Raw genomic sequence first — 72,089 nt, 5'->3', positions numbered from 1 at the left:
GGTTTGAAGCAATGTTGTTCATCTTAGAATCCCTTGTTCCTGGTTTTCCCCACCCCACCAGGTGATGTCCAGGGTTAGAAAACATTATGGAGGAGCTGTCATTCAGTGACAGAGCATGGGAGGAGGGAGGGAGAGAGGGAGGGGGATGGACATGTGATCTTGCAAAATTCTCCACCATTATTATGGGCAAAGGAATCAGGTGGACGATGTTTCAGACTTTCTCCAGAAGTATCAGTCCCTCTAGGTAGACCAGAGCAGGACATCAACTCAACAGGAAGACTAGAACCACCTTTATTGAGAAAAGGCCACAATAACAAAATCTTGCAAGTCTGGTTCTTCTGCACATCCATCCCTTCTCTTCCAATACTGCAATGAATCAGGAAGGGATGTTCCCGAGCAGCTTCTGAATATTATCTTGTTTCCTAGAGCTAAAGAAAAGAAGAAAGAAAGAAGAAAGAAAGAAAGAAAGAAAGAAGAAAGAAGAAAGAAAGAGAAAGAAAGAAAGAAAGAAAGAAAGAAAGAAGGAAAGAAAAGAAAGAAAAAGAAAGAAGAAAGAGGGGGGTGATGGGATGGAGGATGGGAGGGGGTAAGGAAGAAGGAGAAGGTAAGAGGAGGGACGGAGGAAGCAGAAGGAAGGAATGAGAGGACGTATAAAGTAAGGAAAGGAAGGAAGGAAGGAAGCTCATATGTTTTAGCCTTCTTTGGCCAGCCATCTTCCTCTCGACCTATCTACATTTAATCCTGGGTTAGAGCGTTCCCTTAGTGAACTTTCGTAGTTACATGATCAGCGCCACCTAGTGTTAATGAACAAGTCCTGAAACTATGAACCTTGTAGCACCATGGCACTTATTCGCCCTTATAATCAACCACAGAGGCTCTGCAACATTCGTCCTGCACTTTGCTGGCCAAAATGGAGCTTCAGAGGGTGGGGATGGGCCTGCCCCACCTCCGATCCTCCATTTTTGCCTGCGCCGGCTTCGCCCGGCACTTTACTGGCCAATATGGACCTCCATTTTGGCCTGCAAAATGCTGGGTGAGACCTGAGCACACCAAAACGGAGCTGCAGAGGTTGTCCGCAGCTGAGAGGCTGGAGAGGAGACAACTTGCTAGATCTTCACAAGGTAAGTGAGGGGAAGCAATTGTAAGTAGCAATGGGTTGGGGATACCTTGGGTAGTCTTAGGCAGGTGGCCTCTTCAATCAATAGGCCTTCCCCACCCTGAAATACTCGTGTGCACTTTACGAGCCTCGCATTCTATTAGTGAATGTGTGGGTGAAAGGAGGGGTGATCCTGTTCAAGGTAGGAGATTCACTCCCACGAATCCACAGGCTGCAAATGGGCAGGCGCTATTATATTTGTAACTCGAGGATACCTGTATAACCTTTTCTTCACTATAGAAGCAGACATCCATTGCCTTCTTCCTGGGATTTTTTCCCAATAATTTGTCACAAGTAGTAATAGCAATACAAAATTGCTTTCAATTTTGTTTCAAATTTTTTAGAACCTCTTCTGTAGGTGGGCCTGCTTTGTGGGAGTGGCTGGCCATGTGACTTGGTGGGAGTGGCTTGCTGGCCACCCAGTCAGGTGGGAGTGGTTTGCCAGCCATGTGACTGAGTGGGAGTGGCTTGGCACTTAGCAACCAAAATGTTGGCTCAGAAGCTCTGGCATTTGAAGCACGGAAGTCTTAAAGCTGTCAACTTACAAGACCCTTGCACCCCTAACCCTTTAGGGAAAAAACCCCAGGGGTGTTCAAACTTGACAGCTTTAAGACTTGTGGACTTCAACTTCCAGAATTCCTCCCTCGCTCTTCATCTTGATGATCTGCGGATGGGTGGGGGGAGGGAGCTGGAACCGGTTCTAAAGGGCACTGTGATTTGTGGAACCTCTTCTATAGAAGAGGTTAGAACTGGCAGGAACCCACCCCTGTAGCAATAGCACTTAGACTTATATGCAGCTTCATAAGCAGCCCTCTCTAAGCAGTTTACAAACTCAGCATATTGCCCCCAGCAGTCTGGGTCCTCATTTTATTGACCTTGGAAGGATGGAAGGATGAATCAACCTAGAGCTGGTCAAGATCAAACTGCATGCTTAACCATTGTGCCACCACAGCTGCTATTTTAAATTGGACCCTCTATTAGAATATTTTCCCCATAAATGACCTATTAAACTTTTCCAGCATCATCTAACCTTTGTCAAAATGAAGCAAAACTGTCATTATGTCTGTGTTTTTTTGGAATAATATTTTAAACTATTAGTGAAAAAATCTATTTTGAGAAAGCCATCAAAAGCTTTTCTTCATGGGATCTTCCCTTAAAATTAAATAGGTCCATAAGAAGTCAGGAAGACCCAGTTGGATAAATATTTATACTCAATAGTGAAAGATACAATTTGCCTAGGAACTTTCCTTATTCCTTAACAACAGAGTCCTTTTTCATCTTTTTCTTTTCCATAATGTCTTTAATGTATCCCTCTGTAGATGTCCACTACAAAAAAATGCCAAAGGACAAGATGTGCATCAATTAGCATGGGTAATGAACACAAATTGATTTTAATGAACGCATGATAAAACAGATGGAATTTTAATGAATGAATCATGAAATGAATTGATATTCAAACACACAAAAAAATAGACCGAGTACCCGTTAAAAAAGAAAGAAAGAAAAAATAACATTGCTACGAACACACCCCTTCCATTTTCTTGACCTAACAAAACAACATTTATGGAAGTGGGAAATTTCCTTTTTTAAATTGAGCCCCAAAAGCCCAGTGATGAAACTGTGAGAAGGAGACAAAATAATGTTTCATAATTATTTATTGAAATTACCATTGCTGTCAAGCAAGTCTGAATTATTGCCTAACTCCATTAGCTGACTTTCTATATGTGTGTGAGACAGAGGGAATGAGAAAATGATGATGAGGGAGAGACAGAGAGAAAATTAGAAAGGGAGAAGACAGAATGAGGGAAAGGGGGGAGGGAGAGAAGATCTCCTCTCACCTAATTTATTTCTGCAACTGGAAGCTCTCCTGTCAGAATCCAGGTGATGGTATGCGCTGGGAAAAAATGCTGTCCTAAAGGTATATTGTCACATTTCTCAATAACCTACAAGATGCAACTGAGCAGTGTAAGTTTGCAAAACCTCTTTAGCTTTGCAGGCTCCTCTCTTACCTAAATAATTTACAAAGAGGTAACATCTTTGGAGCCGAGGTGGCGCAGTGGTTAGGGTGCAGTACTGCAGGCCACTTCAGCTGACTGCTATCTGCAGTTCGGTGGTTCAAATCTCACCGGCTCAAGGTTGACTCAGCCTTCCATCATCTTCCGAGGTGGGTGAAAGGGACCCACTGTGGGGGCAATATGCTGACTCTGTAAACCGCTTAGAGAGGGCTGAAGCCCTATAAAGCGGTATATAAGTCTAACTGCTATTGCTATTGCTATAACTCTACCTTGGATTCCCACTTCTTTCATCACCATTTAAAGAGTGTCATGCTCGCTGACTTTTCCTGGGGCTGTTATGAAATGGATTATGGTCTGTGAAGGGTTAATTTCCCTAGAAACAGCAGGTGCCATTTTTAGAATTCCGCTTGTTGTTTGTGTGTAGCATCAGAAGCATTAGTAGGTTCAGGAACTAAAGTGCAAGAATGCAGTTCTTATCCCAAAGGTGCTTTTTTTCCAAGAGGCAACTGGATTTTCTTTGTCTTTCCTTGAAGATGTTTCGCTTCTCATCCAAGAAGCTTCTTCAGTTCTGACTGAATGGTGGAGAATGGAAGATTTCTGCAAGGAATATAAATCAATCCATTCTACAGTAGAAGCTTCTTGAATGAAAAGCGAAACTTTTCAAGGAAAATAAAGAAAGTCCAGTTGCCCCTTGAAAAAGCACCTTTGGGACAGCCATGACCTGGATGACTGAGAATCTCCACAGGCACAATGCAGCTCTTAGGTCCAATTGAAATTCTTATCCCATTTACTCTAATTTAAGGAGAAACTTATAGTTTCACGTGTAATCATAAGAATCAGGAAGTAAGTGAAGGGAGTCCAGTTTGAGAGATCAGAAGAGTCACATTTATTTTTTCAAACTGAAGATTTGAATTGTGAAAAGACTGTCAAAAGGTACATACCAGTAAGTAGCTGGGGTTAGGACAAACTCCTAATTAATTAATCTAATTGAAACTGAATTTAATTTAATTTAATACAGCTGACATGATCGCTCTTCGTTTATACTTCTGACATATTGCCGTATATGTTTATTCGTGTATTCATTCATTCACTTTTTAAAAAATGGGAAATCCACCCCTCCTACTGTTTGTGAATCTGGCTGGAATAAAATAATAAAAAAATAAAATGGAATCAAGATCCGAAACCAAAATAAACCAAAACAAATAAGAACCACAGAAAGCTAAAATGAAAAAACTGAAAGCCAAATACAAGCAACACAAAAACATCAAAATTGCTCTCATATGCAAAAACATCAAAATTGCTCTCATATGCAATTCTGGATCAAAGCATGGGAGAAGAGTCAGCTATGTTGATGATCATTATGGTGGGGCTTGCTTCCCTTACCGGTCACTGCCCCACCCCTGCCAAACGGAGTGTTGGAGGCCAGGCCGGTCCCAGCCACTCACTCACCTTTTCCCAGCCAGCTGACCAGCTGACCAGGCAGGGCCCAGGCTGCAGCCAGCGGGGAGGAGGGTGCAACACACGGGAGACTCCCTACAGTTTCTCATCTCCTACGGGCTGCAGATGAGCCCATTGCCTTCTCCTGCTGACACCCTCTCCTCCCGAGGGCGGCAGGTTCAAGAGATACTGGCCATTGGGGGGCGGGGGCTAGGCTAGCGCAAATGAGGCAGGAGGAGGCAGTTGTGCGGATGCATGGCAAAGGTGAGGCAGGACAAGCGTCTGAGGAAGCCAGTTCAGGGGCATGGCCATCCAGCCATCACCACCAGTTTGGCGACCCATGCCCAATTACCACTACCGGTTCTCCTGAACCAGTCGAAACCAGGAGCAACCCACCTCTGATCTGATGGGACCTTGGAGGCTCACATTCTCTATGGCCTCCCCAGCTTTTTGAAATAGACTTTCATCTGAGAACCATGGCCTTCTAGAAGGCCAAGAAAACCTGACACTTCCCCCAAGCATTGGCTGGAATGAGGGTTGCTTAAGGAGTTGTTTTTTTTTTATCACCTGGGGGCAAGCGTGATTTGCTTTCATTCTTGTTTCTGTCAATTGTTGTGAGCACTAGGCAATCATAAGTTATTTGAATAAGTAAATAAACAAGTCAATACGGAGATCAGATTCTTGAATTAACTGTTGATATAAATAATCACTTGTTTAAGGAACCAAAGGGATACTGCAAAGTTTTTTTTCCTTCTAGTTTTCATGCCTTTAATTTTTTCATTGCCACACTCAACTTTGGTCAACTTTAGGTCATCGTCCTTAATCTCCATCTTCAACTTTAATCGGCATTGTTAAAAAGATGTTGCCTTTGGCATAGTGAATGATTAAAATTTTAAAAATTGGTTTGGAGGGTAAGATATGGAACCCAGACGATACGCCATTAAGTAGAAAAGTGGGGGAAGAGGGGAAATAGGGAAGAAATAATAATATATAAGTATATTTTCAGAAGTAAGTTACAAAGTGGGGGGGGATCAGGATTGATTTGAGAAGGAAAGGGAACAAGAACTGATATTTAACTATTTTGGGGTCTGCGAAAATACCACCCAAGAAAATAAAAATTAAGAGCTGAAAGAGACACCTATAACAATAGAAAAGAAAGGAAGAGAGGAGAAGGAGAGGAAGGGGAAGGAGATAAGATAGGGAGGAAGATGGAGGGAGAAGGAGAAAGGGTAGGAAGGGGAAGGGAAGAGAAGAGTAGGGGAGAGGTAAGGGAAGAAGGAAGAGAAAGGAGAGAGGAAGGAAGAAAGGAGAGAAGGGTGGGAAGGAGAAAAGAAAGGGAAAAGAAGGAGGTGTCAAAGCAACCCAAACGGTATGTTATAACCCTATAAATGGAATGACAAATGTATAAGAATGACGAATGTAAAAAAAAATAACTATGTGATGTATACCTATAATGTATATGGAGGAAAAAAAAACATTTTTAAAAAGAAACATTGGTTTGAAGGTGTTGTCAGATATCCCTTTAGTTTTCATCCCAACAGCTTTGGGAAAGCCACTTCCATGAAGGGGCATCATTGTTTGGCTAGGGCAGGAAGGTTCTTTAGCTTTTCTCAAAAGAAATTGAATGAAATAATCCCTTCTCCACAATTGCTCTGCCCTGAGTTGAAAGTGTGAAAAAAATGATATGCAATTTGCTCTTTAGAGCTGGCTTCATTCAATTTGTTGAGCCATAATGTTGATTTGGTTGATTTGGTTAGCATGTTGGGTGAAGTCCAGCACTGTGATTTATCAACCTGTGGACTGAAGCTCAGTGAGCTGTGGGGATTGTTTGCACATGAACATATGGGACCTTGATCTGAAATACTGTAAGAAATGTGTGGTTTAGTTAATAAACCATAGTCTAAGAAAACTATGGCTTAGTACAATAGTGATAGACAGCCATGAACTTCCCTGGCATTCTCACAATCTCCACTGTTAGATAAAGAATCCTGGAAAGCTCCTTCAGGGAATGAGATCCATTTGACTTCCTGTTCTCTTTTGATTTCCCTTCTGGATTCTTTGCCGTTTCTCCAGACAATGTGAGAGGGCTTAAAATTCAAAACACTGGTCCCCATGGCAGAGGCATTTCCCTGTCCCCAACTTGCCTGCTGATAATAATGAACCCAGACACTTTTATCATTATTAATTAGCACTTTCAAGCAATGGAATTAAATCAATATGGTGGACTGAAACTAATTTTAACAAGCCATTGAGATCAATCATCAGGACTTTTATCTACATAAATGCCACTAAACTCAGCTCGTTAGTGTAACATTAGTTGGAAAAAAAATGGGGGGAGAGAACGGAAGACGGAGTTTTAATTAGGAGACATAAACTGTGCCATGATTTTTCTTCTTTGATTTGCTTTTAATCTCATCTGCAAGTTCTGCCAGGAACCCTACTCGATTATTGCTCTCTTCAAAGGCAGCAGGGGGAGAAAGGAGAACATGCAAGAAAAAGAAGACCCTCAGATGCAGTTGAGGGCTTAACTGGTTCAGAAGACCTCTCTATTTATATTCCTAATGGCTACCAATTGTCAAATGACCTTCATCTCAAGGTAGAGTAGTCAGGAAAGGTAAACCCAAAGTAAGAAGAATGTGAGTGATCTAAAATTCTTTTCATGGTGGAAGGTTATAGCCTACAACCTGATGATATTATGTCTCAAGCCCCTCAAAATCAGGAAAGAACATGCAGCAATCCTTCCAAGTAGATCTCTTTAATGTTCCACGCCTGTAGAAAGAATCTTGCCAAACTAAAGCAATCTACTGCCTACAACAAGTTTATACTATGGGAACAATTAGAGAAGGGATGTCTTTATCCTATTTCTCTCTCATACAAACTATCTGAACTAAATTGCCTCTTAGTCCTCTGGAATGAACTTGGCCCAATAGATTCCATCACATCACCCTACAACAAAGTTTGGAACTTCAAATTATGCATTGCCTTATATTTTGGATCAATCACATTCTACATTTGTGTGGTGTGTGTGTGTGTGTGTGTGTGTGTGGTGTGTGTGTGTGTCTTCCTGGTTTCTGCTATAGTATTGTTTCATATGGTAACATCCAAATATGAGCCATATGGAGCAGTCCCATTTTTCAAGACTGCAGTTCTTAAGATGGCGAAAGATGTATTGCAGACTAGAAACTTGCTAAGAGTGCTCTCTACCCATTGTTCTGCATCCTGCAGTACTTGCCAAGATTCCAAAACTGGATTTCAGTGACAAATTATTAACATTATTTTTCTATGTATGATATTTCAAGGAGATTGGAGATATGTAATAGGTTTATAAACTGCAGGATCTAATCTGGTTTAGTCACCGATCATGACAAAACCTCTAGACCCATGACCGACCCAGATACATTTGCCTTCATTTGTGAGGTTTGTAAGATCCTGAACACCTAAAAATTTTTCCTGTGAAATAACCCATCCTATAATGTTTTTTAAAGTTTTTAAACATTTTATACCTGCTAATTCTGATAATCCCATCACATACTGTCATTGAACATTTGGAGTAAATGCAAAATAGTTTAAATAGGTAAGATTCTAACAATCCTTCAGTGTTGGGAATCAATATTGTGAATAATCACTTGACCTTTCGAAATATTTGCACATCTGTGGATGTGCATCTTCTCCAGGTTCCAAAAATTATATCCATTATTGCCTTTACCAGTTTATAGCCTTCCTTCTCCCGACACTCTGCAGCTACCTCTTTTCTCACATTCTAAAGATGAAAGTTGATCTTTCATAGTGGTGCTGAAATGCAATAGAAAGAAGTGAAATATCCCCACTCAAAAAGTAGGAGGAAAAAAAGTTTTTTTTTGACAGTGAGGTAGTAGTAGTGATCAATCATACAGCCATTGCTGATGCTTCATGACCCAATGGACATGATTTGTCAGGACTGTCTGTCAGTAACTGTGGTAGCCTTCTGACAGCTTCTTTTTCAACTGCCTTCAGTTTTGCCCAACATCAGATATTTCTCCAATGACTCTTGTCTTTATTTTGTATACAAAACATTGAAACATTACCTTCATCGTTAGTGCTTCTAGTCATATGAAGTACCAAATTTCCATAAGAAAAAAGCAGTCTATCCATCACTTTCTTTCTGGGAGAAGAAAACTTTCAACAAAAGTAAAAGCATATATTCTGACATTTAAAGGAGAATATTTGTAACCTCAGGGTTGAAATAAGGGGTCCTTGGTGCTCTCTGAACTTGGTTGTTTTCTTGCACAAATTTCATTACCCAAAGCAGGTATCATCAGTGCTCAGCATGATAATGTTACCTAATCTGAATAATGAAACCTCTACAAGAAAACAACCAACTCAGGTTCAACCAACTTGGTGCTCAGCGGGCACCAAGGACTCCTCATTCTGACATTTGAATACCCCTGGCACATTTGTTTCTGGGAGGATATGATTCTGACCCAGCCTTCGCAAACAATGAGAAAGCGTTTACTCACGGGTAACACAAATCCTTTTTTATTTGAGTCAGGGCAGGAATAGTCTTTATTTATGTTGGATCAACAAAACCAAAAGTAATTAGTCACAAATGAAAGTCTCTCCCCCTTCTAAAGAAGGGCAAGAACAGTCTCTGTCCACATGAGAACTCAAGATAAAAAGTCCTTTCATTGATCAGTCAAGCAGAAACAGTCTCTGTTCACAAGGGCTGAGGAAAATTCACTCCCAATTATTTCCCAGCAGGAAGATGCCATTGGCACCTCAAATACAGAGCAATTAGTCTCGATAAAACTGGATCTGGCAAAGGAATCTGATGTGATTGATGTACACTGGAAAACGAATGGTTGTCTGCCACAACCGGCCACTCCCAAATCCCTACTATTGATTTTCCAGCCAGGGAGGAGCAGGCTATCATCTATGTCTTCTTTTCTCTGAGAGTCAGCTAATTGCTTTCCATTGCTCTCCTCTCCTTCCCTCTCTACGCATAAGGGCATCTGGGATGGGCCCCATCTGTTCTTCCCCCTCACTCAAATGGCTCGGTTGGTTCAAATACAGGTAAGGAACACAGAGGAGCAAAGCAGTGTTCTGTTATGGTACCTGCTGCTCCCACCTGTACAGGCCTCAAAGACAGCTACCTTTCCACCTGGGGGAGGCCAGAAGGTCCCAACTCTCCATCTGCTTCTGATCCTGCTTCCTCATCAGAGCTTGGAAGCCGACCCAGTCTCCCCCTCGACCTCCTCCTCATCTGACTTGGACCACAACAGACGTACCTAAACATAACTATGTTCATGCGGTGTAAAGATAAAGGTATCTTAAAAAGAGCCGAGGTGGCGCAGTGGTTAGAGTGCAGTACTGCAGGCCACTTCAGCTGACTGCTATCTGCAGTTCGGTGGTTCAAATCTCACCGGCTCAAGGTTGACTCAGCCTTCCATCCTTCCGAGGTGGGTGAAATGAGGACCCAGACTGTGGGGGCGATATGCTGACTCTGTAAACCGCTTAGAGAGGGCTGAAAGCCCTATGAAGCGGTATATAAGTCTAACTACTATTGCTATTGCTATATAGGCACAGTTGGAAAATATACTAAACTTTGGGTTGAGGGGGTTGTGTTTAGCAGAAATACAAATCAGTTTAAGGTTCTATGTATTGTGCAAACCTAGGAAATGGTTAATGCTAACCAGATTACGCAAGCTGCATGAACCTACCTCTGTGTATGTACTGTCATTCAACATATTATTATAGCACAGCCCATTTGTTTACATTTATAGATTTATTGTGGCATAATCTTCATGAGTAAACTTTGTTTTTGAACCAATGCAGTGGTGGGTTCCGGATCCTGTCACAACCGGTATGCTGTGACGGGGCCAGGCATCGACCACATGCACATGTGCTGCACATGCATGTGCATCCTCCACCCTGCAATGCTCCAGCTGCAGGTCAGAGCATCATGCAGGCACCATACACGCATGCGCGGGAGGAAACAGCCCGGTTGGCTCAAATACAGGTAAGGAACGCGGACGGGCAAAGCACTGTTCTGGTATGGTGCCTGCTGCTCCCAGCAGGCACTGGTACGCCTGTACCGGGGTGTACCTGCTGGAACCCACCACTGAACCAATGTATAAATGGTCATAAAATACAATAAATAGGGAAGCCTACTTGCCACAAAGTAAGAGAAGTAAGAAAATGTCTACATAAAGCTCAATCGATTATTGCAGTAAACCAAACAGCATAAGTCAGCAATAATGTGCAATCCGTCTAAGCTTTTGCCACAGAGGAGAGACCTAATCCTGAATAAAGTAGCACAGATTGCATTACTTGTGTACTGGTGCAATAGTTGCGGTGCATTGTCAAAATCCCAAATCAAGCATAGCTGTATTTACTCATAAATGTAGCAATGTTGGGACTTGCAATGGCAAACTGAAGATAGCTCCACAGAAAGCTGAGGTGACAACTGTAACCAAAAGAAGAGCCAGCAAATAGAATGGCTCTTGATAATGTCAGAGATTATACAAATCAGAGTGGGTTTCAATTTTTTTTACTACCGTTTCTGTGGGCGTGGCTAGATGGGGGCATGTGAATGAGTGTACTCGTGTTTTGGTCTGTGACTGTAAATAATGTGTGTGTGTGTGTGTGTGGGTGTGTAGTATATATGTATGTATGTATATATATGTATGTATGTATGTATTGTATATGTATGTATGTATATGTATATGTATATGTATATGCATATGCATATGCATATGCATATGCATGCGCGTGTGTGGTGTGTGTGTGTGTATTGTGTCACAACCCCTGGTATGCCCAAATATGGGAGGGAGCATACTGCTTCCCTTTTCTGTCTATTGGCTCACTCTGGGAACCATCCAGGCAGAAAGCCACTTTTTTAATGTTGCCTTTGTTACATTTGTGTTGCAATTGTGCTGATAAATAAATAAAGGGAGACTAGTATAGATCTATTTCAAGCTCTTTAGCTCTCATCAGCATTGAAAAGTTTTCTTCAGTCCTTAACAAAAGATGTTGTACGTACAAGTTTAAAGAATTTTAAAACTTTTTTTAATAAACAGCAAAAGGGAGATTATAACTTTTATTCTGGAAAGTTACAAATGGACTAAGCATCAAGATAAATTTGGAGATTTTCGAATTAATTCTAAGAATCCTTCCTGTGGGAATTTTTTGTTGTTGTTTAGGATTCTTCTCTTTAAAAACCAAGAGAGGATGAGACTCTGAATGATGGACATTAGAGGGAACAAGAAAGAACTAATTAAGGAAAATAATACTTAAAATTGGCTTATTAATAAGGATAGAGCACAAAATGATATTTTTGCACAATGATATATTTTTGCACAATGGACCGGATTGTCAGGTGTGCATCCATTCAAAACACCAAGAAAGGAAAACCCCCAACTCCATGTTTGTAGAGAAGAGGTACTTTTACTGAGTTTGAAATGATAGCAATTAAAGAAAGACAAGTTCTGAAGCAAAAGGCATAAAAGTGTACATATTGAAACATGTCCCCAAATCCCTCCCCAAGGACCCAGGCTGACTGTTCCAACTTCCCCAACCCATACTGGTGTCATGTGTTTTCACCCAGCTGGTATTCCAGGGATGGATGACCTCGACTGGGCATAAATAAGTCCATTCAGCTGCGCGGTAGATCATGAAAGCAATCCTCTCTTTTTGTCACACAGTCCAACCACACTTCCCCACCCAAATGCCAATCTTCCCTCCTCCCCATTACTTGGCAGCCGATAGCAAGCAAGTTTCAAAGAGGCTGACACAGATGTTAATTTTAGGAATGTCTGCCATTTTGATAGATTTATTGGACAAAACATTACTGGACAAGACAGAAGAGAGGAACAAGTTTTACCAGACAAAAATTAGAGTGATCTGAAAATGGGTTTAAAACTGGACAGATTACAAGAATGATATGGAAAAAGATACTACACCTCATATACAATTGAAACCAGTTGATGTTTTAATAATTAAAATGATATACAAAACTAACCAACTAACCAAAACTAACCAAAATTCAAGGAACTTTCCCGTGTTGGATTTACAAAAGACACTTATTAAAACATTAGAGAATTTTGATAAGGAAAAATTGGGGAGGGGGAAAGTTCTAAGTCATTATTTAAAAGGCTAAACATCAAGATTGTTAAAAGTAAAAGGAAGAAATATCAAGTGGTTTATTCATCAAGATTAAATAGATATATTGTTTCTCTTAATGGGCTTTTGCTGATCAGAACTGAATGATGGATTTGTTTCTAGGTAAAACATGGGATTGGGGAAAATTGTTCATTTTTTGTATTTTAAGAGAAAGTGATAAAAGTGTTTATTCTGTAATGAAGGGGAAAGTTATTTCCGTTTATATTATTCTTTCCTTTACCAACTTTCTATTTTTTCTGAACTTTGTATTCTTTTATATTATATAACTATTTATTTGTTTGTATTTGTTAGCATTTTTAATTGTAATTTGTAATAAATTACTATTAAAACTTTAGCATGCCACCAAAAGTCGTATCTGGAAGATTTTGTGAAAGCTGTGACATCGCCTTGTCCTTTCACTGATACTGCTATTTTAAATTGTTCATTTATTATTTTGCAGAGAGCTGACTACTTGACTATGCAGATTCAGAAATGTTGATAAATGACTGCATATGTCCCATTGAAGAATGAGTAACTCTGAAAGAAGGCGAAGCAAATGTTTTAAGCAAAGGAAGACTAATTGCGGTGAGATCCACCAACACTGATATATGGCCAATAAGCATCTTTCTGCACTTTGTGCTCTGGAGGTGAACTGAGAAAGAAAGGACAAAATGCAATGAGAAGGATAACAAACTTCTAACCTGAAACTCCTGTTCTATCAGGAACTGCGAAAACCTGATAGGAAAAAATGAATCTCAACAAAGTTCTTTTAAGCTCGACTGTAATCAAAGGCTATAAAAGTGTCAGATGTTAAGATTAGCAGTTGATGAATGACCCTGCCATAGACCGAGCCTCCTTCTCCCCTTTCAGGGCCTCAGTTAGGTTTAATATATTGAGCAGCCTTGAAATACAATTCCTCCAGGATTCTCTTGATTCTGGTTGTCTAAGGTAGGAACATCCCCACCTCCCACTTGGGTGCGGTCAAAAGGTTAAATCTCTGGATCAAATGTTGCACATAAACCCAGACTCCTAACCTTTGCAGTTTCCTGAGGGTCAGAATCAAGAGTGAGGACCTGGTGAGATAAAATAGTTCCTAAAAACATCTTTACTATTCAGGAACTCCCAACTATGACACCATGGCTACATCAGGAGTCTTTGGCACAACACCACTCTAGGGCAAATGGAGCAGCCAAAAAGCTAATGCAATGCTTGGTTGCAAAACGAGAGATAGAGAGTCAATAGATGACATGAAGCATTAGTTTTGCTTTATAAATGTTTAAAAGATCACATCTGGAATACTGCATCTAGTTTTTGCCACCACATTACAAAAAGATGTAAGACTTTTTTGTGGGGGGGAAGTGCAGAGAATATCAACTAAGATGATTAAGGGCCTTGAGGACTAAAAGATATGAAGAACAATTGCAGGAATATGGCTAGTAGGCTAATCTAGAGAAAAGAAGAATTAGGGGTGACATGATAGAAGTGTTTCCAATATCTAAGAGGCTGCCACAAGGAAGAGGGGATCAACCTATTCTCCAAAGCATCAGAAGGCAAGACAAGAAACAATGGATGGAAATTATCAAGCAGGCGAACTTCCTAACAATGAGAAACAATAAACCAGGGGAATGGATTGCCTTCAGAATTTATGGATGCTCCATCACTGTAGGTTTTTAAGGAAGAGACTGGAGATTTTAAGAGATTTGTCTAGGTATAGGGTCTCCTGCTTGAGCAGGGCGTTGGACTAGAAGACATCCAAGGTCTCTTCCATCTCTGTAATGTGATTAATAAACATTAATTCTGTAATGTTCAGTGAGACTACAGATTTCCTTTATAGGAAAATAAAAACAAATGTTTAGTGCTACACTTGAACATTTCTGGTTCCTTCTACTGTGTTCTGTTGCTTGTGGTTCACCATGTTGATTTTGATTTGAAGACTATTTGATCAAATGTTTCATTCGAATCAACTTTCCAAATAGCATCAAATGCATCTCTATCCATTTGATGATGAAAAATATGCACATATGCCTTTTAAAAACAGATTTGGAAAATCCCATCAATTTTATAAATGGATTCTAATCATCAGATGGGATCACGCCAATTTGTACATTCCAGTTAAACAAATTTGGGAACTTGCCTCCCATACTGCCATATTTTCTTTGAATCTTAGCTTCATGTAGACAGTAGAATATAAATAAAACCTTGAAAAATTCCTTTTGCCCCCCCTTGGTAGTCACTTGTCAGAGATTAACACTTACCATCTGGAGAGGGCATCAAAAGAATTGATGTAAAATGAACTTGCCCAAAGGATTAGAAATCTGTCACTGCAGTGGCATGATTGGGTTGTAAGCTGTGACTCCTTTTGTCAAACATGCTCTAATTTTAGAATTATTCTAAAAATGAATGATGGGTGAAATTTGGAGTGACTTGGCACGTTATTTAGAAAGGCATTCAATATACAATTAAATCTAAATAGAAGAGTACCAGAAATAGGGGGGGAATGTTTGGAGTAGGGCTGAATTTGGTCTTTTGGCTGTTAGGATTGCTGTTAGAGATCATTGTGTAACTTTATCCTAAGAAAAATCACAATAGACCAGTTGATCCAAAGCCAAACCAAAATAGAACACTGTTTTGCCTCTGCAGTGAAAATATACATTTGTGAAAGATTTGATCATATGAGGATCACCATCAGAGGTGATCTTGATTTTATTTTATTTTATTTTATTTATATGCCGCCCTTTTCCCCCGGAGGGGACTCAGGGCGGCTCACAATTCAAATCAGGGAAGGGGGGTACAGACAGAAAATGAAAAATGAAACATAACAATACATAATTTAAAAACACACAACAGTCATACCATTCGAGATGGGGGCAACAGCTCTTTAGCCCCAGGCCTGTCGGAACAGCCAGGTTTTAAGGGCTTTGCGGAAGGCCTGGAGGGTGGTGAGGGTTCGAATCTCCACGGGGAGTTCGTTCCAGAGGGTCGGAGCAGCCACAGAGAAGGCTCTCCTCCGGGTAGTCGCCAGTCGGCACTGGCCGGCAGATGGAATTCGGAGGAGGCCTAATCTGTGGGATCTAATCGGTCTAGTGGAGGTGATTGGCAGCAGGCGGTCTCTCAAGTACCCAGGTCCAATACCATGAAGGGCTTTATAAGTGACGACTAGCGCCTTGAAGCGTATCCGGAGACCAATAGGTAGCCAGTGCAGCTCGCGGAGGATAGGTGTTACGTTGGTGAACCGAGGTGCACCCACGATCGCTCGCGCGGCTGCATTCTGGACAAGCTGAAGTCTCCGAATGCTCTTCAAGGGCTGCCCCATGTAGAGCACGTTGCAGTAGTCCAGTCTAGAGGTCACAAGGGCACGAGTGACTGTTGTGTTGCCCTGCCGGTTCAGGAGGGCAACTATTAAAGTCCATGTCAATCACCAGTTTTCTTTTCCACTTCCTTGTTGTTGTTGGTTATCAACTGCTTGTTTTTGAGCAAGCAAGCAAACAAACAAGCAATCAATCGAATAAAAAATAACTCTTATCCAACATAAAATTCAGATTGGGCCCAGGAGAAGGAGAATGCAGATAGGCAGCAGCCATGGTGAAATGTTGGTTGCACCTAGGAGCAGGGGCTCAGAGGATAGCATCTGATCAAAGGTTATCCCTGACACCTAAAACAGGCTTTGGCAACTGCTATGCATTTCATGAGATTGTGGGAGATGCAAGTCAAGAAATAGGCAACTTGCAGCCCTGTCGATGTTTTGGAGTTCAATTCCTATCCATCAGCAGAATCAGCAGCAAGGGACTTTGTTAGCTGTAATCCATGCTGCCCCCACCCAGCTAGGTCCTCCAATGTTATTATCCAGTGGTTTCCAAATATGAGCTAATGCTTCTATACCAAAGGCCTATAAGGAGTGGGATGGGAAGAATGAACAATACTGAAAACATCAAATGGCATTGGGATTTTAAATCACTGAGCTTGCCTGTCAGCCAATTTCTCTGCAGAAAGCTCTTAGCAGTTAATTTCTGGGTAATTTATTATCCTTCAGCTCAGCCCCACAGTGCCATTAACAGTACAGTGACATGACTGAGTGAAATATTGTCTAATTTATTATCTTATTACTCCTCTGGAACAGGATCAATTAATTACCCATTAAAGTATTTCAGTTGCAAAGATTTATTAGGGAGCTCGGCATTTTAACAGATGATTAGTTATATATGTTTGTTTGCCTGAGAAGCACAACCAGAGGGGAAAGAGAAGAGGGGGGGGGAGAGACACGGACTGTGTTAGGAGGGAGCTAATGGATCTCTTCTGGACTCTCTGAAAATGGAGCAGTCAGTGACAAGAATTATCGACTCATTCGCTTGTGGCTTGGAGATAACCATATGTACAGGAGAGGGGGTGGGAGTGGGGGTGGGAGAAGAGAGCGCGAGTGAAGGGGGGGGGGGGAAGCTCTCATGCAATACTTTTTTTCCTGCTCCTCCATTCAATAAATTTGCTTCAGAATATATTGGATTGAGGTTTGATGGCTATTTCGTGTTTTGCAGAGTGCTGACACCGGTATGATTCAGTAATTATTGTTTCTTTTAAGTTATTGCTGTAATTTTGCTTTCTAAGATCCCAATCAATTCCTGCCTCTCAAGGGCACGCTTGAAAAGCCATATTTGAAAACGGCCCTCTGATAGATTGCGCTGTTAGACAGTGGCGGAGACAAATAGCCTAATCTGGCAGAAATTAGCTTGGCTTCCACAGATAGTTTTATACAGCGATGTAAATTATATTGTCAGGGCCAGTCACTTTCCTGCTTAGAGTGCAGCTAACAAGAAGCCATGGAGATATTACGCTCATCCTTGGAGCAAGCTGCTGCAAAGACATTTATAAAAGGAGAAGGCAAAGATCTACCTACCGAAGAAGAGCCATAGGGAAGACAATAGCCAGCTGTTCCAGAGCCTAGTCCTAGAGGAGGAAGAGGACAAAACCAGACCATGGACAGGGTGGAGCTGTTGTATAAACCAGGCACAAAGATGAATACAATACAGATCACTCTACCTTCATGTTCAGGTGCAAAGCAAAGTGCCAAGGCTATCTCTTGGTCTGTAGAAGTTCATGGCACTATTGTTTCCCCTTTCAATGAAATGTGAGGTGGGTGCTCCTCCTTTTCCTATATAGGTACCAGTGAGTTTCTTAGAAACAGATGCAAAGGAAGGATGCCTATCATTTTCGCTCAGGGTTCAAAACAGCTGCTTCATGGCTGAATGGAAGGCCCCGAATTTTACACATGACAGCAAATATATGTGTTCCAGGATAATGTTGCAGGATCCAATCTGGGTGGGTCACCAGGACCAGAGATTTAGTCTTCTGAGCTTTCGTGCTGGAGCCTATCCTCAGGGAATTTCGTTCTAGCAGAATATGTGCTTTGGGTTATTCTATGCATTGTATTTATATGGTGCCTGGTTGTGTGTGGTTTTTTAGTTGTTGATTGGGGTGTTGATGGCTTGATTTGCAGCACAAGGAAACAACAGCCAATGGCTTAGTAGTCAGCCATTAACACATACAAGTTCCCCGAGGATGGCCTCCAGCATGAGTGCAAAAGCTCAGAAGACTAAACCTCTGGTCCTGGTGACTTACCCATATTGGATCCTACCCCAAATTTTGGCCATGTTTGATCCACTGAGCTCCTGATCCATTATCCACTTGGGAAATATTGGGTCTATGTGGAAATATTGAGACCATTCCTGGGAAGAATTGGCTAGTTTTAATCCTCGATTTACAGAAGGGCAATATAGTAAGATTGCTCCCTGCCATCCACTCTATCCATTATCTCCCATCAGTTGCTTTTTTTTTTTGCCATCTTAACTTACTTTAATCCTGTTGTGGACATCTGTATGTCGTGTGTGAGCAGTTAGGCACACTTTGAAGCAAGGAACTGATGCAGGAGGGGTTGCACAGGTAAACCCACCAGTGGCTGGCCAGGTTAGGTGGTCTTAATAGAATGGACCTTATAAATTCATATTAGTTTGGCTTTTCATTCTAGTGCCCTGGAGTCCCAAAGTTGACTTTTAGCTGGAGTGAACTTTTTCTCCAACTTCCTCATAAGTATTAAAATAGGGCTGAACAGTGTGGCAAGACCCTGTAAAGTGGGGGCACAGGAAGCCAGACGTGGGTGAGAGATAGAACAGAGGTAAAAACTGCTGACAGCTTAAGACGAAATAGGAACTTCTCTTTTTTGTATTTCTCCTATGTACTTTGCTGTAACATTCCAAATGAACTTCTGCTTTTCGAAATGTCATGCTTGTCTCGTGTATGGAAATGCCTTGAGAATGCACAGTATGGAACACAGTATAAAAATAGCAACCTGGGCAGAGCTCAGGCAGTTCAGATTTTGGTGTGTGAACACGCTGAACTCGATGCATCCAATAAACCTGTTTCTCTTCTTTCGTGGTATCAAGTCCTGGTCTTTCGTAAGTAGATTACAAACCTCAAATCTGCTGCTACAGAACAACATTGCAGCAATTAGCTCTTTTTATTTCTTTCTTTCAGGCTACCTCTTAGGCTTATATAGTACTGAGAGGAGTTTTGGGAAACAGAGCTGATGCTTGAAAAACGAGAGGACTCATACTGAAGATTGGACAAAATTGTGCACCGGATTTGACGCAATTACAATGCATTTGGATCCCAGTGCTTATAGTTTGTAAAAAAAAATCTGTTCACCATTGTCTATTTAATTCTTCCCACTCAGAACCCAAGACAGGCTGTCCATCATTAAAAGTGATGTACAAACACATACAGACAAGCACACACAAGCATGTTCTAATAAATATGTCACAGATTTTCTCTCGTTGCTAAATATGTGCTCATTTGAGAAAATTTGGTTCCACAATATAATTCAGCACAAGGGAAAGTGGTTGAACAAGAAAGAATGCAAAAGCTTTTTGAACAAATAAGTAAGTGTTTTGACAAAGGTGTGGTCCTCCAGAAAATAGGTACCTTTATATCTTTTGTCTCAATAATGGTTAAATATTTACTTATTACCATTCTTCCAAGTTAAGAAGATTAATAGGAACAGTGATAGTTTCTGGACTTTGATACCTGATAGTGTTTGAAAATTGCACAGAGCAGGGACCAAAAAGAGACTTCTGCTTAATCACTGATGTGATTAAGCCTAACTTGTTACAAGGGAGAATCAGCTCCAATAAACAATCTTTGAAGAGGTCGACTCCAAGTCATCACCAATTGTACCCCTCCTCAACTTAAAGCCTACAATGAGGACCAGAATTTCTGTTGCTAAGCAAGGTGTTGTTAAGTGAATCACACACAATTTTACACCTTTTTTGCCACCGTTATTAAGTGAATCACTGCAGTTGTCAAATGAATCATATGGTCATTAAGTGAATCCAGTTTCCCCCATTGACTTTGTTTGTCCCAAGCTGGCTGGGAAGATCGCAGTAGCAACCACATGATTATAACTCTCATAAACACATGCCAGTTGCCAAGTGAATTTTGATCATGTGAATGTTGGGATGCTTGCAAGCATCCTACGGGCAAGGACCCATCATAAGCACTTTTTTCAGTGCCATTCAGAGGTGGGTTTCCATTATTTTTACTACCGGTTCGCTCGTGCATGCGCAGAAGCCTCTGGGCAGGTGGGCGGAGCCTCCCACTGCCGCCACTATCGGTTCACCCAATCCAGGTTGAACCGGGAGCAACCCACTCTGGTGTCATTGTATCTTCAAAAGTTCAGTAAACAAATGGTTGTAAGTCGAGGACAACCTGTAGACCTTAAAGAGGAAGCAAAAGGAGTATAAAGGAAAACATACATGCCTTAAAACTTATCAATATAAATTGAACTCTCCACACATACATCCATTTCCTGAAAAAGTGAAAAAGATTTGAAAAGCTTTTTAAAATAGCAATAGCAGTTAGACTTATATACCTCTTCGTAGGGCTTTCAGCCCTCTCTAAGCAGTTTACAGAGTCAGCATATCGCCCCCACAGTCTGGGTCCTCATTTTACCCACCTCGGAAGGATGGAAGGCTGAGTCAGCCTTGAGCCGGTGAGATTTGAACCGCTGAACTGCTGGTAACAGTCAGCTGAAGTGGCTGCAGTACTACACCCTAACCACTGCGCCACCTCGGCTCTATAAATGCCATGTCTGGTGCAAAGGACCAGAACCATATGTTAAGTTGCAGTTCAGAATATTTATTGCTCAAGCCCATATGCAAGAATCTACTCAAATAAAGTTCAATATTAAATGGCGCCAGTTAAGGATCAACAGAAGTCAAGAGGGGTTGGGCTTGGACTATTTGCAGCAATAAAATGATTCTCAGCTGATGACATGCTTAACTCCGATCCCCAGCTCTGCCTTCTCTTCACCTACATTCCATGCCTCAGAGGGGTGACTTTTCTACAGAGAGAGTGGAATCTTCTGGATTACAAGGTCAAACGCTCTGATGGGAAACCTCTGATTGGTTCCTCCTGGTCTGTGTCTATGCATCAGACATCTTCTAGAAGGCAAAACAAATATGCGAAAATGCTATTGCTGTTTTTTTTACAACAAAGCTTGGGGCAATCACAAGAATTGAACCATTGTTCTGAAATCCATACTGATGTGTATTCATTAATGCATTAACAACCGAGGCTTGTCTTGGCATAGGGAATTCTACCGCCACTCCTCTGATGTTGCTGTAAAATCTTCTATAACACCCTAGGCGGTCTTGAGTATTGATTCTCTCCTTCTCCCACTTCCCATGCACACACTATAGTCTATATTCTTTGTGTTTGAATTAGTGGTTTGCTAATATTTTTGCTGGAATGTTTTTCCATTTAGGTTGGTACGGAAAAAATGCTTTCGCTTTTTTATTATTACTGCTATTATTAACCTAAAAAGTTTCAGCAGAAATTTTTCTGTTGTGTGATATTTACAAGCTGGCAATTGATCTCCTGTTTTTTTTTCTTTTTTCCATTTTACAATGTTCTCTCCAGTTATTTTTGGGCTTCCCGGCTTTCCATACTTCAGTCCCAGGAAAAGAAAATCTAATCAGGTTTAAGAAGGGAGGACAGAGAAACCACAGAATCATGCAGAGGTGGGTAACCAAAAACAAAAACACTAAAAAAAAACACCAGCACCTTATTTTGCATAATTGTAAAGAAATCTGATTAAAGCACCCTTTCAAGGAAATAGAAATGAGTCGCCCAGTGAAAGAAGCATTGGAAAAAAATGAAGAACAAATTTCATTAGAAAATTCTGGATTTTCTGAAAAATTGCACATCATCAAGGAGCTATGAAGGTCTAGTTCTGTGATGGCAAATCCATGGCATGCATGCCACAGGTGGCACAACCAGCCATATCTGCCGGCACGCCAGCCGTCAGCTACAACATGCATGCTCGTGCCAGCCAGCCTATTTTCGGCCTTCGGCTGGGTGGGGGGGAGACTGTTTTCCCCCCTCCCTGAACTTCAGCTAGGCCCGTTGGACCCATTTTTCACCCTCCCCAGGCTCTGAAAGCTTTCCTGGAGGCTGGGGAGGGCAAAAATGAACCCCCCAGCCCCCCAGATGAAATACCAAGCTGAGCTTGGAGGTGAGCAGTGTGTGCGTGGGGGAGGCAGACATGGGGGGCTTGCGTGTGTATGCGCATTTGGGTGCCAGCACACGCATGCACTATCGTGCATGCACGCTCACATTTTTGGCACCCAACAACCAAAAGTTTAGCTGCCACTGGTGTAGTAGGTCCCTTATCAAATCAATCAATCACTCACTAAATTTCTACATCCGAATGAACATGTATACTTCATGTTTTACAAATGGGTATGAGATTGTTCTTCTGCTAATATAGTTGAATAAATTATTATGGTTAGGTAGTCAGCTGGATATTTAGATCTGGTATTTTTATTATTTTTATCCATCTATCTCAGCCATTCCAAGGATTTGGGAGAGACATTGATTGTTTAGTAATACTAAAGGCATTATGAAAGCGTATTAATTGCTCCAAATGAAACTACCTTTTACAATTGACTAGGGCAGTGATGGCGAGCCTTTCCGGTACCAAGTGCCCAAACCAGAACATGCGTGTGAGCATGCATGCTCGCATGCTGGACTGCCGGAAACCCCAAAACCGAGTGGCCAGTGCGCCATATAGGCATGCGTGCTGGCTAGCTGGATTTTGTGTATGCTGTAAACCCAAAAGACCAAGTGGCTGTTGAGCGCATGGACACCGACCACCTGGTCGGTTTGGCATGTTTCTGGTACATGCAAAGAGCGGCTGGCTGGCACACATGTATGTGCCAGAAACCAGAAGAGCAGCTGACCATGACACGTGTGCCCACAGAGAGGGCTCTGCATGCCATCTCTGGCACACGTGCCATTGGTTCCCCATCACGGGAGTAGGGTGGCTTTGAAAATGCCAGTGGCATTCAAGCAGTGTTCCAGATGTTTTAGGTTTGCAAACATCTGGCAAAACAAAGCAAAGATGACACCAATAGCCATGGCAGTTACTCTTCTCCTATTTGCAGATCTTATATTTTGTGATTTTTTTCCCCCCAGTTCTTTCTCTTCTATTCTGCTTTTCTCTTGGAATTGCAGCATCTCCTATCCAGACTTTTTTTGTCATCCTTATCAACAATTGTGGTTGATATTCTGGGGTGTTGCACGAAAGTTGCTTGTCTGTTTGAATTCTAACGTCCCAGAGCACTTTAGCTTCTTCATTTTCTAGTTCTTTGTCGATTTTGGGGTTACCACCCTTTTGCTTATAGGCAAAATTTTTGAATATATTCTAACAAACTGTTTTGCTACTTCATATTGTATTGTTTATAATGTGTCTCTGTGATCTTCTTCTAGGAACATAATAATCATCCCGATGTGCTGCTGCTGCTGTTATTCCCACTCTCATTCCTGACTAGCCTGCCAATCAACCCTTTGTACCTTCTATCAGCTACCCATTTGGCAAGTGATGCAAAATGGAGTTGGCATTTCAAGGACTTTGAAGGGCAAATATTTGCGCAGCAATGGAATCTGCTAAAGTCTGAAATGGTGGTGTGATATTCTGATCTCCTCTGAGCAATAGGATAGAAATAAGTCAAAATATGGGTTTCTTCTAAAATGTTTGCTACATAGTTCAGAAATATGAAAAGATAACATCTATTGCTTCACACCAACTATCCTAATTGAAATTATATGCAGTGAATGTGACAGCTTTGTTGTGTTGGGCTTGGTGTAATGAACATGACAGCTTTGTTGCAGTGTGTGTGAAAGCACACACTTATTTATGTAAAATCACAACTTATTTATAAGCTGAAATAGGCACATTTCAGCTGCAGCTTCCCACAGCACAAAGAGCAACCTCAATAACTAAAATAAGTTTTTAGATATTCAATCCATTCAGGTGTACTTGAAACTGGTGCTAATACTGTACATGAATAAACCACTAGATTGAAGCCCAACTACATATAACAATATTTTTTGCAATTTATCAAAATGATCTTTCTCTGTAATCCTGGCAACCAGCAATGCTAATAATGCCCTAAATTGTCTGGTCTCTTTTAAAGAATTAGCAAATTTGGACTTTATAGCAATAGCAATAGCAGTTAGACTTATATACCACTTCATAGGGCTTTCAGCCCTCTCTAAGCGGTTTACAGAGTCAGCATATCGCCTCCACAGTCTGGGTCCTCATTTCACCCACCTCGGAAGGATGGAAGGCTGAGTCAACCTTGAGCCGGTGAGATTTGAACCGCTGAACTGCAGATAATAGTCAGCTGAAGTGGCCTGCAGTACTGCACCCTAACCACTGTGCCACCTCGGCTCTAATGTTGCAAGGAAAGGATGTTCTTTATATTATCATAAATATTCCTTTGCCTCTTCTACATCTTGTCATTCTTCCATCATTTTGGAGTGAATACATACAGGAGGAATAAATGCCCTCCAATGGGAAAAATTATTCTCGGAGAATGTCCCATTTTGTATTTTAAATCACAGTATTATCATAACTACAGGAATCAAATGAAATTTGCTCCTGCTGCCCTGATCCTAAATGCATTTACTTGGAAATAAGCATCTTCATGAAAATTATTATCAGTGGTATGAATAAATTGAGCCTCTATCACAATGTAGAAACCTATTTGCTTCTTATTATACAATAAGTTAAAAAAAAGGATGCTCCAAAATCTACAGGAAGGTTCAAGTAATGAATTCAGCATCTGCTCCCATCACTTACTCTTCGGGATTACTAAGATCCAATTGACCTTGGAAAAGCTTCAGCAAACCTCACTGCTCTCCAAACCAGGTTCTGCCTTTTCTTTTTGTATACATTTTATTAGCTGCCTATGTATTTTGGATGTACAGCAGCTAAAAGGGAGGGAACATGCAAGAAAAGAAAGGAGAGGAAGAAGGAGAGACATCTTTTATATCTCCAGGCTGTGTTCAGTCTCAGCCTTCCTAAATAGAAGAGGTTAAATATATTACCGCCATTATACTCTACAAGGAACACATTCCATAAAAACCAAGGTGCTGTAAATTATACAAATATGATGCTAACAAGGCAGGAAATGCACTGCTAATGAGGTCAGTGATGGAACTCCTGCAGTTCTGCAAATCATGTGCCAACCCTAACACAGGAGGTGTACAGCTAGCCTGGGTCAGCATTTTTTGAGTGCCTTTCATAGCCTGCTGTTCGGAGGATAGTTATACACAGGTAGCATGAAAATATATATATATATATATATATATATATATATATATATATATATATATATATATATATATATATATATATTCCCCCTTGTCTTGTCTCCTTATTTATGTGTCAAATAAGCAAGGCACCAGACAAGCCCGCTTTGTGTTAATGCACTTTGCTGTTATGTCTATTGTTTTGCAGTGTAGAGTGGGGAATTAGTCAGTCCAAAGTGCAAATATTGGTTACGCTTTGGAAGTGAACTCACCTTTCTATTCCTATCCAGCTTCCTTCTTGGATGAATTAAATATGTTGCCATTGACAAGGTTACACGTAAAAGGTATCCCTTGGGTTTAAACACAAAAATCTCACTTGCACACTTATCAGTGCACGCACACAGGAACACATTCAGACTCAATCTCTTAGCAGAGAGTAGCTCATACATTCTGTTTTCTTCTTGTAAGGCTGGTATGTATATAGAAAATAGTAAATATAATCAAATATTTCAGGAAACACAGTAAGAAGTTGCAAATTTGTATCCAATTTTCCAGCAGTGACCAAAGCAACAACAATGCTAGCCAAATGAAAACACACATGATGTGACACAAATGCCGCCATGATGGACTTGGATCTTGATATCTAACACAAGAGCATAATTTGCAGGATGATATTATTGTGCATATTTCATCATTTGCCTTTCCAGGCCTGTGAACATTCTGGCAACCTTTCTTTTGAGTTATGAAGATGATGTGTATGGTTTGATCCTTGTAACAAAAACATGCGATTTAGACTAAGCCAGACATAATCAAACATCTTCAAAAATGACTGAAGTTTTAAATATAAATCGTCTGAATTGCTGTCCATTTAAAAATTATCCTACTCTCAAACTAAACTGTATCTAAGTTAGAACCGAGGTAATAGAATACAAAGAGAAGCTGGTTTCCGGGGGGCGTGGCCTGTTGCCGAGGAGGGCTCCACCGAACTCCTCAGAGATCTGGTCTGTATATCTAAATAAGATCATAGATAGCACCCCTTTCTGGCTAAGAAAGGGGCAGGGAGAATAGCCCCGTAGGTTAGGATCTAATCGTAAACCACAGCCTTTTTTCTTTTTTTGGCTGTGGAAAGAGATTAGTTCCGGCCGAAGCGGAGCTCTTATCTCCAGCCATTTCTTCTCAGCTGCCTTTTTTTTTTTTGGCAGCCCCAGACAGGCTAGCCCCCCCCCAGGACAAGACAAAGTTTTTTTCAAGCTAGAATTGATACGGGCGGGTCCCACCCCTGTGAGATTTATGTTTTCAGTACTATCGTAAATACCAGCACCATTCGTCTTAGAGACTTCTTTGTCTAATTAGACCTCAAAATGGCGATTTCTCTCCGTGGATGATTGATATACTTAGCCGGTGTTATCTTCCTGCAGACTGCTCCTTAAGAAAATAAATTTTTCTTCTTTGGAAATAGAGGGGAGCGAAGCTCTGCTTACTTGCTTATTTATTATGCCATCCAAATCAAAGAAGCGTCTTGCTACAAAAGAATTTAAAGAATTTTCATTGGAAACACAGCCTTTGTCTCCTATGTCTTCTGCTGGGGAACTTTTAACACAGGAATATCTCCTTAAAATGCTTAACGCTTTTAAGAAAGAAATCAGGGAATTTGTATTGGAATTATTTGATGATTTACAATCTAAAGTTAATCAAATGAAGGCGAATACTTTTGCAGCTGTGTCTGCCCTGTCAGATTACTCTGCTGAAATAGAAAACAAATTGGAAAGTCTGGAGAAGGCTAATTTTAATTTGACTACCAATATTCAAATTTTACAAGAAAAAATTAGAAATAACGAAGAACAGCTTATGATACTAAATTTTAATAGGAAGGCATTTGCAATTAGAGTCAGAGGATTCCGTGAAAAGAAGCAAGAGAATCTAAAACAGACCTTTGCTGAAGCCTTCAGCCACGCGCTGGGAAGCCCGGGACTTAACTTTGATTGGCAGATTCGGAAAATCTATCGCCAGAACTCATTGATAGCGGAACAGCGACAGCTCCCGAGGGACATAATTATATATTTCTCTACAAAAGAATCTAGAAACGCGATTGTGCAAAATTTTCATAATAACAGGCTCCGAATTGATGACCAGGACCTGATTGTCTTCAAAGAGATTCCTTTCCAGATGTTGAGAGCAAGAAGGGACTACGCCTTTTTAACTAAAGAGCTTAGGAGTCAACAGATTCGATACAGATGGGAGGCCCCTGCCGGCATCACGGTTACATTTGAGAATCAAAGATTTCGTCTTAACTCTATTTCGGAGGCTCAAGATTTCTATTGTAGGATTCTGAAGGCGGGACTTCCTGACGCGCTTGGAAGAGAGGAGAGACAAGCGGAAGGAGAAAGCAAACGGCTGGCCATGCGGCTGCAAGATGGAGGGGGCAGCCCCTCCTCCCTCGGAGAAGCAGAAGAACGCAGATCGAGAATTTAGATACTTCAAAAGACTTCCTAAAGTTGAGGACTGAATGGGGGTTTGAGACCTCTCTCCGGTAGAAAAAGTGGACTAATTTTTATCAGAAGGGAAAGCTGGACGAAACTACTTTGAGCTAGATTCTAAAGTAACGTTAGCATAAATTTGATAGTGGTTAAAAGAATGCGGAATGATTTATGTTGTTTAAACTTTGTTAGATGGGACTATTTTAAAATAGAAGGTTAACTGACTCTTGCTGAAAGTATTATTTGAAAATGATCCATGCTATTTAACTTTTATTTGAAGGGAAAGTTGGTTGTTATAGTTCTGAGTTACTTTTTAAATAAACGCTAGTATAAATTTGATAGTGGTAAATATTAGACAAGCAAGAGATGAGGGTAAAATGTATGTGGAATGAATTACGTTATTTGTGGTAAATACCAGACAAGCAAGGGAAGAGGGCAAAATTTACGTTGTTTAAAGCTTATTAGAACAGGAAGCCGCTTGGGATTATCTTAAGATAACTGTAAAAAGAATGCGGAATGATTTATGTTGTTTAAACTTTGTTAGAAGGGACTACCTTAAAATAGAAGGTTAACTGACTCTTGTTGAAAGTATTACTGGAATATGTGGAATGATTCATGCTACAAATCGCTCTGAGCTATATTTTAAACAAATGTTAGTATAAATTTGATAGTGGTAAATATCAGACAAGTGGGGGATGAGAGTAAAATGCATGTGGAATGAACTAAGTTATTTAAATTCTACTAGAAGGGGAAGTCGGTTGGAATTATCTTAAGATAGAAATTGATTCCTGTGTAAAGTAATATCTGATCTATGTTGCTTAACTTTACTAAGAAGGGGAAATCTGGTTAGATTATTTTGAATTACGGTTTGAAAAAGGGGTAAAGAAAGATCATTCACGTTGTTTAAATTTTACTAGAAGGGAAAGTTTGATTACTTGTCTGTAAAGTTATATTTGAATATATGGCAGGAACTATGCTGCTTAAATCTTATTGGAAGGGATCATGAGGTTTAGGAAGGGAACGGGAGAGTCTACAGAAGATCGGGGTAAATAGCAAAGAAGTAAGAGACGAGAATAAAATATAGATAGAATGATTTATACTATTTAAGCATAGATAAAGATGGGGGGCTGAGATCAACACAAAGAGTGGTTTCTTTTTTTTCTTTTTTATATATTACTTTTATTTTTTAATCCATATGTATACAAGATATTTTAGATAGAAGGTAGTGCCAGGTGTGGGCCCTGGGAAGCCGGGAGGATTAGGGATGGGGATTGTGGGGGGTGGGGTGGGGGGGGGTTAACATAATCTTAATAAGAACAAGAATGTATTTATATACGGTGGTTCCTTTTTTTTATTATTATTATTATTATCTTTTTTTTTTTTCCTTGGTTCATTTTACATTTATTAGATCAAACAACACTCGAATAAAGGCATACACCAAGGAGGGAGGTAGAGGGAAGGAAGAGGGAGGAGTAAGGAAGGAGTAAGGGGAATGTAAGGAGTATGTAAGGAGGGTGTCTGGGGAGTAAGGGGAGAAGGAAGGTTTGAGGGGAAAGGGAAGTAGGAGGGGAGTGTTAGAGGGAGAAAGGAAAGTTGGAGGGGGTAGATGGGGTGTATGGAGGATGCAAGGGTTAGGTGGGGTTGTGAATGATGAGTTGTGTTTCCTTTTTATTTGTTCGTTTTATTCCTTTTTTCCTTTTTTTTTCTTCTTTTCTTATAGTAAATACCCTGTGTATAAATGATTGCAAATGGAATGTGAAAATTGAAAATTGAATAAAATATTTTACGAAAAAAAAAAAGAGAAGCTGTGACCATAGCATTTCAACCTTTATGGCTTGGCATAAACTTCCTTGAAGACCAACTCCTCCAACTAGAGTTAACCCATCCAGAAGAAAATGCTTGTGATATTCTACCTTCAGAAAGCGACTGGTTCTGAAGCTCGAAAACTTCAGGAATGGCTCAGGGATTTGGAAGAGCTTCTGTCTGGAAAAAAAAGACTGGTCCCATCTGAGCTTTTCAGAAGTTAGCCAAAAGAGATTAGCTCTGTGGTTTAAGACAGATTGTATTCCTTTATGAATTAGCATCCTAAACTTTTGCTTTGACAAGAGTGTATATACCCATGTGCCTTTTATAAACGTAGTCTCAGGAGAGCTAAGAATGATTTAGTAACACTAGATGCTTAGATGGAAGAATAGTTAAACTGCAACCCTTACTGAAATGAACATCTTTATCTCACATTTTCCCTATCAGGAGGAATCCTCAGGTATTGAACTAAAACTTCTATTTCAATAGCTACCTCTAAGACTTTGTAGATTTTATCAAGTAGATAGACAATTACTCAGATGTCTTATGAAGAAAGAGGAAATTGAGGGACTACTACAAATTAATTCACTTGAGTTCACTCAAGATACAAATAACCATGTTCAAATCATCATATTTTGGACACATCATCTCTAGGCTCTCTTAGTTTCGTTTTGTTTAGTTTAGTTTCGTTTAGTTTCATTTCGTTTCGTTTCATTTAGTTTATTGTCATTGCACTTTGAATAATGAAATTAAATGTCATCTTCAGTGTTGAGAAGTGTATAGTGTTGGAAAAGGTAGGAGAAAAAGAAAGCCAACTAATAGCCAACTGGATGACCAATTTTGAGGAGCAATCGGTGAACCATTGAATGATCAGGTTGACTACAGATCATCCTAGAGAATATCTAAGTAGACACAAAGAATCCTGTCCTGATGGGAGATAATTAACTAAACAAACAAACAATAGATTCAGTTTTGGTCTTCTTTTCCTTTTCTGCATGATGCAAAAATTTTAGAATTTATTCTAATCAAGTTACTGAGCTGAAGGGCCTGAAAATTATTCCCAGATCCAATTCTCTGCCTGGAACACCAAGTATCCTCTATCATCATATTATAACCAGGTAAGCTGGGAACAGAGACCTGTTCCATAAGGCTCCTAATTAGGCTATCAAATTATATATTTTTTCTTTCCGAAATCTCTGTATGAAGAGTGTTACTCATATTTCATAGATGATCACAACGGTGATGCTGGTATCTAAGAGGCAGGAATCCTGCTGCAAAATGAAATGGTATAAAGTCTCCTCTTGATCAGGGGGTTGGACTAGAAGACCTCCAAGGCCCTATTCTCAATTAAAACAAGGGATTGGAGACCACTAGTGGTCCACGGTTGCTTTAGCAGCCGAAAACAAATTGCTGCATAGATACTTGTGGGAATTCTATAGAGTCCTTCTTCATTTTAAATAAAAATATGGAACAAGAAAGAATAGGAATTGGTGGCTGCAGCAGAGTATTGACATCACAGGCTTACAGGGGGAAATCCATACTAAATAGGCATGATACTTATTTTAACTAAACAGCTGCTAATTATGAAAGTACATTTTCAAGGCTGAATAATTCAACAGTAATATTTTGTACAGTTTATTAAGCTTCCCCTATGCCTGTTCCTAATAGCCAAAATATTAATGGCAGGCACTCTTCATTTACACAGGTGTTTTGCTATTGCCAGGTAAGTAGTCTATTATAGGGAAATTAAATGCCATAGCTAGGCAAATGTACGATAATTAACCAATGTTGGTTCTTTGTTCTAAGGCCAATTTCCCCCCAACATGACCTATTCCAAACTTCAGCAGAAGATAAGTTTCTATTTCTTTCACCTCTTTCACCAGGACCTAAGCAGAGATCTATGCATCAGCCAGCAGAATTAGAAGTGAAACTATTCTAAGGCAGATTTCTTTCTTTCTTTCTTTTTTAAGGAAAGTCATTCATGCATGACCAAAGGCCATATGTATCCACATTATCTGTTTCACTCCTCAGGATGCCATTGCATGCCAAAACAACTAGACATGGAGGCTCTGGGAGGGCGAAAAACATGACTTCATAATATTACCAGGCAGCCTTTTGCAATGCACCCAAACATCAGAATGTCATATTATAGCTTCCAACCTCTTAAGTGTTGCCCACTCCTGATTTAGAGCCATACAGGATCCAATGCAGTAGAATAACTGAATGAGGCATGTTAGATACCAAAATACTGCCTCAAAGAGGCACCAAACTTCTATTGTCAGAATTTCTCACTCACTCTTCAGATAAGGTAACTGAAAACAAACAAAGAAAGAAAAAACAAGGTTTATTCATCATATTAATCCATAAAGCCATTTGTTTGGCCTTGCTTTTTTATAAGAATTTGAGCACTATAGTTCCTAACCTGTGATTCATATCTTTGCACAGTGTATGAACCGAGTCCGTTTTCACTTCACAAATCTTAGCAAACTGAGTATGAATTAGTGTGAAGTGTGAGATATGTCAAAAAGTTTCTGATTCTTGCCTTAGTAATTCCTGGCAGATGTCTGGAAATGGAATTGCCAACATTGTCATTTAACAGATTAGCAGTCATCATCAACATCGCAAAGATCATTTAATACAATTTGAGTTGCCTGAAGCTATTGTCTGCATCAAACTTCCCAATTGGGCAACTGCTTGCAAAGATACTTAGAGATTTAGCAGTGGTGGGTTTCAAAAAAATTTCGAACCTACTCTGTGGTTGTGGCCTCCTTTGTGGGAGTGGCTTGCCGGCCATGTGACCTGGTGGGAGTGGCTTGCCAGCCATGTGTTCTCTCTCTCTCTCTCTCTCTCTCTCTCTCTCTCTCTCTCTCTCTCTCCTTCCTTTTGTCTCTCTGTCCCTTTTTCCTTTTTTTCTTTCATCTCTCATCACTTTTTCTTTCTTTTTTTCTTTTTTCTTTTCTCTCTTCTCTCTCTTCTCTCTCTCTCTCTCTCCTCCCCCCTCTCTCTCGTCTGTATCAGTGGTGGGTTTCAAAAAAATTTGGAACCTCTTCTGTAGGTGTGGCCTGCTTTCTGGTGGAACCTCTTCTAACCAGTTGGGTAGATTTGACGAACTGGTTCTACCGAACTGGTGCGAACTGGTAGGAACCCACCTCTGAGGTTTAGCCTTGACAAAGGCTGTCCATCATACATACAACATATGTGCATTTTTTTTTTCAAGCCACTATTCGACCACTGAACTATCAAAATGCAGAGAGTGGGGGCAGGATTTAAACATTTATTTCTTTTCAATTACATTGAAAGCTAATGACAATTAAATATGATTTATGCATTTAATCATTTCCCCTTTTTTGTCACATTACAAAATGCAGCTGTCAACCCTTTGGAAAGCCTTTGAGGGCATGCTTTGGATAGCATCATGCACCCCCAGCTTCAGAGAGTCCATCAATGTTTTACACGATTACAGGAAAAATTGCAAAATCTGCAAGGGAAAACTGGAAAGGTGTCTCTGCCGCCGTGTCCTATCTCTTGCCTTTCCAAGAAGGTCTTCTCTGCTTGCCCCTGTGATGTGATTCCATGGATCTCTCTGCCATCTGGCTTCAGGTTGGGATGATTTATGAGGTGAAGAAAAAAGACTGATAAATTTTACTGCTGGTCCCAGCATAAACCAAGGTATCAACAGCCCAATCCAGACAGTCCTAATGGAAACTGCCGGCACCAGAGTGCAAGGCATTATTTATGACTGTCTGTAATGCCACTGTAGGAAATTTATCATCGCTTCTCTTGAGCAAGCTGGAATCACAGCAGCATGGCCAGGGGGGAGAAAAGGGAGGCGGCAGTGGGGGGTAGAGAGGAAAGAATGCTGCCAGGTTGCCTGGTTGACTCCTTCCTGCATCATCACAGGCCAAATAGGTCTTGAGGGAGAGATGGAGAGAAAAGAAAGCAAAGGTGGGAGGTGGAGGAGCACAGCAAACTGATGAAAGATTTCAAGACTTCATCCTTCATTGGGGTTTGAAATGAATTACGATTAGAGGAGAGAAAACCAACAAGATCAGAATCGAGGGCACAATGAATGCTGGATTTTATAAGTCAAGGTGTATTCACTACAGATAGGGTTGAAGACAAAGACAAAGCTGTGCTTAGCAACATATTCACAAGGTACTGTTAATCTCTTCTGCCTACCATGGAATTAAACTGAGCTCGGTTTCTTATTCCTGCTTTGCTTCAAGGGCAAATCCTCATGAATGCTTCAGCAAACTAGGAGGTCATCAGAAATAAACTATGAATGTTAACTGTTATGAATGCATAGATGTGCCATTGAATGCCTGTCTTCTAGCCATGCTATTAAGATACAACATAAGTTTAATAGATCCAGGACAACTTGCCATGGCCAACTCGCTGCAGCCAGCTTGCCACCACCAACTCACCACTGGACAATTTGGTATGGCCAAATCACTGTGGGGCAACTCACCCTAGGACAAGAGTTACATTAATGTAGGAAAAAGAGTTATATTAATATAGGGGAAAATGGTGTAATTGAATAATTAAAGAAAGGGTGCAAAAGGAGAGACAAAATTAAATGTGAATTGTTTTAAATACATTGAATTGTTGAATTGTCCTATAGCAAGTTGTCCCATGTTAAGTTGGCCAGGACAAGTTGGCCATGGGGAGTTGGCCATGGTGAATTGTCCCATTCGGTGTGTTAATTGACCCAATTTTCAATTTAGGATCTTGGTTAGCTTATAGTATTTGACTATTAGGTCTGGCCAGAGACACGTTATCTAAATATCTTTTGGGATATAAACCAAATTTAGCTATTAATAAAATTCATAAATGGAGGTCACCCACTGAAAATATAACATACTTTTTTGTGCTGAGCTATTGAAATGCATTATCCATGAGATCTCGTTGGTCTTATTTAGTCACAGATCTTTCAGTAGTATTTTGCCACTGGTTTCAGATGGAAACGGAAATGCCAAATCATGGGCTAATGGTGGGAATTTAAAGAAATGTCAATTACCCAGAGACCTTCTAGGATAACTGATGCCAAGTTCTCCCACTCCTTCATCTCTACTGAAATTTCTAAAGTATTAATACCATAGTTGTATTTGGGAGAAAACAGTTTAATTCTAGAGATGTTGAGTATCATGCTCTATAGACAGATGTTGTCAAGTAAAAAAATATTACAGCAGAATTCCTGTAATAGGTTAATAATTCCTGTAAAAGGAAAGCCCTTTTGGCAGAAATTAAGATTCTCAGCAGAAATTAAGATTCTCAGCACTATCCATGTTTGCTCAAGTTCCAAGTTGTCTCAATAGGCTGCAATGATGACCACCTGTTTCAGTAGAAAACTAGAGTAATAGAAAGAACTGACTGGTTAAACAAGATGTACACTTCTAGAAAAAGGAATGTGACATGGGTTTGGGAGGGTATAAAGTAAAGGCTTCTATCCATTCTCGCACTCCAAAAATTCACAGATCGCTTAAAGAATGTGGCATCTACAGAACCAATTGCTTAACCAAGGGGTTGGATTAGAAGACTTCCAAGGTCCCTTCCAACTCTGTTATTCTGTTATTCTGCTTTAGTCTTGTCTTTGGCCTGCATCTACCAAAATTTGGAACTTGCAAGAAAAGAAGTTGCATTTTACTTTTTAAATGTTCAGATATCAGTTGGATGCTGCTAGATTAATAGAGAAAACAAAGTGAAAAAAGATGAAAGAATTAGACGTAAAAATAAAGTAAAAGTACAGGTGATAGTTTCCTCAAGGTAACAGGAAAAGGAAAAACAAACGAAAACATGGGTACTAATCTTTTCCCTGTGTTGTGTTTTTATAGATAAAAATAATCAAATACTGCATGGATTTAGGCAAACTGTTATCTTACTGGTAGCTTCACGGTGGTCCCTGCGAACCGGTTGGTCGCCGAACCCGGAAGTAGGTAACTTCCAGGAACGGCGAAGGGCGCGCCCACCCGTCCGCGGTCCTTACCCGGTTTTGATGGGTTCTGCGCTTCCACGCATGCGCAGGACGCATACAGAGCCTGTGCGATTGTCCAGGAGCAGCTGGAGCATCGCGCAGATGCTAGTACGCATGCGTGCACCGCACGCGTGCACGAGGACGACGGTGGCCCCGTTCCAACCGAACCGGTTGGAACGGGGCGAGAAACCCACCCCTGGATACAATCAAGATCAAGTGAGGTAATCATACCACTCTATAAAGCCTTAATAAGACCACACCTAGAATACTGCATCCAGTTTTGGTCACCCCACTATAAAAAAGATGTTGAGACTCTAGAAAAAGTGCAGAGAAGAGCAATCAAGATGATTAGGGGACTGAAGGCTAAAACATACAATGAACGGTAGTAAGAACTCAGCATGGTTAGTCTAGTGAAAAGAAGGACCAGGGGAGACATGATAGCAATGTTCCAATCCTTGAGGGGCTGCCACAGAGAGGAGGGGGTCAAGCTATTTTCCAGAACAGCTGAAGGAGAGATTCAACCTAGAAATAAGGAGAAATTTTCTGACAGTGAGAACAATCAACCAGTGGAACAGAAGTTGCCTTCAGAAGTTGTGGGAACTTCCTCACTGGAAGCTTTCAAGAAAAGACTGGACTGCCATTTGTCAGAAATGGTGTAAGGTCTCATGCTTGGTGGGAGGTTGGACTAGATGACCTACAAGGTCCCTTCCAATTCTGTTAATCTGTTACCTTTTTTTTTTTTTACTGAAGCAGAAACTCGGGATTGGTCATTAGAGAAAATGTGCTTATCTTAGATGATAAATATTTGGAAATGGCATGAAGAGTTGAAAAAGGGAGCAACATCCTGCTTTGCTGTCTCTCTCTTCCTGTTTTTTCCAGTTCAGAAAACCTGTGTACAGGTGGTCTTTAACACAATTTGACCACAATTGGAACCAGAATTTCCATTGTTAAGCAAGGTGGTTGTTATATGAGTCAACCCAGATTTTACAACCATTTTTGCCATGGTTATTAGGCAGTGTTCCAATATTTCAGGGACTGCCACAAAGAAGAGGGAGTCAAACTATTCTCCAAAGCATCTGAAGGCAGGTCAAGAAGCAATGGATGGAAACAAATGAAGGAGAGAAGCAACATTGAACTAAGGAGGAATTTCCTGACAGTTAGAACAATTAATCAGTGGCACAATTTGGCTACCGAGGTTGTAAATGCTCCAACATTGGGAGTTTTTAAGCAGAGGTTGAACAACCATTTGACGGAAATGGTATAGGGTTTCCTGCCTGAGCAGAGGATTGGACTAGAAGACCTCCAAGGTCCCTTCCAACTTAGTTATTCTATTTTATTCAAATAACTGCAATTGTTAAATGATTCATGCAGTCATTAAGAAAATCTGGTTTCCCTGTTTGGATGTTGCTTGTCAGAAACTTAACTGGGAAGGTCACAAATGGTGATCTCATGATCCTGGGAAGCTGCAGCTATTGTAAATACATGTTGGTTGCCAAGCACCCAAATTTAGATCACATGACTGTTGGGATGCTTTGACAATAGTAAGTGTGAGGACTGGCCATAAGTCATTTTTTTTTTCAGAGCTGTGCAACTTTGAATGGTCACTAAAGAAATGATTGTAAGTCTAGAACTCGCTGTACATAGAATAAAACTGCAATTGTTTCCTTTATTTCTGGCAGCAAATAGCATGGGAGAATCTTGCTGAAAGCAGCTTCAGTCCCAGGGTCCAGGCCTCTTCACCTGCCTCTTTCCCTACCTTAAAATGCTCCACATAATATCCTCCAGCATTACATTATGTTCTTCTACATGCTGCCCTGAATGTCGAAATGATGTATGGAATACAACTTCATATAGGTTGATGAACTCATGTAAAAGGATGCATATTATAGAGAATGTCAAAGGATGCATATTATAGAGAATGTCAATACTGTTTTTGTTTCGCTCCTCCATTCTCTTAATATCGAGCAATTGTCATGGTATTGATGGATGAAGGAAAGAAAAAGGGTTTTGTCCATACCATTCTGAAGAAGAATTGTTCAACTTCCTGTCACTATATATGGCAATTAACTGTAATTTGTTTGTTTACTGCTGTTTAAGGACACACTTTGAACCAAGCTCAACTCTTGGTGACCATATGAAGATCATCATGCCATTTACTTAGCAACAGTATGAAAATAGTTTGCTGTTTTCTTTTTTTCTGAGATAATCCACAACTTCCCAATCAAACTTACAGCCCTAGAGCCCCGCTCTACATGGGGCTACCTTGAAAAGCGTTCGGAGACTACAGCTAATCCAGAATGCAGCCGCGCGAGTGATATTGGGTGTACCGAGATACACCCATATTACATCTGTCCTCCGCGAGCTGCACTGGCTGCCAATTGGTCTCCGGACGCAATTCAAGGTGTTGGTTATTACCTTTAAAGCCCTACATGGCTTAGGACCAGCCTATCTGCGAGACCGCCTACTGCCACACACCTCCCAACGGCTGATAAGATCCCACAGGGTGGGCCTCCTTCGGATACCATCAGCCAGACAGTGTCGGCTGGCGGGCCCCCGGAGGAGAGCCTTCTCTGTGGCTGCTCCGACCCTATGGAATAATAATAATAATTAATAAATAAATAAATAAATAAATAAATAAATAAAACATCTCTCATCATGCAAAAGCAGTCTGAAAAGACTGCTTTGTCTTTTAGTTTAAAAAAATCCTTCTCGGGGAAAGAAAATTATTGGGACCTTCATCGATATGAATCCAGCTCTACTAATAGAAATACCAGACAGTGTCTTAGATCAAAAGAACAAGAGAAAATGCAATAATGAGGCAAACAGGCAGAAATCTTGAAATATATCAAAATAAATCCCCTTGAATAAATTTTGAGATCCCATCATATTTGTCATCAATTCACTTGATCTGGGAGATTCTCCTGTGTTGCCCAGATTTTCTCTGCTTTTTGGTGTTTCTCTTTCTCAAAGCTCATTCTACAATCAGATGAATTTAGAAAAATAGCTCATATATCAGCATTGTTCATATCCTATCCATACTGACTTGAAGGGGATAGCCTTGAATCAAGAATCAAAAGAAGGATCAATGCTCCTGCTTTCCCTTAGTAAATGTTCTGCCATTTTTAAATAGCTGTGTCATAGACAGAAAATCAACTTGTAATGATTCTTTCCATTTTATAGATGAATCTTGGAAGAAACAAGGTGTCTAGAATTTTAATATTTCATGGTCCCAAAACTATTGGTACACCTTTTATGAGTATTTTAGAAAGCTTTCCATCTTTTCCAGAGAATGTATTTTAGGAGGGAAGTTGAAAGATTTAATTTTCTCCAAGCACTGTGGCCCCAAAATAAAGGAGATACACCTATCAGTTCAAAAGCATGCGACTGCAAGTAGATAAATAAGTACCACTTAGGTGGGAAGGCAACAGCGTTTTGTGGATCTCGGCATATGTAGTCATACTGGCCACATGATGACAGAAGCATCTTCAGACAATACTGGTTCCCTCGGCTAAAAATATAAATAAGCACCACCCCCTAGAGTCAGACATGACTGGACAGGGGAAACATCTACCTTTTTTTAATGGCCAGAATGTATTAGCTGACCCCATCTTGAGCCAAGATTCAGATGTATATCTACAAATTGTATCTTTCCGTTCACCTATTTCACTGGCACATAATAGAAAAGCATTGCCAGGTCCCACTTGAGCATGTCATCACAGCAAAAACAATAAATAAATCCTGCAAGTTCCGAGTGTACACTAAAATTAGGGCAAGGCATTTCCAAAAAGCAACAGCAACGATTTATCAAGAATAGAAGCCCAGCCCCATTGCTACAATTCTAAAAGTGGTTTTTTTTTTGTTTCTAGGCACCTATCTGTGGATATTTATCTTAAAACACGCATAGCAGCTGGCCCTGTTAGTACATCTTGCATCATAAGGAGTGATAAATTCAAGGGTGGGGGATGGATTCAAGAGATCCGTATTCTGAACCAGTTATCTAGATGATGTGGACCAAGTCCATTCATTCTTCAATTTGCAAAGAATAAATATTTCAAGGTCCCTGTGTCAGGGAGCAAGCAAATTCAAAGACACCTTCTTAAGGCCAGCACAAAAGGATTCCCTTGCTCTTTGTTGTTTGGGAAGGAGAATCAAATATACTCCCAGCTCTCTTTCCACAGTCTGTGCCGATTTATGTTTACACCTACACTGACAAGCAAAAAAAAACCTTGACAGCCCAATTACAATCCACTTGGGTGTTCCTTCTCTGAACACAAAAGGATCTCTAAATGTTCTCTGAGTGAGTCCTTAAACTCCAGGCTTGTTGAAGCATCATGACAGGCGCAGGCAGCCTGAGTGCCTTATTAAGGGTGCAAGAAAGATCATCTGGGTCTGACTACGCAGGCTGCCACCGGAGCCCAGCCTGAGAAAATTTGGCTGTTGCAGCTCCATTCTGAGACTCCCAATTAGCAAGCAACAGCCTGTCACCAAGCTGTTAACACATGGAGTTTCAGAGGAAGAACAGCACAGCGTAAAGTAGAATAAGCAGAGAGAGGGAAAGACAGAGACAGAGCAAGAGAAGGGAGATGCCTTTTGTAATCTGCACAACAAGCTCTATCTAGGGTGTTGCAAAAAAAGAGGATTAAGCATATTACATGCCAACTGACTCACATTTAGAAGGTACAGTACTGGCAAACTTATTGGCAGGTAAAGCTGATAAAAGAGATGCTTGCAATTTTATCTCTAGACTTCAAGGGTTCTAATTATGTTGTTTGTGCAGGGCACCGCCCATATGCTGGAAATCTGCTGCTCTTCCAGCAATGCTTACCAGGCCATATGCAAAATCTTGCTCCCTTCTGAAATTTTTCCAGGTGTGGATCCAATGCTGAAAGCAGTAGAAAGGAGAGTTCTGAAGACTTCCTAAAGACCTAGTGTCTATGTCTAGGGTGCCTTTATTTTCCATGCATTTGTGACTCTTCCTGTACGTGAAGAGAGAGAAAGTTAATAGACAAATGAGGAAGATTCCAAAGGAGCTGAACTTTGGAAATATGCTCTATTTTCTCAGCTCAACTTTTGCAAGACTGATGCAGTTAATGAATCACATTACTCGAGAAACAAAGAAATGCACGTAAGGCTTTCAATGAAGGAACTATACTAACATTAGTTTGAATTATTACGTGTGTATCAATGCAGCACAGGGCAATAAGGAAGAATGAGTTGTATCTGCAGTCTTTGTATCGTGGTGTTAACTAGTGAAAATAATTGAAAGGCATTTATCTGCCTTTGGTACCATCAAGTAAAGAAATCCAGATTAGTTCACCTAAGATTTTTACAATTACTCTTCTACAATTGTGTAATCTTCCCAGAATTTGATTGCCTTTATTTTAAGGATATCATTACATCATCTCACCTATCCCTAGAAATTAATCTTGTAAATATCCGAATGCTTGTCACACCCTTTGAAAGGCCCCGCTATAGCAAGAGTCTTATCTGTGAATGAAACTGCCCCGACAGATAGAATATTTATAAATTTGTTTTTAAATTTTAATAAGAAGCAAGAATAAAGTTCTAACCCTGATTCTGAACTTGTCAGTCCAAGAGCCAGTCTAATTTAAAGTCTACACTAGGATTAGAGAGACCAAGATTCAAATACAATCATAATCATAGAATCATGCTGTGTTGGTTTGAGCCAGTTCTCATTTCTATCTACGTCAGATTGTTGTCAGAAAAGAACATAAAAGGAAAAAAATTATTTGTCATGCTTTGATTTCTTGGAGGAAAGACAGATACAAAATTAAATACTGGGGTTAGAGACAGTGCTGCTGTTCCATATTTTGGAAAGGAATGGGAGAATTCCAGAAGCAGTGATATAGTCCCAGCGATACAGTGATTAAGGCTAGAAACCAGGAGAGTGGGAGTGTTAGTCCCGCTTTAGGCACAGGCCAGCTGGATGTCCTTGGACCATGGATGGGTCTCTCTCTCTCAGACCAGAAGGAGACAACAGCAAAACACTTCTGAAATTGAAATATTGCTATGCACTTTGGAGAAGAAACCCTGAGGTTGATGCTGGAGGAGTTGGAGGCCCATTCCAACAACTCTCCTCCTAACCAACGTGCTCCAATTGAGGAAGCTGTTTGGATGAGCAGCAAAATGTCTCAAACTAACAAGAAGTCCAGTTGCCATGATTCAATTTTCCAGACAACTCTACTGAGAATCTTCATTAACGTCTGAAATCATGCCAAGATAACTGCAGGGACCTGTCCAGGCAGATGCCAGGAGTCAAGATTGATTCAAAGGTACACAAAAAAGCAATCTTTGGAAACAATAAAGTAACTCAACATCTAGGAACATATTTGGCAGAGAGAAAAATTTCAGAGCATCTCTTGCTATCATAAATCCGCATCCAATGTTTAGCAGTATAACACCCACTGTGAGTACCCATAATAACAGGTTTCAGTGCAGCTAATGCAGCAGACTCCATAGGCTTGCAAAAGGAAAAGGAAAAAAGAAGAAGGTAGGTTTAGGTTAGGTTTAGGTTTCGTTTTATTTATATGCTGCCCTATTCCCAGCAGGACTCAGAGCGGCTCACAAACCCGAGGGGGGAAGGGAAACACAAAAACTGCAAATACAAGCATTTAAAAATAACCAACAGACACACAAATCGAGAGGGGAAGGGAACTCATCAACCCCAGGCCTGCCGACACAGCCAGGTTTTAACAGCTTTTCAGAAGGCCTGGAGAGAGGTGAGGGTCCGGATCTCTGCGGGGAGTTCATTCCAAGGGCCGGAGCTGCCACAGAGAAGGCCCTCCCCCGGGTAGTAGCCAGATGGCATTGGCTGGTAGACGGAACCCGGAGGAGGCCAACCCTGTGTGATCTAATGGGTCTTTGGGAGGTAATTGGCAGCAGGTAGAGGAGAACAAGCCAGGAGGAAAATAGATTTTAATCTCATGAAATGCATTTGACACTTTAAAACGCAGGTACAATCTTCCATTTGCTTTCTAACCCAGAAATGGTTAAGGCTACAGGCTAGAAACCAAGAGACTGCGATTTCTAGTCCCACCTTAGACATGAAAGTTGGCTGTGTGACTTTGGGTCGCTCACTCACTCTCAGTGCCAGTCATCTCACAGGGTTGTTGTTGTGGGGAAAATAGGAGGAAGGAGTATTGAAAAAGCTCTTGGAGTCCATCAAAAGTGACAAAGCCAGCAACTGCAAACTCCCAGCGGGGGTAAGGGAGCCTGGCTGATGGGTTTCAAGTCAGTCACACAGCCTCGGAGGGTCTTGCATGCATCATGGTCAAAGAATGTGCAATCTTTTTATTTCCACGTGTCATTTTCCTTCTGGCCATGAAAATAAGAGGCCTCCATTTATAATCATTGAGAAACCGAGACATTGGTCAGGGTAGCAATTTTATATACTCTTTTATCTTTTGTGTCTCCCAAGGCGAGGAGTTGAAATCTGCCTGGGATTTTAAAATGCCTGCATTGTCTATACCCAGTAAAGTGCTGGGTATAACCGATATTTTCACTAAAATGCATCAAAGACACAGTGGGAGACAAAGATCCCACTTATCAGTAGTCCTAATAAGTGAGAATTCCTTCTCCTCTAACATATTATTCGAAAACTGTATTTGGAGTATCTCCTAACAATATAATGCACAAAGAAGCACGTGGCCTTATGCAGAGACACCCAGAGAGAGAGAGAGAGAGAGAGGGAGGGAGAGAGGGAGAGAGGGAGAGGGAGAGGGAGGGAGGGAGAGAGGGAGAGAGAGAGACACAAAGCTTGATGTGGGCCATAACCCATCTATGTTAACATCCAGATACTCCAAAGATGCACAGAATACAAGGCAGCCATAGCACAGGCCCAAATATTTTAATATCTGCCTGGCGGAAGGCCATTTAGAAGACAATTGGTATCATTGTTTTGAAGATAGGGATGAATGAAATAAAATGTGGAAAAAGAAATAGGAAAGGAAAATAGATGCTCATCCCATCATCATGGGAATTAGTCATTAGCCATCAAAATATTTCATTCATGATGTGTGTCCTGGCACCAGAATTTTCCCAAGCTTTTTCCTAAGAAAAGTGATGTAACAAATCCATCAGACCTCATCTCTGTCTAGTCCAAAGGCTCTCCAGATAACATTTTATGTAACTTCCAGAAGTATGAAGGCCAGGATTAATGGGACTAGAAATGCATTGAACCTAAAGACTACCAATTGAAGTAGTGCAATATTCTATCCTTGTTGATGACCCACAAAGTATATAAAGGTAATAGCCCTCCCATAATAGTTATCCTCACCTTAGGAAGTGTGGCTCAGAGGCATGTTTCTTATAAAAATAGAATCTCCATTTAATTGTCTGTAATTAAGAGGACACCATTAGCAATTTGTATTATTATCATTTTAATCAAAAATCCTTAATATTTAAATCAGTGCAGAAATAGGTTAGTTACTGTTTAAGGGGTCCTTGGTGCTCTCTTGGTGTTATCTTGCTTATTTTCTTGCAGATGTTTCATTGCCCTAACTAGGTAACATTATCAGTGCTAGGACCAGGCCAAGGTCCAAAAATGCCAGGGAATGTCTAGAAGCCTGGCACTCTGACAAATCAGCCATCATTAGACACATGGTCATTAACAACATCCTTATACTATGCAAAAGAGACAATCAACCAGCCCAAAGAGAACAAAAGATTCCAGGACCTGTTCACCAGTAATCAGCACCCATATCAGCATAGATTAACTCCAAGGTTAAGTTCAGATCAACAATCAAGTAAACAATACCCCAAACTGCCAAAGAGCTATTAATAAAAAGCTCAACCAAAGAATCTCTAAGACCACCCACACCCACAGAGGCAAATCACCAGAATATAAACTGACAGCAAATAGCACTCCCTACTAGGACTGATGATGTTACCAAGTTAGGGTAATGAAATGTCTGCAAGAGAACAAGCAAGATCATAGACACCAAGGATCTCTCATTTCAACCCTGAGCTACAAATATTCTCCATTATTACTTAGTGTTTAGCAAGGATAGGGATTTTAAAAACCAAGGTCTAGTCTTTAAGGACAATTTAACTACACTATATTGCCAAAAGTATTCGCTCACAACTGAATCTGATTATTTGGATAGGTGAGTGAATACTTTTGGCAATATAATGTATAATACTAAATAGGAAAAACAACAAGATTTGAGATCAATTATCTTCCAGTCAATCCTACTGTTGGAAGGAATGTCCTTCTGGGTTCGGCTCCAAGTGGGGAAAAAGACACTGGAAACATGGAGGCTGCTTGGAAAGATGATTTAATGATGGACAGGACCACATGGTTTGAAGTTTGGGGGGAAAGGTGGATCACATGCCTCAAAGATGTTGAAGAAGAAGAAAAGGGAAAAGGAACTTGCTGAGAGTTCCTGAGTTTTTATACCCTCGGTTCGACCCGACCTCTCTGTTCCCTGTTCCTGTGTAAGAAATGTACTCTGATTGGTTGTCAAACTCCGAGGGGTGAGGGATCTTAGCTAACTTTGTAGGTTGTGTGTCTTTTGAGTACCAAGCTTCGTTGAGTTCCCAGATGCCATGGGGTGAGTTTCTGTTACAGATGGGTCTGCATGAAGGAGGTAGATCTTTCTTATGTAGAATAGACTTGTTCAGGCCTTTAATGGCCTATTGATAAAGGTGGGGGCTATTAAGAGTGAGTCTGTTTCCTGCCTAAAAACATGTTTCTCCATTTCTTATCCAGGAAAATATAATATTCTGCTTTTTCAATATTTCCCAGGATATTTCATTTTTCTAGGAGAGGGGTGGGTTTTAACTTCCTATACTACATTATGAATTTCTAACAGAAGTATCATCCACATATCAAGTAGAATGAAGTGGAAGCCACAATTTCTTCCAAGCACTGGCAAATATTTGAGACTGTCAACTTATCAAAGTTATAAAACATCTTTAAAGGTTATTTTGCATTATGGTAAATTACATTCCAGATATTTTTGAGGTCAAACGACATTTCTGAGATCATCACTTCACTGACTTCATCTTCATTTCCAGATTCAATTTACAAAGGTTAATTTTGACTTACGAATGTTTGTTTGAAGAAAGAGATTTTGGAACCTGATAAATTCCATTTTCCATATGTATCTATTTTGGGTTTGGGGCAGAGGTGGGTTCCTACCAGTTCGCACCTATTTGGTAGAACCTGTTCGTCAAATCTACCGAACCGGTTAGAAGAGGTTCCACCAGTGGACCCAGAAAGCAGGCCACACCTACAGAAGAGGTTCCAAAATTTTTTGAAACCCACCACTGGTCCTTGGATATGATTATTCTACACTATCATGCTCATATTTATAAAACTCAGAGCCTCTGTGAAAGGTAAGGATGACTACTGCGTTTGTGGTACAATCAGAACATTGCGTGTGTTGAAGTTGTTTTAACGCAAACCAATGATGCCTTTTAAAAAACAAGTTTACATCATATTCTTATGCATGCCAGTGCTGTGTGTGAGGTAATTTAAGGTGGTTCTGACAAGTGTCGCCGGCATCTTCATATCCGGTCACATGGGTGGCAAGCCACTCCCATCCGGTCACATGGGCAGCAAGCCACTCCCACAAAGGAGGCCACACCCACAGAGTAGGTTCGAACAATTTTTGAAACCCACCACTGGTTTGGGGATACCTGTGAATCCCTTTCTTCATATACCCTTCAGATAGCACTTCTGGATCATAGCCGTAAGAAAGATATTTCTCAGTGGTGGCCTTCCATATTTTGACATGCTTTACCTAAAGATGTGTATCTGACATTGTTGTTAATTACTTTTCAATGTCAGACCAAGGTGTTATTTTTCTCCATGTCTTTTAAAGCTCCCCATTTTAATTGCTGTCTTTTGATTTTGTTGCTCCTAGTTGCCATAGTGCTTAAAGCCTGGATCAATTGAAATTGTCCATACATTTCAAAAATAAATAATCGATTGTATGGTGATGCTAACCACATTAATTAAGTATGTTGCCAATACTGGTGGGCTTTATTGAATATGAGTGTTTTGATCTGTCCATACATTTGTCCATATATATCCTGAGCCTATGAGAAAACACTAGGATGAAGAAGACTACTGGTTCTCACCACGGAGTGCTAAAATATTAAATAAATAAATAAAAAGAAACCGTAAAATGTTGCCTTGCCCTGCTCTACATATAATTTCTTCCCATGTTTTCTCTATTATTATGCTCACCACTGGAGCCTTTAAAAGTCGGTATTCTATTTAGAAATAAATGCCGATGGTACCAATACTAGATTGTTTAGAAAAGTTTAGGAAAGAAGTGTTTAGCAATTTGGTGTTAGGGTTTATTCAAAACTCTTAGAGTGCTATCACCTGTTCTTGATGACAATTTGTTCTTGGACAATCTCACCCTGTAACTCTTCTCAATTTTTTCTAATTTGTAGACATATTTCTTAAATCCAAAACTATACCCCAGATTGATTAAAGTCTGAACAGAAAGCTTGTTGCTAAAGCTTTCTTTAGTAAAAACAGATGCAATGAATGCAATTACATGACTCAAAATCCTGCAATGTTTAATGCCATTCCCCTGATGTGAATGGCAGCTCCATAAGACATTTCTCAGGACTCATATGGGAGTGTCTGTGTTTGTGTGGATGTGGATGTTTTAAATGCTTATCATTCTTTCTTGGCTAGGCTCCTGTTGAAAGAAATGTCTACCTGGGTTTAGTTCCAAGTGGGAAGAAAGACACTAGAAACATGGAGGCTGATTGGAAAGAAGGTTTAATGGTGGACAGGACCACATGGTTTGAGGTCCTGGGCAATCGAGCACATGGGTGAAAGACAGAGAGAGATTTATACCCTCTCTTGGGCTTTGAACTTGCTTCGTGTTCCTGTGTAATAAATGTATTCTGATTGGTCGTCAGACTCCCATGGGGCCATTCAGGGGTAACTTTGTAAGTTGTTTTGAATCCCAGCTTGGTTGAATTTTGCTGGGTGATGTAAGGAAGGGGCTTTGGGCAATTCCTATTATGGCTTAATGACTTTGTCCTGGTTTGGATCTTGAGTGAGGGCTAATCCTATCACCCTGGAGCTGAAGGTCTTTTGTCTTATAGATAGGATGGCACCATAATATCTGCCTGGGCTGAGTTTCTGTGTCTCTGAAGATTTCTATTTCTCTTTTAAGGGAAATATTCTGCATTTTTGATACTTCCTAGAATATTTCATTCTTCTAGGAGTGGGGTGGATGCTACCTTTCTACACTCCTAAGCACTATTTTGGCATACTTTTTTTTTTTTTGCTTACATTAATTCATCAGAATTAATGCTGTCTTTCCCAGATGCCTTTTTCTTTTCGTAGATGGAAGCTTTTAATTGCTTTCATAATGCTGCAATTTAGCTGCATGGGTATGCTTTTTAAACCACCTTCTGATTTTCTCAAAAAAATGTAGCCCTTTAGACTTTAATTTGTGGCATTCTTATATTCCTCATCAAACCATGCTGTTGGGGCATTATTTAAGTTTCCATCGGTTGAGTTATTCTAAAGGGTGCCTATTAATGTCTTCAAAATGGTTTTCCGCTTTTTTTTTACTACTTGACCACTTATTTTGGTAATCGATCATGATAATTTGTCCTCTTCAATCTTTGAACATTCCCTGTTTCTGAACTTTACTTTGCTTCAGTTTGGCAACTGTGGAAACGCCAAAGGCTGTTTGCAGGTCTTTAATTGGTGATCTTTAATTCAACATAAGATCATTTCATATTTCACATTTCTCCCTATTTTCATCTGCAAAATGTTAGATGGTGTCGTACATCTTGTTACCATTTATTATATTTGAGGGGGGGCAGGATTGCATTAGATATTAATTAATCCTCAGTAACTCTAAGGCTTCCTGAATCCATTACTTTTCTGATTTTTATGCTGTGAGCAAACTCACTTCCAGAGCACATGTGTTATCTAAACCCTGCAGATTTTAAAAATTATTTCTATTTTATTGGAAGCAAGAAAACATTTCAACAAATTTTATGGCTTTAATACATTTAGTTCTCAGTCCCGTTGTAATATGTGAGCTGATACATCCTCCTTGTGAGGTTCCCTGGCAATGCAGAAAGAGACTTCTTTTTAAAAATGAATAGATCTGCTTTGATTTTTATAACTTGAATTTTTTTAAAAAATAGGCTAATCTTATTTCTTTGCATTGTTATTGAATGTATTTTTCTATACATTTTCTGGCATATTTATAAAATGCACCCTTCTTTTCCATGCAGTTTCTCCATATACTTTCTTTCCCCAAATGAATCTTTTCTTAACTATGTACATTTCTCTGCATCAGCAGCCTTAATATGTGCCATGCTCTGAAGACGATCAGAGACAAACTATGAATTCTGGGACACGCTGATTGCCATGAATAATATCATTATTCACTTTTAATAAGGCAATGAATACTTTTTATTTTTTATTTTGAAGTTGCCAGTTGGAACATGCAAGCACTTTTGTTTGTGGGGAAAATCAAGGTAAAAATTACATTGCATTCTCTCTGTTGAAAATGTATTACTTATTAATTTTGCCCGCTTATTCTCTCACCTTGACCCTAAGGATGGAAAGGTGCAAAAGAATGCTTTATCATCATGCTTTGTCATCATGCTTTTTAAAGGCAAGAGTAGCATCAGAGCCTTTCATGTGCTGATGCATATTCTGAGCGATGTCAAAGGTGGAGATCTCTCATCTAAACCATCAGCAGTTATCCTGGGCCTAAGGAACAACAAAGAAAGCCTATTCATTGTTTCCAAATTGAATTATATTTCAGAAATGCCAAGCTTTCAGTCTTTCCTTCATTCCTTTCCACCCCTTTTACAAAGAAGCTCAAGGAGGATTTTTGTCTATTAGCGTGATTAGAATTTCCACAGACAAGAGAATTTTTAGCAAGACTTTTTTTAAAAAAAAAACCTGCATAATATTAACTCCATAACCCAGACCACCAAATGGAGGAGAAGGAAGAAGAAAGAAAATAAGAACAATGGAAGGAAAGGAAGGAACAATGGCAAACACCAAATATTAACTGAACCAATTAAGACTCTTTATCAATGATTGCCCAATGAATGGAGCCATTCACTGGTTTTCAATCAGATTTATGTTAGATTGGAAGTCATTTTTAGAAAAATCACATGGAATCTTTCTATAAGCCTCATCCTATGTCAATGTACCTCTTTGTTTCCAGTCTCTTGTGTATTAATGTTAATGTTTTGGTGATTGGTGCATCATCTACAAGACATTTCAAAAGCTACAATAATTACTCTTGGGAAATAGTTATTATTTAACTGATTAATTTTACTGATTGAATGAAAAACATTGAGCCAACGGATCTTATTAAGATTCAATCATCCAAATATGTTTAGAACCTGGGATCCTCATACTTCCTTGCCATATACAAGTTTGTTGTGACATAGCGACATATCTCTAAAACTAAATCAATGGATGGAAACTGATCAAGGAGAGAAGCAACTTAGAACTAAGGAGAAATTGCCTGACAGTTAGAACAATTAACCAGTTGAATGGCTTGCCTCCAAAAGTTCAACTGGAGGTTTTTAGGAAGAGACTGGACAGCCGTTTGTCTGGAATGGTATAGGGTTTCATGCTAGAGCAAAGGGTTCAGCTAGAAGATCTCCAAGGTCCCTTCCAACTCTGTTATTCTGTTAAGCCTATGTGGTTTATAACAACTCTTTTTCTAGTTAAGGCTATTTAATGAAAAGCTATCATTTTAGATTGTGGGACAAATAGAGTTTTGCAAAGAGAAACATCCAGAAGAGATAGTGAATGAGACAACACCAGTCCTCCAAAGAGGAGTCCCATTCCGCCAAAGGGTGATCATTGAATAAAGCCATCCGCATAGAGCAGTGGTTCTCAATCTGTGGATTGGGATCCCTTTGGGGGTCGAACAACCCTTTCACAGGGGTCCCCTAAGACCATCGGAAAACACACATTTTCAATGGTCTTAGGAACTGAGACACCAATTTTAAGGTTGGGGGTCACAACATGAGGAACTGTATTAAAGGGTCGCAGCATTAGGAAGGTTGAGAACCACTGGCATAGAGTATGGCTGGGGAATTCTAGGAGTTGAAGTCCACATATCTTAAGGCTATGATTGAAAAAAACTACACAAGATCTTACATTCTAATTTTCCTTATCAGGTAGTTTCCAGAAATTGGGTCAGATGCAGTTTAGATTCTGGAAATAAGTTTAATCCTCTCCTTCTTTTTGAAATTAAAGCATTGGGAAAGTGATGCAGAGGATATATATTCATCTAATCATATATTACTTACATGTAATATATGTTCGATAATCTATATTACATGTAAAATATATTGAGAATACAGTGAGTGATTGTGGACAACAATAAATCTCCTTTATCCAAGGTGATTCTTGCTTACAGGTGAAAATCCTGGAGAATCCCTTCCAACTCTATTATTCTATGCTATCTCCTGTGCAACCGTCATAACTATCACTAATTGCATAACATTTCTTTAATTACAATTACTTATTTCCACTGTTATCTGTGTGTGTAACTATAGTAAATCAATATACAAATGCAGTTCATTTGCTTACCTAAATTTGTAATTTAGCTGCACTAAATTTCATTGATGTTCCCAAAAATCTGTTATCTCTATATACTTTGATTTGGACATGCACATGTTCCGTTTCAAGTACTGCTAAATCATGGCTTTCCTATGAATAAATACCCAACCCAGTGACCTGCCATTATTATATCAGCATGTGATATTGAAAGAATTAGTTGCAAAAATAACAGCGCAATAAGTGAATTGAGTCATGTACCACAGCAAAATGAACTAATTTTACTTACTTATTGTCTCTACTCAAAAAGCACCTTTAAAAATCCAATTCGTGGATATCCTCCCACTTGTAGGTATCTTTATGTTAGGGAATGTAGTCCAGAGTTGCAGGAGGGAAGAGGCTCTTCCTCAGAGGACAAAAAGGCAAGAGAGTTTGAATGTCTGATTGGCTGGAAGATGATAAATAGAGACCCTCGCTAGCAGTTCACAGAGCATATCTAATAGTTTCCCAAATATGTACTTTAGTCTGGCAAGATTCTGTCTGTAGGTGAACACTAAAGAATTACTCAGAAGTAATTCTGTATGTCATTCTTGGCACTTTGGGCCTGACACTTTATCCAGTACCCCTCATTCAACATAACCTGTCATACATGAATATTACAGGAGGTGAACGAGTCACCATTCAGCCAGTTTTCTCATCTTACAACAAGTAAACGTCTTGGATTTGATCCCATCATGCTCACATGCTTGTTTTTGCTTAGACTAGATGTCTTTTTTTGCCTTAAGAATCCGATCAAAGAAGGCAACAATTCACATAAAGTTGTCAAAGAACATTCTCTTAATCCCCTTCTTTGAGCCCTGCATAGTGTGCATGTGTTTACATGCAGGGGGGCGAGAGGGGACAGGATGGTTATTTTCATCCTTATTTTTAACTACAAAATGTATCACACCTGGAAATAATTAGAATAAACCTTTACTAATTTAGAACTAATTGCTTTCCAAGGAAGCTTCTGCCCAGGAATAGCACTTGAAACTTAAATAAATGGAGCCGCTCCACACATTGCTGCCAAAAACAGCATAAAAACATTTGACTTGCTTTGAGTATATTTTATTAGCTAGAGATTAAGCAATTTTGTCTACATTTATAACAAAAGAAACTTGAAGGTCAGTTATTTACTTACATATTGCTCAAACTTGTAGGCCAACCACGTGAATCTATTTGCCTTTAATAAGTGACAGGGGCAATATCAATAACTTTTCTTGTCTTTGGGGTTCAAAATTTTATTAGTTCATCAAAGCTAGTATAAAAATACTAAAATATAAAGAAAAATGAAAATAAAGGTAAATAGGCAAGAAAAAGGAAAAGAAGGAAAAGTGTGGAGTAGAGGCGGAAAAGAGAAAAAAAGGCATTGACTTCCAACTCCTTTTGATGCAGTAGAATAAAGTAATAACTTAAAATCCCAACTTCTTTCTTTTGTATAATATATAGCTGTGTGAAAAAGTCCTGCATGCTTTACGGTTTACAGTTTATGACATTTTTTGGATAGGCCATTGACTTTATGATATTTTATACTAACTGCTATGCAAATATTGTTATATTTAAATAAATACTGGTGGTTTTTAAGTGAAAAGCATAAGCTTTTTGCAATTTGGTGCTGTTTGGATGGGGATTGTGAATTTTCTTGCATGCTTACAATGCATGCTTACAATGACTATGAAAACAGATTAACTGATGCATACCCAGTGGCATACGTGTTGCAATTACTAAGGCCGATACTAGTGTTTTGTCAATATTTGTATTCTTTGTGGCCCTGAAAAGGACCATTTAGGTAACCAAACATGGTTACTAATATGAAAGTGCCCAGTCCTTATTGCTTATCACCAAGCGGCATTGCTTTGGCATAGACTATATAAGCCTTTGCACATGATCTTTGGTGTGGTGCCAGGCTGCAATAATGGATTCAATCAGCTCCTGCTTGGTCTTCGGATGCTTCTTGTTTATTTCAAAAACAATCTTGGCCCACAAGTTCTCAATTGGGTTCAAATCCGGGCTCTGAGCTGGCCAGTCCAGGAGTCAGACACCATGCTTCTTCATCCCCTGCTGGACGGATGTGGCTCAATGACAAAGAGCATTGTCATCCTGGAAGTAAAAGTCCTTCCCTACAGGGAAGCCTCCGAGGCTGTCCAAGCTCAGCCCCTCCCCCTCTCCCCCGGACTGCTGCTTTGCCTCAGCTGCTCGGGGCTTCTAAATTGGCATTGTGTGTTGCTTGAGGAGAGGATTACTGTGCCATTTAAAGACAGTGTATGTCTCACATGGCTGATAACCTGGTCTCTACAGAAGAGGTAATTTTAAAAACTTTGGAGCGAATCCAGAAAGAGGGGAGAAAGAGGCTGAAGGAGTGTGCACGGAGGGGGGATTTTCTAAATGACCCATTGAATCCAGAGGAGGGGAGAGAAAGAGAGAGAGAGAGAAAGAGGGAGTGTGTGCACGGAGGGGGGATTTTCTAAATGACCCATTGAATCCAGAGGAGGGGAGAGAAAGAAAGAGAGAAAGAGAAAGAAAGAGGGAGTGTGTGCACGGAGGGGGGATTTTCTAAACGACCCATTGAATCCAGAGGAGGGGAGAGAAAGAGAGAGAGAGAGAGAGAAAGAGGGAGTGTGTGCACGGAGGGGGGATTTTCTAAATGACCCATTGAATCCAGAGGAGGGGAGAGAAAGAAAGAGAGAAAGAGAAAGAAAGAGGGAGTGTGTGCACGGAGGGGGGATTTTCTAAACGACCCATTGAATCCAGAGGAGGGGAGAGGGGGGGGAGAGAGAGAGAGAGAGAGAGAGAGAGGGAGAGGGAGGGAGTGTGTGCACAGGAGGGGGGGATTTCTAAATGTCCCATTGAATCCAGAGGAGGAGTGTGTGTGTGTGTGTGTGTGTGTGTGTGTGAGAGAGAGAGAGAGAGAGAGAGAGAGACTATCACTAAGTGTTGTAGTTTATGATTCTTGATGAATGTATTCTATTTTATTTTTTTTATGTACACCGAAGACAAATTCCTTGTGTGTCCAATCACACTTGGCTAATAAACCATTCTACTCTACTCTACTCTACTCTACTCTACTCTACTCTACTCTACTCTACTCTACTCTACTCTACTCTACTCTACTCATTTCTATTTCAATTCTAATAAGAAGTTTAGCTTCTCTCTCTTGAAAATGTAAGCTAGCATAAGGCATTATAATGCAAGCTAGCTTTAGTTTTCGAACAGTTCATTTAGTGACCAAAGTTACAATGGCATTGAAAAAAGTGACTGATGACTATTTTTCACACTTAGCGACCATTTTTCACACTTAGCAACCATTGCAGCATCCTCATGATCACGTGAACAAAATTTTGATGTTTGGCAACAGATTCGTATTTATGATGGTTTCAGTATCCTGGGGTCATGTAATCGCCTTGTGTGACCTTTTGACAAAATATAAAAATTTTAATCAAGCCCCCCCGCCCCCCGGTCAATGGTGTCCCTCTTTACCAATCTGAAAATCTGGTCACCTTAGCCATTCATCCATTGTGGGAAGCACAGTATCCTTCCATTTTTGTGCATAAAGTAATCTTGCTGCTGTCAACATATATAACATCAAAGTATCAATAACTTCTCAATTGAAATAACCATCCAATCCATTATAATGATTGTGTGATATAGTAGCAAAAGTCCTAGACTAAAAACTGAGCGACTGTGGGTTCCAATCCTACCTTAGGCATGAAAATTGGCTAGATAACTTTGGGCTGGTTACTTTCTCTCCATCTTCCAGAAATAGGAGACAACAGCATTAAGTATGAACACTATTGTGAGTGTATCAAACGTAAATGTGAGGTAAAAAGTCTGATAAGTATCACCCATTTGTGTGTTTTCCATTGGAGATATTAGGCATGTAACTATGAATGTCATTATTCTCTTCCCAAACATATATTTTTATATTAAAATTGCCTGCCAAATGCCTCAAAATCTGAATATTTCTTGTAGCTTCCTTCAAAGCAGATCTTTGAAGCTTATTTCCACATAGCTTGAAGGCCATGAACATCCTTAGCAAAATAGAAAACAGGAAACTTCACTACCCTGCCTAAGAAAAATTGAGTTCAGATTTTGATTCGGGGCCAAAACTTATATTTTATTGGAAATCCATGTTTGGATCTCCTAGCAAAGTAATTTTTCATTTTCTTAAAAAAAAAAAAAAAGGCATAAGCTGTGGGAGTTCAAATCTAAGCCCTTTCCCTCATACTCTGACATATCGCAAATCATCTCTAACCACCAATCCTTCTGTTAGTCAGGGAGAGGAAAACATATTTTTATATGCTAAAGTACATGACTTCTTAATATTATAACATGGATATTATGCAAAGTGAAACTGACATGGCTTTTCTTCCTTCTCTTCTTCCACCCCTTGCCCTACATGTTGAAAATAACAAGGCTTTCTTTCCTCGACAACCTGTTCCCTACGATATTCAAAATACAAATTAAAAAAAACTTGAAATGCTCCTTGCAAATTATAATCTACTTGCTTATTTCTCCAATGTTAGTAAGATTAGCAGGATCCTAATCTGGTTAGGAGATTTACGTACAACACCACAGTTTCTGGGAAAGTGTCTTGGGAAATGATTTCTCCACTTTGGGGTTTGAGCAACAGAAGAATAAACAAATATACAACAACTTTCATCTTTGATCCGTGAATGTTCAAATTCACATTCCTCGTGACCTAACAGCGATCGCTCTTGTCCAACAATAAGATTCACATTCCTAATTTACATACCTGTAATATCACCACAGGTGAGCCAGTTTGGTGTACTATAGTGGTTAAGTAACCAGGCTAGAAGCCAGGAGATTATGAGTTCTAGTCCCTTCTAGACCCAAAGCCAATTGGGTGACCTTGGGCCAGTGCCTATCTCTGAGCCCTAAGACAAACCACTTCTGAAATTTTGCCTAGAAAACTGCAGGGACTAGCCCAGGCAGTCACCAGGAGTCAACAAATGACTCTAAGGCTTACATCCAGGTACAATACCCACAATCACTCCATATCCATTTACCCATAGAACATTAAACATCAAGGAGATGTCAACCAACTTTTCCTTACTCCCTGCCCAGTGATACATGGCAACTCCAGTTTAGATGATCTCTGCAAAAAGCAAGCCAATAAACCTTTCCCCATTCTCATTTGACATTTCTGCTCTTGGTTTGTCTATCTCTCCAAAGTGTTTGAAAATGACGTTTATTATTTTATAAAGAATGATGATGAGCTTTTTCTGATATTTCAAAGCTGGCTGACAATTCTGTTACCGATAATCACGAAACTTTTGAACTATGACAGCAAAAGCTCTGACAGAAAATGCACAAATCTTTTAACTGTAAAATAGCACCAAGCCTGCACTCTAAACAACTTGAATATTCATGCAATTCATCATATTTTGTTATTTTTCTCTCTCTATTTCTTAATGCTTCATCTGGCTGTTCCATGTAAGCTGAGAAAAATCTTCAGTTTCTTTCCATAAAAGAATGCCACTGTCTTTTATAATTCTGATGGGTCTGACAAACATAACTAATTTAGTTTTTCACCAACTTCTAGAGAATGTAGTCTATTTCAATGGTGTGTGTATGTATGTTTTCTCTATGAGTATGTGACAGCAGATGAAGGGAAACAAAGAGCATATTAACTCAAATATATTGACAGGTGAATGCAGAAATTAGATGTAAATGATCCCAGAATCTAAACAATAAAGTATGGGTAACTTATAAACATAGGAGCTTATGGTGTTCCAGATCAGACTATTTATCTATCTATCCCATTCCAATTGACAGCAGTGTTCCAACATCTCAAGCAAAAAACTATTATTCACATCACCCATTCCTTTAAAAAAAGGAAGATGCCCTGCATAATAGTTAAATATTGGGTTTAATGATTGGGGGAACTTGCATCCAAGTCTATCCTTGAAAACCTGCTTGGTACCCAAGTTGGTTGCTCATCCAGTCAAGTCTACTGGACATGAATGAGGGAGTGAATCACAAAGGAGATGTGAACTCTATGAGCACCAACTTAAGTTCTTAACAGAAAGCTGGGTAACACACACCCAACCACACACAAACAGGGAGAATCTATAGAGTGGGTGAGAGACAGTGCGGTATATTGCTTATGTTAGGTCAATGGGGAAACTTACTGAGTATCTTTAGACTTGTCACTCTCTCTCAGCCTAGACTGTCTTAGAAGATTGTCACTTTAGGGCATATCAGAAGAAGGAATGCTATATATACTACCTTGAGCTGCAGGAGAAAAGACAGTGTAAATTTAACAAATATATTAGTCCATTTTCCGAATTGATGGGCAGTGAGGTGGATCAGCAGTTAAGATGCTAGAAAGCCAGCAGCCCAGGTTCAAGACAAGTGCCATGTGATAGGGTGAGCTCCTGTCCTCACCACAGCTCCTGCTAAGATTAATAGGTACCATCTTGGTGGAAAGGTAACAGTGCTTTGTGATTTCATGTTGACTACATGACCACACAAATGTCTTTGGAAAGCACTGGCTCAATGACCTCAAAACCCTCTATAGTCAGCAATGACTAGCGGAGTAAAATCCTCAGGAATTCCTATCTGAATTCATTATTATATATTAATTTACTACCTTAAACTTTTATGCCACCCTTCTTACTGTTAAGTGACTGAGTTTTATATGAGGTAAATATTTTATCATTAAGTGTACTAATTCTTAACCAAGAGAAATATGAAGCACAGGGAAATCATTCAAATAAAAATACTGTGACACCACAATAAATGATAGTTAACCAAATATGATTTGTTAATGTAACCGCTGATAACATTCATGCATCACCCTAAGCCAGAAACGATGATATAACTATGCAATGGTTCAATTCACACAACACTCTATGCCAAAAATAACCAGTCACTTTATAATTTAATGCAAAGTTGACAGCTGCAAATGTTACTCATCTAGAAATCCAGCCAATGGCAAGGGATGCTGGGAGATGAAGTTTATCAACCTCAGGAATGGCCTTGCTATCAATGCTATCAAAATGGAATGGTCTTGAAATGGCATCACTATGGCAGTAACCAGTTGTGTTTGGCATTGGGGTCAAGAATGGAAAATTAGTTTGTTTTTACATGAGATGTGCCCAAGAGGATTGTAACTAATGATGTATATGTCAAATCTCTTTGGAATTCTTTGAAAGAGATTGCCCGTCCCTTTGAAGTATTTGTGTCAATCTAAACAGCAACTATCTCTACTGCACCTTCCAAGTCTAGGTAAAATCCAACCAGCAGCCATTTGTTAGTGGTCCATCTAGTTCCTCTAGTTATTTACTCCTAGAAATCTGAGATCATCACTCTCTACTGACATTCTCCACCTCCCTTGTGCAATTAAAATGTCATCTCTTAACTTTAACACGTGAAAAAATCACAGTGGTAAATCACATAGAAAATCTATGCTGAGTAGTAGAATCCTGTACAGGAGTCTTTCATGAAGCTGCTACTAGTTATGTAAATGACAGTGATTATAATAACATCAAAGCAATGCAATCCAATGACATCAAAGCGATGCAAAAATATTAGTCAAACAAGGTTTGAACCAGAGAGAACATCTACTCGTTGGATCATCTACTGTTTGTTAGTTTGGCCACCCATCTCCCCAAAGGTGACTCTGGGAGGTACACAATAAATAAAATAGCCAATATAAAACATGAAGGTAACATTCTTTAAAAAGCCACAGTAATAAATAACATCAAAACAAAAATATTAACCATGGCAAAGGTAAAATAAGAATGGCGCCCTCAGCTATTGAGCCATTGACAAATCTCCATTCACTGGGAGCTCCAGACTTGGCAACATAACAGCATTTGAGGGCTTTTAGAAAATCAAAATAAACCATAGATAGAGGCAAATCTAATTTTAGGAGGAAGGATGTTCCATAAGACCAGTCAGAGAAAGCATGTCTCCTGCGACCCACCAGATAACAGAATAATAGAGTGGGAAGGAACCTTGGAGGTCTTCTGGTTCAACCTCCTGCTCCACCAGGAAATCCTATACCATTTCAGACAAACAGTTGTCCAATCTCTTCTTAAAAGCCTCCAATATTGAAGCATAGACAACTTCCAGAGACAAGTCGTACCACTGATTAATTATTCCCATTGTCAGGACATTTCTCCTTAGTTCTAGATTGGCTCTCTCTTTGATTAGTTTCCATCCATTGCTTCTAGCCCTGACTTTAGGTGTTTTGGACTCCCTCTTCTTTGTGGTAGCCACTTAGATATTGGACCACTGCTACCATGTCACCCTTTGTCCTTCTTTTTTATTAAAGTAGGCATTCCCAAGATGAAGGTTGCTAGGTCACAGTAGCCATAGCTTTCCTTCTCTGCAAGATTTAATGGGGCAGGCTGGTGTAATCAAGAAATGCTGATGGTGTCTCAAATTGACTAACATTTAAGACATAGACATGCTGTCAGCTAGACAAGCTAAAATTGTTGTTGATGTTGTTATTATTATGGCTGGTCCCACAGTCAACCAGATGTTCGGGCTGGATTTGGCATTTTTATTCACCTATCAAGTCTTTTCCAAGGCTCTGGAATAGACAGATGTTGATGTTTGATTGGTGTTAAAAGTATCATCACAGGATGTAACCTGTTCCAAGTAAAGCTGCTGCTGATGATTATGATTATTCCCAGTTGAGGTGTCCAGAGAGTTTTGTTTTATCATCACCCTTCTGTCTTAAGAGAGGAATCGGATAATAAGGATGTAAAAATCAAAGCCACTGATCTAATAAGACTTTTGTGTGGAATTAGTGGGAACAAATACTGACAGACTGCTAACATGTAACAGGGAAATTACCGACATGATGAGGCCCTTGCACCCTAACCAGCACCTTGTGTTATCCCATTAACAAAATTGATGAGACAAAATTGCTAATAGGAGAAAACTTTCAGGTTGGATTATATCATTCCTCAATAATCTCAGCCATGAAATAAAAGGAATGACAGGATATGAACATGATGAAGCTGTGAGCCCCCAAATTATCATGCAGTGAACATTGATACAACCAGGAAAGGAGTATAACATTGGCAGTGACGTGCGGTGAGCTTCATGGCCGGTGAGGCAAGCACGAAAGCCCCGCCGAAGCCCCGGCACCGCGTCCGCCATAGAGTGGGACCAGGACCCGCTCTATGGCAGACACGGCGCTGGGACTTTAAAGTCCTGCTGTCGGGGCCCTGCTGCCACTTTAAAGCCCTGCCACCCGGGATGCCCACCCAGCCCATTCCTCCCCCCGCCACCACTGTGTCCAACAGGCCAGGCGTCTTGCGTTTATGGCGGACATAAATGCGAGATGCCTGGCCTGTTGGACACAGCAACAAGAACATCCCTGCTGCTGCCGCGCTCCTCCGCCTCGCCCCCCAAAACACACACACACATACACACACACACACAAATTCCTCACAATAAAAAATTACAAATTAAATTACAATCATTTTGAATCCCCCCCTCCCTCCGTCCGATCCACATACCTTTTCCAGCTGTGGATTTCAACTCTCCCCTTGTCACCTCGCCATGATGAAAATGTAAAAAATTAAATAAAAAAGCAACTTACTTAGGCAAGGCATGATTTGCTGCTCCCAGATCAGGAGGTGGGAGAATCACGTGCCTCCTTTGCATAAGGAATTTTTCGCCTTTTAACCCTTGCTTAACTCTGAGCAAGGGTTAAAAGGAGAAAAATTCCTTATGCAAAGGAGGCCCATAGTTCTCTCGCCTCCCCCTGCAGTTAGCACTAAGCAGACTCAGAGTCACTGTGACTCTGGAGTCTGGCAGCAACTACCTTAGTCTTTTTAATTATTTTAAAAATTCTTTTCTTTTCCTCATGACACAGGTGAGGCCCCGCCTCCCCCACCTCCCCTGACTGCATGTCCCTGAACATTGCAGTTTCTAATCAGCCCACTGAGGTATTGTTTTACTTATTCCTTTAGATTAATTTTAAGAGTCATGCTAAAAACCAGTGTGGTTAAAATATTGAACTAGGATTGGGCCCACTCTTGGCCATGGAAGCTCACTAGGGGATTTTGGATTAGATGATGGAAGCAAAGGAAGAATGAATACCAGTTCTCCTTAGAAGAACTAGTCAATGGAGCTCTATAACCTTCTTTTCGATCCGTTCATTTTCCTACACAAGGCATCCAAACTCCTAATATTTTGCTGAGGATGACCCTTTGTAGACTTTCAAAAAGTTCTCCTTATCCTTCATTCTAGGATTCAGTGGAAGGAGAGTCAGTTCTAGAGGAAAATGTCCAGGAAACTGAGTTCTAGTTTACTCTTATGGAGGAAACAGGCTTGGGTGACTTTGGGCCAGTCACTCTGAGCTTACAACAATGGGCTCGGGTGATGAGCCCGTTGCCAATCCTGATGGACCAACACTGATTGGTTGTTGTTGTTTTTAAAGAGTACTATGTCTTGCAAGATGGTAGGTAGAAAAGAGAAAAAACCAGGTCTTGGAATGTTGATACATCTCATTCAATCAAAACTCTGGCACTGTAGATGGCAGGCGTTGGCATCTGTTAGAGAAAAACCACCACTACCTTCCTTTAAGGGGTTCCCTCCCCACTCCATTTGCAGCTTTCTTAATCTCTTTCCTTTCTTAAAAGTTCTAATCTCCTTCTCTGTATCTCTCTAGAAAGCCTTCTCTCAGTCTGGATCAATATCTCTCAAACTCAGCAACTTTAAGATGAGTGGATTTCAGTTCCCAAAATTCTCTAGAAAAGCATGCGGCTGGTAGTAGAATCCATGCATCTTAAAGTTGCTGAGAATGAGAAACCAAATGAGAATCAGGCTAGATTATACAGTAGGGTGTTAGATTTGCTTATTTGAGAGAGAGAGGGAGAGAGGGAGGGAGGGAGGGAGGGAGGGAGAATCCTAAAGATCAAACAAATCCCGTATGCTTCTTTGAGTTGTAGGAGATTCACATCTCCCTAGGAGTGCAGATCCATTGTAGGCGTTTTCTAGGGCAAAGACCAAAAGATGCAATTGCCCAAACCTCCAAATATGGAAGGGATCCTGGTTCAGCCTTTGAAACCAACAGGCGAATCAATACTTTTCCTTCAAGGCAGACAAATTAATCAGCTAAAATTTATTCCCAAGAATGAGTTCAGTGTTTTGTGTTTCTCTGCATGTTTTCATTTACTGGGCCATTGACTTCAATGGAAAAAAAAAACAGCAAAGGAGGAGAATGCTCATTAATGTAGAATTTAAGGAGAGGAAAGGATTGTAGGGGATGGGAAATAAGTATTTGGGGCCTTCAAAATATCCTTTAAATGTAGAATACTTGCCTTATTTAAGCAATCTCATCTCCTCCACACTGTGTGGCAATGGAATAGAGTTATCAAACCTGGGCTACCAAAATCTGGAATATTGAAAGAGTTTCAGCAAAGAGTTACAGCGTTCAATATCTCTTTGTTGCCATCTATGAATTGCTCAGATTTTGGCAGCTCAGAAAGAGTACCCCTAAACTAAAACTTCATGGTTGTTTTTTTTTGTAATTGCATGGATATACAGGTAATCCTTGACTTATTCTTGGTCACTAAATGAATCCTTGATTCATTTAGTGACCATTCAAACTTACAATGTTACAATGAAAATGTGACATGACTGTTTTTCACACTTCCAACCTTTGTAGCATCCCCATGAACGTGTTATCAAAATCCAGATGCTTGGCAACTGGTTCCGTTGCTGTGTCTCAAGTTCATGTGATCACCTTTTGTGACCTTTTGAGAAACAAAGATAATGGGGAAGCCAGACACACTTAACAACTGGGCTACTAACTTATCAACTGCAGTGATTCGCTTAACAACTGTGGCAAGAAAGGTCATAAAATGGGGCAAAATTCATTCAACAAATGTCTCACTTAACAAATATCTCTTTGGGCTCAATTGTGCTCCTAAGTCGAGGACTACCTGTATGTTGAAGATCAATCCTTATTGCAAAGGTATTGTCAGCATTCCAAATATCATGCAGAATTAAATCAGAGTCCAAGGCAGAGCTATCCTTAAAGTTCCAATTCAATAAAACAGACATGTTGGCACAAACTGTGGAGTCCCAAATCTAAAAGCTTCCTGGGATTCCACCCAGTTGAAAGTTCATGATCTTATCCCCACACCCATAAAACCATCACATGGTCCAATCTTCTTCGGCCATGCTGGCATCTCCACCCACCTGGTTCCGGTCAGGTGTAGAGGTGCGGAGACAAAAGATGACCTTGGGCTTCTAGAAAGGAATGACAACAACACATTCCCCAATTCTACTCCTTTCTATTCCCCCCTCCCAACTACTACACTAATGAAACAGCATAGTCAAATATTAGAAAGTGTGGCAGGCCAAAGATCCTAAAAGGAACATAACTACAGGCCTGACAGGTATGCAAGCTGGTAACAGTTTCCCACAAAGAGTAAAATTGAAAGTGCTATTTCCCTAGAAATTAGGGTTTTTTTTAAACAGCCATAGCACTTAGATTTATATGCCGCTTCACAGTGCTTTACAACCCTCTCTAAGCAGTTTACAGAGTCAGCCTATTGCCCCCAACAATCTGAGTCCTCATTTTACCCACCTCGGAAGGATGGGAGGCTGAGTTAACCTTGAGCCGGTGAGATTTGAACTGCCAAACTGCAGCTAGCAGTCAGCTGAAGTAGCCTACAGTACTGCACTCTAACCACTGAGCCACCTCAGCTCAAAGTAAAAAGTAGTATTTTAAAAAATCTCCTTGGAAAACAGACAGCTGGCACATCTTATTTATGGTTTTTTTTAAATTCTGTTCAGTTAGACCATGGCTTCTGTAGATGCAGGTGCCTTGTTGCGAACATTCATTTCCCGGCATTCAGAAGACTGGGTGACTGCAGGGCAGAGTTCCTGAATTCCTTTACCTCAAGATTCAACATGCACAGATCTGTATCCTCTTATATAGCCTAGTTTGAGCACCAAACCAGAAGTTCTCCATATCTGCAGGTTTTAGAAAAGGAGAGAAGGGCAGGGAAGTGGCTTCTAACCTGCTGGGAATGGAAGCCTATACATTTCAGTGCTGATGAATTGCATTGAATAATAATTGTGTTGCAAAAGAAAATCCTTTGTCCTGTTCTTGCTAAATTCTCTCTGATGGATATGTGTGAGAATGCCAGCTCAGAATGTCTCCAGGGATGACAGCAATACTGCTTGAGTTGTCCTTTTAACTGCTCCCAGCATAGAATCCTTTGATTTACACCCAGATTCCTCCCACGTATTCTTCCCTTGTTCCTGCAAAGGCCTATGGGTAAGAATTGCACTTATTTTCCTAGCAGAATCCCTATGTTCTTAATAAATCTTCAATGGATACATACAACCAGGGGTGGGTTCCTGCCAGTTCTAGCCTCTTCTATAGAAGAGGTTCCACAAATCTACCGTGCCCTTTAGAACCGATTCCAGCTCCCTCCCCCCGCCCGACCGCACATCATCAAGATGAAGAGCAAGAGGAGGAATTCTGGGAGTTGAAGTCCACAAGTCTTAAAGCTGTCAAGTTTGAACACCGCTGGGGGGTTTTTCCCTAAAGGGTTAGAGGTGCAAGGGAAACTTGACAGCTTTAAGACTTGCGTGCTTCAAATGCCAGAGTTTCTGAGCCAACATTTTGGTTGCTAAGCAAGAGTGTTGTTAAGTGAGTTTCACCACATTTTACAAGTTGGCCATGCCCACCCAGTCATATGGCCGGCAAGCCACTCCCACCTGGCCACATGGTCAACAAGCCACTCCCACCCGGGCACATGGCCGGCAAGCCACTCCCACAAAGCAGGCCACGCCTACAGAAGAGGTTCTAAAAATTTTTGAAACCTACCACTGCATACAACCATGCGCTGAGGATCACATATCACAATGCTGAATACACCACAAATATTTGATTTGAGTTGAGTTTATTATATTTCTATGCTGCCCTATTCCCCGGAGGGGACTCAGGGCGGCTCACAACCAAGTCGGGGGGGGGGGTACAAATAAGAAAAAAGAACACGAACAAAACAATACCACAAATTTAAAACACTCAACAACCATACCATTCGAGGGGGGGACAAAAAACTCATTAGCCCCAGGCCTGTCGGAACAGCCAGGTTTTAAGGGCTTTGCGGAAGTCCTGGTGGTGAGGGTCCGAATCTCCCCGGGGAGCTCGTTCCAGAGGGCCGGAGCAGCCACAGAGAAGGCCCTCCTCCGGGTGGTCACCAGTCGGCATTGGCCAGTAGATGGAATTCGGAGGAGGCCTAATCTGTGGGATCTAATCGGTCTATTGGAGGTAATTTGGGTTCCTGCATTGTGCTAAACCATGAATTTTCCAAACAATATAATCCAGTATTTAGTAGACGGCCAAGAATACAAAATGAACAAGTGAAAAACATCAAAACAAAGCTACCAAAAGTGGTCTTGTATTGATGACAACAAACAAAACTGGATGTCTTTCAAAGAAGTATCCAAGTTTATTCCATAGAAGCAGGAAACCAAGCATTGTTTATCAGCCTTATAAATGGTTTCAATTCCTTTTATCTTCTTTGTAGAAGGTGCAATATGGCAGCATACAGTTAATAGAGTCGATGTTGCCACAGTAGAAGTCTTTGGCTTAATGGATTATCTTTAATACAGGGGTTTTTTGGTATCATGGAGGACATGCTTCTTTAAGAATTCCAATTTTTGTGCTGTTGTAATGAAAAGCCCGAGTTTGAACATTTGAAAACCTCAAAGCAAAATGTAGTGTTGAACAGAAACAAGAATACGAATACCCAAGGAATGGTTTAACCATTGTTGGTAATATAAGCCACAATTTACTAGGTTCACATGAAACCAGAGTAAATAAAATGTCAGCACTTTGCTTGCATGGGATAATTATCAGGATTTTTGAAGGTTGATCTGGTTGTCCTAAAAATCAGGGGATTGTTTTCTAATTTGGGGACCAGTTTTTTTTTCCACATTTACCTTTTTCAGATTTTTGAAAAGAAGCATTTTAAATTAATGTTCTTATTAAGCATGGTGGACCAAAATTTCAAAAGCAAGAATGTTAAAGTCATCACCATAAGACCAATAAGTATGCAAGTAAGTTCATATTAGGGTTGTCTAGAACAGTGGTCTCCAACCTTGGCAACTTTAAGACCTGTGGATTTCAACTTCCAGAGTTCCTCAGCCAGCTTTGCTGGCTGAGGAACTCTGAAAGTTGAAGTCCACAAGTCTTAAAGTTGCCAAGGTTGGAGACCACTGGTCTAGAACAGTGTTTTTCAACCTTTTTTGTGCAAAGGCACACTTTTTTCATGAAAAAAATCACGAGGCACACCACCATTAGAAAATGTTAAAAAAATTTAACTCTGTGCCTATATTGACTATATATAAAGTGTTTTTCCCACGGCACACCTTACACTATGTCACGGCACACTAGTGTGCCACAGCACAGTGGTTGAAAAACACTGGTCTAGAAGCTATGAAACGGGACCTCATCTCAGGGACAAGTCTTTCAAACCATCACTTTTTCTTGCTGTCCGTTGGCCCGAAAACCAGTTTGGTTTAATGGTGAGGGCAGCAATATAGAAACCAGGAGACTGTGAGTTCTGATTCCACCTTAGGTACATAGCCAAATGACCTTGGGCAACTTACTATCTCTCAGCCCTAAGAAGAAAAAGGCAAAAAGGAAAACCACTTCTGAAATCTTGCCCAAGAAAACTGCAGAGATATGTCCAGGCAGTAGTCAAGAATCAACACTGACTTGAAGATGCGGCAGTAGTGGGTTTCAAAAATTTTTTGAACCTACTCTGTGGGTGTGGCCTCCTTTGTGGGAGTGGCTTGCCAGCCATGTGACCTGGTGGGAGTGGCTTACCGGCCATGTGTTTTATTTCTGTCTGTCTGTCTGTCTGTCTGTCTCTCCTTCCCTCCTTTTGTCTCTCTGTCCCTTTTTCCTTTTTTTCTTTCATCTCTCTCTCACTTTTTCTTTTTTCTTTTTTTCTTTCTTTCTTTCTCTTTCTCTCTCTGTGTGAGTCTGTCTGTCTGTCTGTCTCTGTGTGTGCGTGTGTGTGTGTGTCAGTGGTGGGTTTCCAAAATTTTTGGAACCTCTTCTGTAGGTGTGGCCTGCTTTCTGGTGGAACCTCTTCTAACTGGTTTGGTAGATTTGACGAACCGGTTCTACCGAACTGGTGCGACCTGGTAGGAACCCACCTCTGAGATGCGCGCATACACACACACACACACACACACACACACACACACACACACACGGAAATCTGTTACCCAGTCCTTATCCTTATTATCTGCAATAGCATGGTAGCAGCAGAACAAATCCTTCATGGCCATCTAGCAGGAGAAAATGCTTCCAAAATGCTACTATGCAAACAAGGAGTCAGCAGATTAGAACAGAACTGTGCATAGAAGCCAGGAATAACAGCTACGAAGCCAAGTGGTGGTAAATCTGCCCTCTACTGGACTTCTAAAATCCCAATCAAAGAGTAGAGTTTTCCTGCCAATTCTGCCTATTTGCTTAAGAAAACCCCATCTAGTTCATTTGGGAAAATGGATCTCAAATATTTGTTGGCCCGCAGAGAATTCTGGAAGTCTCCAAATATTAGCGCTTGGGAAGAGAAATGTTCTGGGATGACAGCAATTTATGTTAACAAAATGTGCTTTCTGTCAGGGCACGGCACCAAATCTTGTGGAAACGTCTTGCTCATTAGATGTTCTCAATGATGTATCCTGAACTTCATGTGCACTTCATACTGGTGGAAAATAAACTCTTCTGTTCTAGTTTGGGACCACAAAGATATCATCCGGTCATTTGCAAATTTGCCTTTCCAGAAACTGGGAAGCTTTTCAGTTGCTCTTTCTTTTCCCACTGTCCTTTACTTTAGTTAATATAGTGGTCTAATTTTACATAGATGCAGATTGGAAAAAGTCAATTTACTTGCATTTTCTGCTTTTGATGGGACACAGAAAAGAAGGTAGCCTTTTGTGGCTGAAGGCTTTCTGTGTCATAGGGCTAAAATATGAGTTGGACATGGACAAAATCAAATAAATACCATTTCCAAGGCAGGCATTCACCATACCCATATCGGCAACAAAGCAGCTGCTCTTAGAGCAGCTTAAAAAAATTGTTTGATTGCACATTCAACAAGCCTAAATTAAATTAATATCACTGGTATTTATTTGATGCATCCTGATTTGTTAAACCACTATTTCCTGTAACATGTGAAGAAAGAGACTGTGAGTGTGTCCCAACCAGGCATATTTAGAACAGAAAAGACATGAGATTTAAACCTCAACCAACCCAAAGCCCTGCTGAATTCAGTAGTTTTATCTTAAACATGACAAGGCTTGAACGTTATCTTGTTTTTTGAATGTTCTCACCAAATTAGCCTTCTCCGAATTCTGTATCTTGCTCAAAGTTTGTTTTGGGGGGTAAAAGAAAATGATCTAAGTTATAGTTTCCTGGTTTAACTCTCCCTGAAAAATATTTTTTGATAAACTGGAATTCAAGGGCTTGGTTAAACCAGTTTTGCTACAGTTGAATCAGGCTATGTTCCTGAACAGAAGCTTTCTAAATCAGTGTTTCCCAACCTTAGTTACATAAAGGTGTGTGGACCAGCTCCCAGAATTTCCAAGCCAGCATGGAATTCTGGGAGTTGAAGTCCACATGTCTTCAAGTAGTCAAGATTGAGAAACACTAGTTTAAACCATTTCAAGTTGCATTGGGTAAACAGCTTCTTAGATTCCCTTTTTTTAATCATCATCATCATCATCATGAATGGTGCACCATTGCTCCTTCTTGAGGTTCCATCACCGTTTGCGTTTCTCTCCAATGAACCAGAAGGATGGCAGATGTGCCTGCCTTCACCAGAAATTACTCAAGAGAGGAATGGCCCAGGAATTATTCCGTACAATTGAATGGCAGGGGCTTTGTGTACCAAAGAGGGCTTGGCTTTGCCAGAAAAAAAAGGCTTTACAAAGTATCCAAGCTCTGGGTGTCACAGAGGACAAGTTTTTTAATCATGTTAAAATGATTTATTTAAACGTCAAGACGTGTCACCTCACTTCCTTTCATTTTTCAAACTGTTTGTGTTTTTTCTGGATGATAAATTTATCTTCAGACAGCCTCAATATGACTAATTAACTTTGAAATATAAGAACCAGATGTGTGAGCTGGAGAGGTTTCTGAACTCCTGCCAGACGTTTTCCCCCATTCCTCCCTTGCTCTCACTCCCCCTCCTTTTTTCCCTGCTGGCTGAACCAATTTTGCTAAGTAGATGACGATCTGAACTCACATTTAGGGGGATTCAATCCATATCTTATGTTAACTGTCCAAAGTAATTTCTTTCTTTATAAATAAAATAATAATAATAATAATAAGTTGCAGGACTACTGGAGAAAAAGTTGTTTACCCATTGCAAATATACAAAAATTGAAAACAAATAATGATCTGTTATTAAATCTCAAGTCCAAAGTAGAACAACTATGGCAAAAGAAAGCAAAGATACTACAATAGGAGTTTTGGGTGCAATCCCAAAGCATCTGGAATCCGCTTGAACACCATTGGCATTGACAAAATTACCACTAGTGAATTGCAAATGGCAGCTTTACTTGGAACAGTTTACATCCTGCAACAATACCTTACAACATCAAATCCCAGATCCTTAGGAAAGACTCAATAGGTGAACAGAAATGCCAAATCCAGTCTAAACATCTGGCTGAAACCATAACAATAATGAAAGCTATTCCAATATTCCATTGTGGCATTTCTATTGATTTTTTTTGGGGGGGGTTGTTTGTTTATAGTGCTTTTTATTTGTAAACCACCCAGAATCGTTGGGGGTCAGATAGTATATACAATAGTTTAATGAATAATTATTTTAAAGCATTAAACACCTTCCAATTTGTACTTCCTTTGCTTAAAATCATGAATGAGTTCTAAGAGAGCCATTGGTCTTAAGATATGATACCTCCAGCACAACATTTAGATGTAAAGTCTGTATAAGGCTATTAAAACTGGCCTACAACAATCTGAATGATCAAATAATGGCAGAAAAGAATAGGCATTTGAGTACATTTCTCCCATCTATGGGTTGTTTGGATTTTTGCAACACACTATTTTTACTGGACTTTCTTTTGCTTTCAGAAATGGCTTGTTGCAAAAAGAGATGAAAATTACTAATTACTTTTACTGTGGGAACTTTTAAGGAATATTTACTGTTTATCAAGTGAGGACGGACATTATAAGCTGAAATTCAAGTTCCATTGAGGCTTATATAAGTTATAATTCAAAGAAAAACGGAGGGAAGGAAGGGAGAATGAGAAAGCAGAGGGAGAGGAGAGGAGGGGAGAGAAAAGAAGAGGGAAAAGATATTAAACAAAACTAGTTAAAAATGAAGAGAAGTGGGAAAAGTAAAATAAGTGTCCTTGAAATATATGAAACAAAGCTTATGATCAAAAACTGTTAATATTATTAGTTATTTCAGAGATGCTAGAATGTGCTTGAATATTCAAAGTATTCTCACTTCCTTTGTAAAAGTCCTTGAGTGCCTCACATTCGTTTACCCAACATTCAGAAATAACTCTGTGAAGTAGATTATCCCATTTTCCACATTATAGCCAGAAAGATATAAAACAGTACAAGACCCAAATGGCCTTTTGAAATTCTCCATTCCATCTGTGGAGAGAGAAGTTGTGTAGATGATTTTTCTTTAGTTTTCCAGAGGGAAGAGAACCGCTTTTCAACAGTTGTCCAAGGGGGGCGAGTGGTACACACACACACACACACACAATTTTTCAACATTGTTTTCAAAGGCAGAACTTACAGTTAGGGGTGATGGTAGTCCGCTATTTTTTTAAAAAAAAACCTCATAGGAATTCCCTCTTTTGAGATCAGATGGAAAGATGAGAACGTAAGAGAGAAGATTGAACAAAGAAAGACAAGATATGTATGTATCTTCTTCCCTTGGCTGTCTCATCACTAAATAGATGCACAAACATAGCATTGTCTCACGAGAATTTCTCTGAATTCTTTTCTTCAAGAGAAATTTTCAAAGCAAGCTATCCTGCACAAACTCAGTGACAGCAAAATAATTTCTCTGTACTTATCTAAAGACTCTTAACTCAGATTTTTTTTTCCCTGTGGGTAATGGGGGGATAATGAATCATGATCTACTTAAGCAGCTAAGCAGCTTCCTTGACAATATGTAAAGAATTACATACATGTAAATACAGGCTTACAAGTAAGTCACCTTTGATTCTACTGTCAAAGATACCTGAGCCAAGGTGTGAAAGGAAACCAGTCTTGTTCGTACCAATGGCCTCATTTTCCATCCAGCTTTAGGCAATGACCATTCATAAACTGTGTTCAAAGATTGTCTCATTCAGGTTGCATCAGACCAAATCTCTTTCTCCTACACTAGCATGAAAACTCCACAAGTGATTCTGTTGGCAATTTCATGACAGCCTGTACAGACTGCAACTAATTAGTACATCTACATGAACATAGACTTTCTAGGATTATATTAATTATAATAGTGTCACTAAAGAGATGGAAGGAAACCCTAATCTAATTATCATATTAAGGTAAACTCTTTCACAGCATTAATGGTAAAGAACCTTTTATTCAAGAGTGATTTTTTTTTACAGTCCAATGATTGCATTTAATGTTTCAGTGCCATGGAAAGCAGAGAGGGCCAGAACAAAGTCATGGGTAAGATTAAAAGATAATAAATATGGTCATCCTATTACTTTGCATGCATTTATTCATTTCCTCTTGTTTTCCATTACAATTTTTCAATTGGTACCAGTGGTGGGATTCAGCCAGTTCACACCTAGTCAGGAGAACCGGTTGTTAACTTTCTAAGTAGTTCGGAGAACTGGT

Source organism: Thamnophis elegans, chromosome 13, assembly GCF_009769535.1.
Source record: "Thamnophis elegans isolate rThaEle1 chromosome 13, rThaEle1.pri, whole genome shotgun sequence".
Taxonomy (NCBI): Eukaryota; Metazoa; Chordata; class Lepidosauria; order Squamata; family Colubridae; genus Thamnophis; species Thamnophis elegans.
Note: the sequence above shows the minus strand (reverse complement) of the source record.